General features: G+C 49.0%; 7 protein-coding genes, 1 long non-coding RNA gene, 3 other non-coding genes and 4 pseudogenes across 14 annotated transcripts; 10 read left to right on the top strand and 5 right to left on the bottom strand.

Annotated features, from left to right (window-relative positions):
* Positions 1–2,971: 2,971 nt before the first annotated feature.
* LOC120697961 lies at positions 2,972–5,967 on the top strand. The gene is made up of 2 exons (XM_039981355.1): positions 2,972–5,530; positions 5,618–5,967. The coding sequence occupies exon 1, from the start codon at positions 3,549–3,551 to the stop codon at positions 4,566–4,568; it is 1,020 nt and encodes a 339-aa protein (XP_039837289.1). The 5' UTR covers positions 2,972–3,548; the 3' UTR covers positions 4,569–5,530; positions 5,618–5,967.
* Positions 5,968–12,515: 6,548 nt separating this feature from the next.
* Positions 12,516–16,159, top strand: LOC120700662. Its single transcript, XM_039984910.1, has 3 exons — positions 12,516–12,525; positions 15,257–15,559; positions 15,645–16,159. Exons 1-3 carry the CDS (start codon positions 12,516–12,518, stop codon positions 15,821–15,823), a joined length of 492 nt encoding a protein of 163 aa, XP_039840844.1. The 3' UTR covers positions 15,824–16,159.
* Positions 16,160–17,284: 1,125 nt separating this feature from the next.
* On the top strand, positions 17,285–20,493 carry LOC120697960 (farnesyl pyrophosphate synthase). Its single transcript, XM_039981354.1, has 12 exons — positions 17,285–17,554; positions 18,146–18,170; positions 18,257–18,372; positions 18,474–18,560; positions 18,679–18,795; positions 18,882–18,970; positions 19,166–19,217; positions 19,323–19,418; positions 19,508–19,552; positions 19,629–19,718; positions 19,787–19,858; positions 20,145–20,493. The coding sequence occupies exons 1-12, from the start codon at positions 17,411–17,413 to the stop codon at positions 20,271–20,273; spliced, it is 1,062 nt and encodes a 353-aa protein (XP_039837288.1). The 5' UTR covers positions 17,285–17,410; the 3' UTR covers positions 20,274–20,493.
* Positions 20,494–20,872: 379 nt separating this feature from the next.
* On the bottom strand, positions 20,873–23,880 carry LOC120697959 (protein ANTHESIS POMOTING FACTOR 1-like). The gene is made up of 9 exons (XM_039981353.1): positions 23,705–23,880; positions 23,511–23,611; positions 22,775–22,948; positions 22,591–22,690; positions 22,342–22,458; positions 22,119–22,256; positions 21,907–21,988; positions 21,400–21,449; positions 20,873–21,328 (listed from the first exon to the last, which is right to left on the bottom strand). The coding sequence occupies exons 1-9, from the start codon at positions 23,795–23,797 to the stop codon at positions 21,209–21,211; spliced, it is 975 nt and encodes a 324-aa protein (XP_039837287.1). The 5' UTR covers positions 23,798–23,880; the 3' UTR covers positions 20,873–21,208.
* A 676-nt stretch (positions 23,881–24,556) lies between these two features.
* On the bottom strand, positions 24,557–27,970 carry LOC120700661 (PE-PGRS family protein PE_PGRS5-like). Its single transcript, XM_039984909.1, has 4 exons — positions 27,814–27,970; positions 27,468–27,728; positions 25,821–26,545; positions 24,557–24,646 (listed from the first exon to the last, which is right to left on the bottom strand). Exons 1-4 carry the CDS (start codon positions 27,968–27,970, stop codon positions 24,557–24,559), a joined length of 1,233 nt encoding a protein of 410 aa, XP_039840843.1.
* A 1,984-nt stretch (positions 27,971–29,954) lies between these two features.
* Positions 29,955–36,291, bottom strand: LOC120697958 (F-box protein At3g07870-like). 4 transcript variants are annotated; one of them, XR_005684629.1, is made up of 5 exons: positions 35,761–36,291; positions 32,042–35,522; positions 31,513–31,805; positions 30,420–30,676; positions 29,955–30,306 (listed from the first exon to the last, which is right to left on the bottom strand). XR_005684629.1 is itself a non-coding variant. In XM_039981352.1 (2 exons), the coding sequence occupies exon 2, from the start codon at positions 35,410–35,412 to the stop codon at positions 34,693–34,695; it is 720 nt and encodes a 239-aa protein (XP_039837286.1). In that variant the 5' UTR covers positions 35,413–35,534; positions 35,761–36,291; the 3' UTR covers positions 32,585–34,692. The 4 variants fall into 4 exon arrangements, 2 of the variants coding, with proteins under 2 accessions (XP_039837286.1, XP_039837285.1); XR_005684630.1 differs by having other exon boundaries at positions 29,955–30,292; XM_039981352.1 differs by lacking the exons at positions 29,955–30,306; positions 30,420–30,676; positions 31,513–31,805 and having other exon boundaries at positions 32,585–35,534.
* Positions 36,292–41,352: 5,061 nt separating this feature from the next.
* Positions 41,353–41,459, top strand: LOC120701645 (annotated as a pseudogene).
* Positions 41,460–41,542: 83 nt separating this feature from the next.
* On the top strand, positions 41,543–41,646 carry LOC120701642. The gene has a single exon (XR_005686207.1). It is a non-coding gene; the product is annotated as a small nucleolar RNA Z103 (small nucleolar RNA).
* A 104-nt stretch (positions 41,647–41,750) lies between these two features.
* On the top strand, positions 41,751–41,858 carry LOC120701643 (annotated as a pseudogene).
* A 1,571-nt stretch (positions 41,859–43,429) lies between these two features.
* LOC120700660 (cell wall synthesis protein Wag31-like) lies at positions 43,430–44,338 on the top strand. Its single transcript, XM_039984908.1, has 2 exons — positions 43,430–44,005; positions 44,132–44,338. The coding sequence occupies exons 1-2, from the start codon at positions 43,430–43,432 to the stop codon at positions 44,336–44,338; spliced, it is 783 nt and encodes a 260-aa protein (XP_039840842.1).
* A 1,139-nt stretch (positions 44,339–45,477) lies between these two features.
* Positions 45,478–46,813, top strand: LOC120701267. Its single transcript, XR_005686021.1, has 4 exons — positions 45,478–45,617; positions 45,741–45,820; positions 46,045–46,108; positions 46,397–46,813. It is a non-coding gene; the product is annotated as an uncharacterized LOC120701267 (long non-coding RNA).
* LOC120701646 lies at positions 46,701–46,796 on the top strand. Its single transcript, XR_005686209.1, has one exon. It is a non-coding gene; the product is annotated as a small nucleolar RNA Z103 (small nucleolar RNA).
* A 167-nt stretch (positions 46,814–46,980) lies between the features above and the next one.
* On the top strand, positions 46,981–47,129 carry LOC120701680. Its single transcript, XR_005686240.1, has one exon. It is a non-coding gene; the product is annotated as a small nucleolar RNA snoR74 (small nucleolar RNA).
* A 300-nt stretch (positions 47,130–47,429) lies between these two features.
* On the bottom strand, positions 47,430–55,682 carry LOC120697957 (annotated as a pseudogene).
* A 1,766-nt stretch (positions 55,683–57,448) lies between these two features.
* On the bottom strand, positions 57,449–61,909 carry LOC120700659 (annotated as a pseudogene).
* Positions 61,910–68,425: the final 6,516 nt, after the last annotated feature.

Below are 68,425 nucleotides of genomic sequence, written 5' to 3'. Positions count from 1 at the left end.
CCCCCCTCCGATTAGGGTGTGCGGTGTTTTCCCATCTCTCTACCCATCTACATATGTGATATGTAGTTAGAAATTATTAATGGAGTTTATGATAAATGTGGAATGTAACTCCACAATACTGTAATTTTCATGTTTTGGTGCTTTCTGGCAATTTTTGCAATCGCTCTCTTGCAGACGATGCGCGGCATCTGAAGACTGAAGTATTCCAGAGGTGTTTCACTCTCAGATCAGGGGATGTGTTAGGAATTTAGGGTCCATTCTTTTTTAGAAATGTCCACACAAAGATATGTTCCAGTTTCAAGAGACTGCACTGATGATGGTTGCTACTTCTGCTTCAGGTATATACTGTATACACATAATGGAATTCAACTTTTGAGTTTTGGATGCAAATTTCACCTATCCTGATAAGACTGCCCTTTGAGTTCTGGATGCAAATTTCACCTATCCTGCCCGATAAGACTGCTCTTGAATATGTTATTATATCTACTCAGTTCGTTGTGCAATGTTTTTAGGTGATGGCATGCACTCTTTTCTAAAGAGATGTCATTGTGGATCAGCTAATAGAAGGTCGAGTGTTGTGGATAAGCTATTTTTGAAAAGCAACCGGCAACGATTTTTACCGGGTATGTATTAAGAGAAAGAGCTATGCTACAATGGTTGGGAAGTACTGGTGGTACTTTTTCTAATTTACGGGCACAAAAAGGCAATTAGAAAATTTAATTTAAGGAGTTAAGGGTACTTCAGTAATAGCCCCTATTTTGTGCCTGTAAGTAACTAAACCACACGATGTCACCAGCAGCAATTTGTTTGGCTCCCGTCGGCAGCGCCGCTCCGCTCGGCTCTAGAATCCAGATCTTGCTGCTGCCTCACCACTCTTCTAGGATAGATGCCACCATCTCCTTCGGATCAGGCTGCCGCCGAGCGTTTGGTGGAGAGCAGTTGCCACTCCGGTTGGTTCGTGGTGATGCCACCACCTCCTTCGACGTTGAGCACCTGGTGGAGAGCAGCACAGCCCCGTTGAGCACCTGATGGGGAACTACCTGGCATCAACAGACTATGATGGCACTGTTCAGGTATGTATGTAACTTTATGCTGCTGTATGATTCCCATGATATTCATTTATTTCATCATCCATGAACAAGTTGTTATATTTTTCATTCCTTGTAGTTTTCAGCTTTCCTGTATTTATTTGATGATACCATTTATCTGGTTCAGATGAATTTGATCTTATATAATTAGTGATGCTGTTATGTTATGTTTAAGTAATGCACCATAATTCTGACTGTGGATTCGAGATATTGTCAATCTACTAGATTCCTTTATGTTGTAGGCAAAAATCTGTGTTTAGCTTTGGTTGGGACAATCTAGTGTGTGCTATGCCAATTTCTCATGCTTGAGTGGCTTCTATATTATCAGTACTACTATGATTTGAGAGGTAGTGCAAGTAGGTTGATTACTTAAACAAGTTCTGTGAGGATGAATTTGGTGAGCTTTAGGCATACAAGTACTCCATTTTTCCTCTGTTCCCCCTTGGGGAAAATCACCTCTAGACGTGTATTGCAATTTGTAAATTACTTGCCTCAGCCTTATAGTGAAGATTATTCTCATGTTGATGCTTGATCATCTCTGGCTTCAGAGGCGAAGCTAAAGCTTGCCAAATTCTAGAAATCCTATACAAATTTACTGCTCATCACTGATTTTAATGCTACTGATCCCATAAAAAAATGACAATGACCCCGGTGACTGCGATGGCTGGCTTCGCCCCTGTTGGCTTCATGTTTAGCTGAGCCCAAGTTATGGAACTGCTTGATCCTGAAACTCAGGTTATAAGGAAGGAAGGTGAGGCTTCATCTCAGTCAGACTTCCATTGTACTAATTTTGTTTTTTGGTGCAGCACAAACTCTCTTGTAGTTCCAGATATTATCGTTATTTTTTTCTCCCAGTTAAATTGTCTAGAGTGTTGCCTCTAGGTATGCAAACAATTCTAGTTCTAGTATGTTGTCAGATAGGTAACAATTCCTTCCAGTCTGTTAAAGGAATCAGCAATTTAGTGCTTATATGTCCACCACCAACATCCTATTTTTACTCTTTTTCCAATCATGTATGAATGCCGGAACAGATTGTTTTGGTTCCGTCTTAGGTACATCAAGATGCAAGCACTTGGTGACTGGCACAGAACGAATGCACTTTCCCTGTACCTCCAAATGCAGAGCTTTCTCCTTTACCCATCCTAAGCAACGATGGGCAACCCTACAACCGTCCAGGTTTCAGCTCTACTTTTTTTTTAGCAACAGGGGGGGGATCCCCACCTACATTTTTCATTGATCGAGGGCTTGTAATAAGCCTAGTACAAGATGTGCCCGGCATACCTGTTAGAGTATATTTGGTAGTTTAGATATTGTATCCGGACTGCCATACATATCCGGTGGGGTTGCCTTGCACCCCAAGTCTTGTACTCTTATATATACCGGCTGAGGCCTCAAGCTAATACAATCCATCAATATACCAATTCTATCATTCTACATGGTATCACGAGATTAGGGTTTGAGATCCTAGGCTATCTTCCGCTGCCCTAACCCTAGCGCCGCCAGCGCCCCTCCTGCCTCCTGCGCGCCGCCGGCCGTCCCCCACGGCTCCCATCCAGGGCGCCCCCTCGACGGCCTCCTAGCGCGCCCCCGGGGAGGTCCCCCATGACCTCCGCCGGGGGCAGCGCCCTCCATCGCGGCGGATCGAGTTAATCCGCCGCCATCCTCGCGTCTAGCAGTAGCAGATCGTGACGTACCTCGTCACCGCCGCCATGAAAGCTGTCGTCGACGACCCCGATCTGCGCTGCCGTGGTGGCAGTCGCAGTCTCCTCCGGCGTCCATGCCCTACCCCGTGCTGCCGTGGTGGCAGCAGGGGCCCCGACACAGCGCGTCGACCTCGTCGCCGGCGGCATGCATGACGGCGCCGCCCCTTCACCGCGCGGGCTCCAGCCGCCGCAAGGGAGGGAGCTGCCCGGCTTCAACCGCCCCTCCGCGGCCCCTCCCGGCGGGGAGCCGCCCGGCGCAGGACCTCCAGCGCCGCCGCAGGGAGCCGGCCGCCCGCCTCCCTCATCGCCGTCCGCCGTCCCTCTCTCTCACTCTGTTTCTTCCGCTTCAGATGCGGTCGTTGACCGTGACGAGAGAGAAGGAAAAAGAGGAGATTGAGAGGATTGCGCTACGCGCACCCAGAGGTGCTACACGAGCTGCTGCTGATTTGTTTTTTTTTTGGTAATTTCTCTGTTTTTTACTCGAGCACTGCTCGAGATTGAGTCGCCCACCGCCCGTCGATCGCACGCCTCTACTTCGACATCAGCATCGACTTCACCTGCCTCTTCTTCGTCTTCGACTGTGCAGCATAGCGACATGGACGGTGCCCTAGGGGACGCCCATCTGTGCCGCCCACCTCGTCGCCTCGTCCGCACGTCGATCTTCGCCGGCTCGTCGTCGCCTCCACCGATCGGGACGCCTCCATCAACTTTGCCCATCGTCGTCTTGCCTTGCGCATACTCGGTCTGATCAGCCGACATGCGCGATCCACCTGGCTCCCGTGACGTCCGTCATTGTATTGCGCGCCTCTTCCCCGAGTATGGAGGGTGGTCGCTACTTCGCCTCTTCGGGCAGCAGCGGTACCGTCCGTGGTGTTCCTCGTCGTTGCATCTTCGCCGCCGCCGACTACGTCCTCGACTTCGTCCACGCCGGCCACTTCGACCGCATCTTCGACATCGTCTACGACTACGTCAGTGCGTGCCTTGCACGCACATGGTCTTCACCGAGCAGTTTGAGTTCTTCGTCGCCTTCTTCGAGCTCCACCGCCGCGTCCTCCGGATCATCAGGCCTTGCGTCAGATCGTCCGGGGTTACCTCGTCGCTTCGTCCAGCACCACCTCGTCGCCATCGTCGCCGTCCACTTCTACCCCTTCATCTACAACAGCAACCGCGGGCTGCATCGGCATCTTCTTCCTCGCCGTTCTTCTGCGCCTGCGACCGTCGTGGAGTCCTTCTCTGCTGGTCCCTCAGACAACGGCGTCTTGGTGGTGCACTCTCCCTCGCACGTCTGGTCTTGGCAACACCGGTGCGTGCCATCGTCCCCGATGCATTCACGGGTCTGGCAAACCTGGGGATGTGTCGCTCGATGGCGTGTCTGCGTCGACTGCGGCATCGACTCTCTCTTCGACTGCCTCGATGCGTCGCCGTCTTCGTCTCCGGCGTCGTCTCCGTTACGCCTCCACCATGGCGCTTCCTAGTGCGCCCGCGGCTTCCTGTGCGGCTCCTTACCATCGGCAACCTCGACAGCTCACCATCGACCACGGCTACCCTACGCACGACTTCCTCAACCACGGCTATTTGCTCCAGTTCGTCTTCTTCGACATCGGCACAAAGGGCTACCATCCGCATGAGTTTCTCGCCGGTTCTCTCCAGTCGTAGTATCCGCATTGCGCCGACGCTACAACTGCGGGGGGATGTCAGTCCGTCGGTTCCTACCTTCGGCTTCTCCTCTAGTCTCACCGTCTGCAGTGCTCACGCTGTGACTACGGGGGGATGTTAGAGTATATTTGGTAGTTTAGATATTGTATCCGGATTGCCATACATATCCGGTGGGGTTGCCTTGCACCCCAAGTCTTGTATTCTTATATATACCGGCTGAGGCCTCAAACTAATACAATCCATCATTATACCAATTCTATCCTTCTACAATACCGGGGGTAAGAAGTACATGAGTTCTCCCAGGACAGAAGAAAGCGAGGGAGAGGGGGTACAGGAGAGAACAGAGAGGAGACAAAATTAGTAACAACTTTGTAACCAAGTTTTCCACACGAGAAGATCAGGCTTCAGCTGGTTGAACCTGCAGCTCCAAGCATCAATGTCCTGGACAACCCGCCGGATGATGTCGCGGGGCGTGGAGTCAATGTGGTCGAAGATCATCGCATTACGTGCCTTCCAGATATGCCAAAGGAGAAGCGGGATGACGTCGACATGCACCTGCTCAGGGAGATCCGCACTAAGACAGAGTAGCCAAGGCTGTCGTACAATGGCTGGATTTGGAGCAAAACCGAGCGCACTCCAAGTACCTTGTGCCAGGGGACAGTTGAAGAAGAGGTGGACGTCAGACTCAGTAACAGTAGGGCAGCGTTCGCAGTAAGGCTCCTCGAGAGGCCGGATGGAGCGGCGGTAAAGATATCTCTTGTGTTCAGCCTCCCATGGCACAGCAGCCAAGCGAAAAACTTGACTTTAGTAGGCAGTTTGGTAGACCAGATAAGCATGACATCTGGGTTAGGCATATTACTATGGTGGAGAAGATTATAAGCCCCCCTAGAGCTAAAAGGTTCGTCACGAAGAGAAGCAAGTGAACGCAAGTCCGGCGCCTCATTGAGGCAGACATTGGCGATGCAATCAGCAAGAATTTCAGCTCTACTTTCTGCATGAGAATCATTTAACGATGATTGCTTCATGAGATATTTTGTTTCGAGAAGAGGCTCTCACATGGTCTGAAACTCTGAATGAGCTCAGGTCAGCTACAATTTTGAATTTATAAACTTCTATATTGTCTGAAACTCTGAATGCTGACTGAATTGTTCAAACACTATGTGTTCCAAGCGCATGCTGAGCAGACGAAAGCCGGGCGAAGCAGAACCTGGCCAATAGGCTGTCCACCCTGAGGCACAAGGTGGAGGGCAAGGCAAGCCGCAAGCAGGCGAGGGTGTATTCACGCGGTCCCACTTATTTAATCTATCTCCATACTGAAGGATTCTGCACTTGAAAACTCATCATCGCTGCTAGAAATCATTTGTTCATGTGTTCCTCGGTTGTGAGGACTTGTCTTCGTCAGAGTCCATATCCCTCGTATTGCCGCAGCCCATGTGTTTGTTTGACCTGAATTTGTGCAAACCATAGGCAAAATTACAATGTTAGCAACTTGAGAAATCAACAATGCATACGTGCAAATGTCGAAATGGTGTTCACTTTATTTCCAGTAAACGAAGTCATCTCCACTTGCTGAGTCATTTCTTAGCCGATCATTTTAATTTCACATCTTTATCGGTAAGTTATGTTAGCAATTTTAATACCGACTGTTCAACATCCCCTGGTCGCCCCCTCCATCCTAGCAGTAGTGTTTCACTCAAATTAGATCAAACTATACACACAGAAACAACGTGATTGATTTTAAGCTGAGCTCCTCCTATCGGGGGTGAGGTTGGTACTAATGCCTCTCGCGAGAGCAGAGCTTGCATCGGGGGTTCTTATACATCTTGCGGAAGTGTACGGATTTATTCCATTGGGCCTAAAATCGCGTACTGGCTAGGGCACCGAAATCCTATACGTTTCCGCAAGATGTTTTTCTTCCTCACATTCCAGTGTTTAAGATTTATGCGAAGGTTTAGGTTCGTTGGATTGTCTCCACCCAAACCTCAACCCAAGCCCTCCCCTGCCTCCTCCTATTCATGCCGCCGCTCCTGCGATCTTGCCGTGCGGCCCATGTGACTCGCCACGCCGCCATCGGCCTTGCGCGTGGCCCCTGCACCCTGGCCACCCTCACCACACTTCCGGAGTGAGAGCTAGGGGAGGGGGAGTGGTCGTGGGCGAGAGGTGGTATATTGGAGGAACGGCCGCCAACAGCGGGTCGAAGTCGGCGGCGGTGGTGGTTCGGCTACCAACAGAGATGAGCTGGCGCGGGAGCGTCACCGGTTGGCCAAGGTTGGAACTCCGGTGGGCGGTGGCCGCCAGCGGGGCCGAGAAAGTCGGGGTGAGAGGGGTGAGGTTGAAGGCGGAGGTGGGTGGTGGTAGGGCGGCACAGCGGCGAGAGCCGCGGCTCGGTGGTCAGGGCGGAGGAGCAGGCCGGGTGAAGGTGGTAAGGAAGAAGATAATGTGAGGAAGAAGAAGTAGAGTTTCACCTTGATTGGCTTTATACTTGATGATTAATCATCTTCCACAAGATACATAGGAGCCCATCAAAATAGCGGGGGCGCATCAAGTAAAATTACTCAGTTATTTGTTCTTTATTACAAAAAGCTAAACTTAATTAGGTACTTATTTCGCTGTTTTTGGTACCGATTCCATCTATTTGATACTTCCTAGTATCGTACCGTAGATACCTCCTCCTTTTCTACCGTTAGATTAGATTCCTCTCGATGTTTTTTTTTTACTACCGCCGAGCAATTCCAGTTTCGCGCCACCACCAATCGCCCCTGTTCACGTCGCCGTTGGGTAGGGGGTGGGTTATCCATACCCATGCCCACAAGTTACCCATCCCCAATTTATTTATACACAAATGAGTGGATAATTGCCCAATGCATACGGATAATTCAATGGGTAGACAATATGCCTATTGGTTGTAATGTGATCTCACATCAAAAGCCGGACCCTTAAAATAAAACATCGCGTTCACACTATAAAATTTTATCAAAATTGACTGAAATTTATTGGAGATGACTCAGTATGATCTGCAGCTACTCTGTGCAAAGCAGTGTGGCTAGACCTACATGTGGGCCCCACATCAAGAGCCGGACCCTAAAAATTAAACCTCGCGTTCACACTATAACATTTTATCAAAATCGACTAAAATTTGTTGAAAATGACTCAGAATGACCGACAGCTACTCTTTGCAAAGCAATGTGGCTAGACCTACACGTGAGCCCCACGTCAAGAGCCGGACCCTGAAAATAAAACATCGCGTTCACATTATAAAATTTTATCAAAATTGACTGAAATTTGTTGGAGCTGACTCAATATAACCGGCAGCTACTCTGTGCAAAACAGTGTAGCTACACTTGCACGTGGGTCCCATGTCAAGAATGGAGCTACGGAATATAAGAGAATAAGATAATAGAAAAGAACTAACTAACGGGTACGTGGGTAAAATGGGTATTACCCATATATACCCTACCCATATCCAAGTTGAGATGGGTAACCCATACCCTACCCAAATACAACGGATATGGATTTGGATAAGAGTAGTGGGTACCCAATATTTATCACATCATAGACCCCCACCCCAACTCTATCTTCCTTATCAGTGAACCGGAACATAGTGCATAGGTACTCTTCTATGCTGTGAGGACGAGACGAGGTGACATACTACGATCACGCACTGAAGTTCTGCCCTTCGGCTCGGCATATGAAACCTCTCAACTGCTCCCTCGGGATAGGTAGGCCCATCCCCCCCTTTCCCGAGAGGCGGCCGGGCAGTGTTTTCCCAGCGGCCACCCAGTGGCGGCAGAAAACGAAAAAGGGTGGGCTCCGCGCAGTTCACGTTTTATTGTAAAGAGAGAGCTTTTCATTCTCTTATAGAATATAAGCCCGTGTCCACGTGGGTAAAGCCCAGCGAAGCTGCAGGGAGCACTGAGCAATGAGGGGGTGAGGGCTACTCCGCCCACGGGTTCAGGCAAAAGTCCTTCCATGGCAAGAGAAGGGTGACCGGAACAAGAAAAGGGAGCTAGTCGTTGGAGGGAAGACAAGGCTCGTTCCGTGCGACTCCACAGAAGAGCACGCACGCTAGAAAAGGCAGCCAGCTTAAAAACACTAGCTAGCTACTTTTGTAGCCTTTTTTTTGTTTGGTTGCCTACCCTTGCTCTCCGGGGAGCGCTACGGCAACACCCCCTGTTTCTTTCTGTTCGACGCGGAGCTCGCAGCCTCCCCACCCTTGCTTAGCGTTCCACTTGTGATCCTAGAGGATTTGGAGAAATGCGCCCGACCATGAAGAATGGATTTGAGCTTTTCTTTCATGTGAACGGCCCTATCTTGTAAAGAATGGTTTTTCGTGCTATAGACCACGTTGAGAAAGACCAACCAACAACACAAATAAAAACCGTTCCATTTGGGTACCTCGAAAGGGAGGTGCTCTTTATGATGCTACGGGCGGCTGTCCAAAGTGCATGCAATGATGGGCTCAGATAGGATAGGATTGTGCGCGCCGGGCCCTTCGAGTGTCCATATTTTGGCCGTCCTTAGCGTAGGCCCCTATGTTATGCGGCCGTAATATTTTTATACCTTCCACCACTGTTACACCAGAAATCCAAGGTTCCACATGAGCTCCTGTTCTGCGGCGTGGTGGCAAGACCGCTAGGGGATTGGCTCCGGGTGTAGGTAGGGTCAAATCCGCAGGGGTCATGCAAATACATAGGCCCCTTCCCTTCTGCCGAGTTGTTTAGAAGGCGCTTTCCGTTCTACGGTCCCTCGGAGCGAAGGGTTAGGCAGGTAGTACGGGCCCTCTGACTTCTAGCTATGTGATGTGTGCGACTCCCGCGAAGCGAATGAAGGGAAGCTCTTCGAGCTTTCTCCGCTAGCGGCTTATGTAGTGGTCGGCATTCCTACATGCTCCGACTGATCCCCACTAGAGATTATATGAGGGGTCTTGGAAACTGTCGTGACGCTTTGGTGACGAAGGTCACCGGGGTGACTATGGAAGGATTCCGTGGTAGTCTCTGACTTCCTCCAACTCAATCAATATCAAGAACATGTCGTGAACCGGAACATAAATATAAATATACATTATATTTATGTTTCGAGAAATATTGGGTACCCACTACCCTTATCCAAATCCATACCTGTTGTATTTGGGTAGGGTATGAGTTACCCATCTCAACTTGGATATGGGTAGGGTATATATGGGTAATACCCATTTTACCCACGTACCCGTTAGTTAGTTCTTTTCTATTCTCTTATTCTCTTATATTTCGTAGCTCTACTTTTGACATGGGGCCCCACGTGCACGTGTAGCTACACTGTTTTACACAGAGTAGCTGCCTGGTTATACTGAGTCGGCTCCAACAAATTTCAGTCAATTTTGATAAAATTTTATAATGTGAACGCGAGGTTTTATTTTCAGGATCCGGCTCTTGACGTGGGGCTCACGTGTAGGTCTAGCCACATTGCTTTGCACAGAGTAGCTGTTGGTCATTCTGAGTCATTTTCAACAATTTTAGTCGATTTTGATAAAATGCTATAGTGTGAACACAAGGTTTTATTTTTAGGGTCCGGCTTTTGATGTGGGGCCCACATATAGGTCTAGCCACACCGCTTTGCACAGAGTAGCTGCAGATTATACTGAGTCATCTCCAATAAATTTTAGTCAATTTCAATAAAATTTTATAGTGTGAACGCAAGATTTTATTTTTAGGATCCGGCTCTTGATGTGAGATCCCATTACAACCAATAGGCCTATTGTCTACCCATTGAATTATCCATATCCATTGGGCAATTATCCACTCATTTGGGTATAGATAAATGGGGGATGGGTAACTTGTGGGTATGGGTACGGGTAACCCACCCCTACCCAACGGCAACGTGACCCCCTCGCCCGGCCGCATCAAGAGGCACCTCAAGGCTCAACCACCCTTGTCCGCTTGGGTCGCCTCCATCATTTTGGTGTTGTTCCCCTGATCGGGCGTCTCAAGATGTACACCAGGACGCAAGTTCATGCTATCTTCAGCTGATGCAGACCACATCGGTTGCCACATCGGTTGATGAGCAATCATGCTTTGATTCCATTAATCTAGCACAATTGTACAACACATGTATTGACTTTATGTCCACAGGTAGTGGTGACATTCTAGGAGAAGAAGATAGCAGATGGTAAAAATTACTCATTTTTCAAACAAGAATGAAGATGGTACAAAATAATGGTCCAAGTTCCCTTCATTGATGCCATGTTTCTGGAAGAACTAGTAAATCCCACTGGAGTCTCAAGAGTTGTCATTAACCAATTCTACTTGTATCTTTCTTGACCTCTTTCTTTCAGTGTTTTGCTACAACTCATATGTCAGAAATGTTTTGCTGAGCTTCACGCCTAATTTAGCTGTCGGCTGAAGAAGTCATCAACGATACTGAAGGTCATCACCACTGACTTGGAAGTCATTTTGTTGGAGCAATCCACACTATAAATGTTGGATTGTAATTTGTAGGGATCAGATTACACATGTACAGAGATTTTTTATTGACATTGAGCTGTTTGTAATGGTTTGATAGGATCACTGTCAATTGTTAATCTGAAACACATATGAATGCAAAATCTTCAATGTGATGGCTGTGTTAAACAATTTGATTCTCTCTGACTTTATGCAAAAATACTCATGCCATAATTGTAATTTGTAATCAACCGCCATTTCTACTCTAACCATGTAACTGCAGTGCTAGCATAGGTGCATTTGTTCCAATCATGGTAAATCTGAACCTTAAAATGTGAGTGTCTAAGCATCACTAATTCACTATAGATAGAATAGAGGTGAAGACAGACGGATCACAGATCAAAGGAACATCTAAGCCGAGAAATAGCATCCATGGTGTTCACACATCTAACTGGGAAATAAAGGATGGTCGCGGTGTTTACTTTTTTTAGAGTGCCATGGAAATCAAGTTGCCAGTTATCAATTGAGAGAAAGCCCTCCGGCTTTTGGCTCATCTTTCTCTCACAACTTGTACATGCGTCTTGAGCCAATGCTTCATGGACCTACACCCACTACTAATAAAAATATTTTGTTTATTTTATTGCACAGGGTGATCATATATTTGTACCCTAGCTGTAATCAACCATTATTCATAACCACAATCACAAATATGGCATCAACCTTCTCTAAGCCTACAATGAGTAGTGCTAATTTAGATGCATTGATTTCAATCAAAGTAAATTTGAACCTTAAAGGGATATTTAGGTGTCACTGTTGATGAGACAAAGGTGAAGGTGCATGGATCAAATTGAACATCTAAAGATGAATAAGACCAAATGCAATGTTTTTTTAAGGTGGGTAGCTAGTTAAATTGCCGATTAGCAATAAAGTGAACAAAATTCTAGGTTTCGGCTTCCTTTAATAGTGGAACCTATTGAGAACTAAAATGCAATTATGATTAACTTTCTGGGTGTTAGTTGAGTCAAGTGACTCGAGACACTTATTAGACCAATGTCATTTTTGGTATGATTATGTCGGCGTAACGGGATCGGAGGTATCCTAAGCACGGACAAAGTAGTGGGCGTGGGCCTCGGCTGTGTCCATGAGGCCCATGAGGAGGATTAAGCGGACCCACAGCATGGGCCGTGGGCCCCGAGTCTCCCTGGGGAAGGATCGGTACCCCCGAAGACACACGTCATCACCAGGCGGGGTTGCTCCTTCATCGAGAAGGAATCGCCTGGTGAAAAGGATTTTTATCGCACCACGGAACGGCCGTGATGCAGGTCTTAACTGCGCCGCACTGCTGCCATGACGCGGGGCCCGAGAGGGGCATGGCTTCCCCCCTAAAAATACCATGATTACGGAGGAACCTTATCAGCAGGCACGACAGAAGCCGGCTCAGGGTGACGCACCCCTGAGCCGCGTCCCATCAAACTGACGGTGGACAGTGGGGTGGAGCCCGCCTCTACCACCACCGTCATGGCACGACCCCACCTAGGGATGCTCCGAGCTGCGAGTCGGGGTGGGGAGGAAGCAGGACCCCAGGAAGTCGTAGGTCCCCGAGTGGGCACTAGGTCTACCCCGAGATACCTCGACAGACACCCCGGGTAGGGATGGCAACGGGTATGAAATATCCGCGTACCCGCGGATACCAAACCCGACGGGCGCGGATACGGGTATGAGTTTGTGCCCGCGGGCACGGGCGCGGGTACAACTCTAAACCAAATGGGTATCTTCAAACGGGTTTGAAAAATTAATACCCGAATCCGCAAACCCGCAAACCCGCAAACAATGACTCTTGTGATGTATTATGTATGAGACTAGTTCATTTATTTGCTAAGATTTATTTGTTTCCTCAAATAAATGGTGTTGACGTGTTGCTTAATAGGTTATAATTTATTAATGCTAAGATATAGAGGTGCATATTAATATTTATATGCTATTAAAATGTGCTTGTGTGCTTGATTTTCTAAAACTTGCGGGTATCCGCGGATAGCGGATACGGGTATCGTTTCCTACCTGTTGCGGGTTGCGGGCGCGGGCGCGGATTTTAGCACGCGGGTACGGGTTTATGAAGTTGATATCCGCACGGATTTTACCCGTTGCCATCTTTAACCCCGAGAGGCGTCAGTAGGGGCCCACCCGACGGCCCCTCCTAACAAGATTACAAGCGCCCATTGCAGGGCGAGCCGTTCACACACCGCCAAAGGGGTGTGCACACCAAGCCAAGTATAGGGTGTAAATAGGATAGTAGTACATTATGTAAAAGACAGATTTTCTTGGCTCAACCAAAACCCTAGTCACCCAGCGAGCACAGGAGGAGGAATCAGTCCACAAGCCTTATTCAGACAACACTCACACTGGACATAGGGTGTTACGCCCCCCGACGGCTCAAACCTGTATAAACCATTGTGTCCATTGGTCCCGACACAAATGGAATCCTATTGCGTGTTACACTTCTGGCCAAATCTCTCTAAACAGGGTTCTCTCGAATCTCTGCTAGCTGTACTCACCCACCGTCGAACTGGATGCAAGTTAAATCGCCGGTTGTCATTACATCAAAAAGCGTTCAAACTTTTGGTTTCTTTTTCACTTACATATTGAGTATGAATTATGAGAAGTATAATACAATTATGATCAACTTTCTCCCTCATAACTTTTACATGTGTGTTGAGCCGCTGCTTTGCGTGGACACACATCACTTCTACTTACAAAAATAATTTGTTTATTTGTTGCATGAGTGCTAGAATACTTATACCTTAATTGTAATCAACCACTATTCATACCCCAATCAGAATTGTGAAACCAACCTTCGCTAAGACTACAATTTATAGTTCTAGCGTAGATGTCTTGATTCTAATTATGATAAATATGAACCTAAGATATTGTCTAATTATTACTACAGCTCGGATAGAGGTGAAGCCACCCATAGCGTTTTTTGGGTAGAGTGCTAATAAGGAAGCCAAATCACCAGTTATCAATACAACAAAGAAATCCTTTCTACCTTCTTCCATATTTAGTGGAACATGTTGAAAACTAAAATATAATTCTGATAATCAACCTTTTTCCTCATAGTTTTTACATGCGTGTTGAGCCACTCTCCATGTGTGGACGTGGACCCATATGTGATCTGCCTATTTTCTTGCATTGGAAGCTCACATATTGATAGCATAATTGTTACAAACCACTATGGTGGTAACCAGCTTCTCTAAGCCTTGAACCAATTCCATTCATGGTAAATCTAAACCTTAGAGGATTGTATCTAAGCATATTATAGATTGGACAGAGGTGAAGATGCACATATTGCATTGAACATCAAAACGAGAGTAAGCGTTAGCATTTTGGTAGGTTGACGAGGAAGTCACGTCATCGATTACTATTTTCGCGCACGTTTTTCGAAAAGAGAATCTCGTACGCATGAAGTACTAAATGAAGTCTATTTGTAAAATTTTTTCAGGGATGAGTGTAACTTTTCGAGATGAATCCAATAGCGGTAATTAATTGATGGTTTGCTACAGTGATGCTACAGTAACCATCCTCTAATCGCGCGGTCAAAGGCCTCATTAGATTCGTCTCGCGATTTACGCGGGGTTGTGGAGGTGGTTTTGTAATTAGACTTCATTTAGTACTCTAAATTAGTGGTCAAAATGCTACAGTAATTTCATGGAAAGAAACTAAACACGGCCAAAAGACCCTTTAACCGGAGGGTGCCGAGCAAGTCACGTCATCGGTTATCAATAGAGCAGAAAACTGCTCTAGCTTTCGGCTTCCTTTTTTAATATCTTTAATGGGGTCATCAAGAACTAAAATACAATTCCAACTAACTTTGCAGCCCACAGTCTCGGCATGCGCGTGAGTCGGTGCTTCGGGATGCGCGTATCCACACCGCGTTCCTCATAGAAATAATCTATTTATTTATTTTGTTAGGCTGACCACAGCGGAGGGAGCAAGAGCAAATTTGCTTCATCCTCGTTTCCCACGCCTTCTCTGTCTACAGTGCCAAATAGTACATCTACAGTGTCAAATAGTGTATTTGTTTCTTCATTTGCTCCCTCCACTGTGGACGGTCTTACACGTATCCTCGAGTAATAACTGGGTTTTAAACATTTGTTTAGTTTATAAGGCCAATCTTAGTGGGATTTTATGAGAATTTTATAGCATTAATTAGATGAATACCTAGCAAGTAAAAATGCTGACATGGCAATCAAATTAATAAGAGAGAGGAGAAAGCGTTTCTTCCCCACGAAACGATTCCGGCGGCGTTTCCAAACCGATGAAACGCACGTGAAACGCGCACTGAGGGCTTCCAGCGTTTCATGGGGCGTGCATCTGGGCGGGTGAGATGTCCTGCCAGGGGGGGTTCTTCCCCAGCTCGGCAGTGGCCCGGCAAAACGCGGCGGCGGCTTGGTGAAGGGCCGCGGCGCCGGCACGACGACGGGCGGCGGCGACAACACTTGTCCACCGGCGCCTCCCCCAGATGGCCTGGACGCATCTCACCTCCCGCTGCCATCTCCGTCGGGCTACCGCGCCCACCGTCGGCTGAGGCCCACGCGCCCCGCCGCCTGCTCCACCACCGCAGGTCCGGCGGATCCTCCACCCCCGACTCTACTCCGTCGCCGCTGCGTCCTTGGGGTCTCACACGCGGCTGCTTGGCGACGTAAGTCCGCGAGCCCCCCACTCACCTCCTCGGCACTCGCTGCGGTTTTGATTTTGGAATTGGGGCTCTAGAACATGTGCAGCAGTGGCAGCGCTTGGGGGCCGCGAGGAGGTGGCTTGCCAGCGGCGCCGCGGGAGGTGGCTCGCCAGCGATGCCTCTGCTGCGCCTATGCCGGCGCCAGTGGGGGAGGTGGCTGAGCTGGTGGAGGTGCCGCTGGCGCAGACTGGTGGGGAAGGCATCGCCGAGTGCGAGCTGCTGCGCTGATTCGTCGCCGAGGTGCTATTCGTTTTGCAGGGTGACCAAGTAGATGAATTCCAGCCACTCTGTGAAGGACAGAGCGACAAAGCAACTATCGACATGTTTCAGTTTTGCTTGCTGACTTGCTATTGTCTCACCGGAGGAAAGGACCTATTATGTTCAGGGTGAAAGTTTTTGTTAGTTGCTGCCTCTAAACAATATTATACTGAGATGTTTCAGTTAGAATTGTAGTGCCTAAATTCCAGAGCTCGTAGAACAATACTGAGATGTTTCTATATGAATTCAAGTCTGAATGTTTCAATTCCATTCAAGTGTGAGTATTGATATCCGTGTGTGAAAGCTTGATGTATATGTGTGTCAAAGCGTGTATCTGTTGGGTGTGTTTGTCGTCTCTCTAAAATTTCAATTGTGAATGCAACTTAAAAGACCTTTGAATATTTATTTTTATTTTTACTATGATCATGTTCTAGTAAGCAAAAGAAAACAAAAAATATAGACCAAATGGTGCAGCAACTGACGAAAAGTTTAGATTTGACTACATAGTTTGTATGGCACAAGTGATCACAACACCATGCAACAATTAAATATTAAGACTAGCCTATGAAACTGTGTTATGAATTTGTGCATTGAGAGAGGATATTTCATCCCGTAAACCAAGACTATGAAGATGATGTGTCATTCTTGAAAACACTCCCATGAAACTCCCTGCTGAAACTGGCCTAACCTGACACATAACCTCTTCAATGTGCACAAATAGTGCCCCTTAAAATATGTCCAACAACTTTCGCAGCGACCATACATGTGATGATGCGGATGTGTAATATCAAATGCTAGCTAGTAAAAGTCCCATCACGACGGCGTCACCCCGATCTTTGATTTTTTTTTTTGAAAAGATGGTCTTTGATATTTTGATATCTAATCACGTGGCCATCCAGCTCGATATTCGATAGAGGCAACCGCGTCGTGACTCGTGAGACGATCTGGAACTGGAACCAAATCTGATTGAGCTTCAAAAAACTCGGGCTCGGGGGACTCTAGGCGCCCATGCCATGCCGCCACCAACCCGAGAGCCTGAAGCCGGCTGATCTGAAGCCGGCTGATTTTGGCTGATTTAATAGTATTCTGTGAGAGAAAACAAGCCAAAACAAGTCGAATCAAGCCGGGACAAGACAAGAGAACAGGGCCTAACCCGGGTGGCAGCAGCAGATCTGGATCCAACACGCGTGCCGCCCCCCGCGCCCCTGTTTGTTTTTTGTTTCCCAGTTTCCCTCCGTCGTCGTCCCCCGTTCGTTTTGTTCCCCGGCCCCGATCCAAACCAACTCCTAGTCTCCTACTCGCGCACCACCACTCTGCCTGCCTGTCTGCCAGTGTCGCGGTCGCGGCTCGCGCCGTGCGTGCCCTCCCGGTCCCCCTCCAGCTTTGCCGTCGCCGTTGCCCGTCCTAAATAAAGCCGCGTCCCACGTTGCCTTAGGTTTGCCCCCACCACCCCGCCTGCGCAGCAGCGGCGTCACACTCGGCGGCTCCCCTCCTAAATCGCTCTAGCTCCTCGGCCTCGGCCCCCGCCACCTGCTTCGCGGGGGAGAGGAGGAGGCAATGGCGGCGGGCGGGAACGGCGCGGCCGGCGGCGGCGCCGACACCAAGGCGGCGTTCGCGCAGATCTACAACACGCTCAAGGAGGAGCTGCTCGCCGACCCCGCCTTCGAGTTCACCGCCGAGTCGCACCAGTGGATCGACCGCGTAAACATACCCCCGCCCTCCTTCCTTTTCTGTCGCTGCCTTCCTTGTGGCTCGGGGGGGCTTCCTTGCCGCGTCGCCGCGGCAGACCGAGTCCTCCTCAGGCTCCGCTAGAGATTCCAGCCCGGATCGGCGGCCGCTGTTTGCCCGAGCGACGCCGGGCTCGTGTGGGAGTAGAATTAATTTAGTTTTCCACGTGGACGTGGGCGAATAAATGAGGAACAGAAGCGCTGGATCACGGGTAAATAAATGAAGCAGGATTAGTACTCTGGGAGCTGCTTATTGCTGCTGTTTAGTTTTTACGTGGGCTGGAACGGATCAGCTAGTACGGACTGAAACTTCCCCTTCAGTTGAGCAGGGGTTGACTGCATCTGCTGCTACCAAACGGACGTGAATTGCAGCTAAAACCACAGCAGAGCTCATAAGCTGTGCAGTTGAATGTAAACAGTAGTAGTACCAGTAATTAATGAATTTAAACACTTAAAAGTGGATATTGGGTCTTCATAAGCACACGGATTACTGTTAGTTCTGTTAGCTAGTACTTTTGAAGTGCATCGCTTATTTAACATTCTCTTCATCTTCTCCCTTGAACAGATGATTGACTACAATGTACTTGGAGGTGAGGGGATTATTCCGACTTGCTTACATTTACATCATACGAGAAACTAGTTACAGTTCTGATTCATAGTTGTTGTTCAATGGCAGGAAAGTGCAACCGTGGGCTCTCTGTGGTTGACAGCTACAAGCTGTTGAAGGGTGCTGATGTTCTGGGCGAGGAGGAGATGTTTCTTGCTTGCACTCTTGGCTGGTGCATCGAATGGGTAATGTTTGATTTTTCCCTACCCGCCTCCTCGGTGGTGTTACGAACAATAGCTAGCTGTAAAGCAACCAGAGCTGACCCAGATCTCTTCTGTATTTACAGCTTCAAGCTTTCTTTCTGGTGCTTGATGACATCATGGATGAGTCCCACACTCGCCGAGGCCAGCCATGTTGGTTCAGGGTGCCTCAGGTTAGTGAAACAGAATTCTAAATATTCTGCTTGCCCATTGTGCAGTAATTTCCATGCTGATCTCTTCCCAATTCTTGTCTGTTAAGTAATATCTAAGATGCATTCTGTTATGCAATAGGTTGGCTTCATTGCAGTGAATGATGGGATTATCCTTCGCAACCATATTTCAAGGATCCTTCGGCGCCACTTTAAGGGCAAACCTTACTATGCTGATCTCCTCGATTTGTTCAATGAGGTAACTATATGTTCTGATGTACATCTATATATAGCCCAAGCTTTAAGATTATAACAAGTCCTAATTATGTTTTCTTGTTTTCCCAGGTTGAGTTCAAGACAGCTTCAGGTCAGTTGCTTGACCTTATCACAACTCACGAGGGAGAAAAAGATTTAACAAAGTACAACATAACAGTGTAAGTTAATACCCAATGACTTTGGGAAATCCTTTGTTTGCATATACAATTATCGCTCGAACAAAGTATTTTTCTCATATTATTGTGTTTAGCTTTACAGAAATGTTTTTTTTTGCATTAGCATATCTTTGGTAATTCTGATTCTGGCTGTAACCTTTATTTAATGTTGATTCCATACAATTGGAACTATTGCAGTCACCGGCGTATTGTTCAATACAAGACAGCCTACTATTCATTTTATCTGCCGGTAATTAACCTTCCATTTCTATTTTTGCATATACTATTTTCTTATGATCTCCATCTAGATGATCAATACAGACGCATTGTTACTAATATGATGCTTTAACAAAAGGTTGCATGTGCACTGCTGCTCTCTGGTGAGAATTTGGACAACTATGGTGCTGTAGAGAACATTCTTGTTGAAATGGGAACGTACTTTCAAGTCCAGGTAACCTTTTTTGTCTGCTCATAGCAATATGAACCATTTCCTGCCACAAGCATTACTCTATTTAACATAATATGATTGTTCCCTTACAGGATGACTATCTAGATTGCTATGGTGAACCCGAATTCATTGGCAAGGTTAGTGCATTTATGCGTTGGATTAACTTCAATGAACTTTTTTTTTGTTCTTGTTATCTGATCAAGTTTTATATAGATTGGAACTGACATTGAAGATTACAAATGCTCCTGGCTAGTTGTGCAAGCTCTCGAGCGTGCTGATGAGAGTCAAAAGCACATTCTATTTGTAAGTAATCTGCAAACCACTTCTCGATTCTTTTGAGGACTGTTGTCTAAACATTTCATGTCCTGCAGGAAAATTATGGCAAGAAAGATCCAGCCTGTGTGGCAAAAGTGAAGAATCTCTACAAAGAACTCAACCTAGAGGTTTATCTTTACTTTTTACCCTTGATGATGCTTTGTGTTCATCTGTGGATTGTTATTGCTTGTTCAAGTAGGGTTACCATAAAACTGATGCGTTATTTTCACATTATGCTCATTTTGATGGTTGATCTTAGATGTATGTGGTACTGAAATGGTACTTTCAATGGATGAAGTTGCAGCTACATGGCTGCACTTTTTTGTTACTTCCCATAGTCCAAAAATATGTGACATGTCCGAACACTAGAGGCCATGACCAAGTCTTGACATTTTGTTTAAAATTTTGTTCCAGGCTGTATTCCAGGACTACGAGAACGAGAGCTACAAGAAGCTGATTGCTGATATTGAAGCCCAGCCGAGCATAGCTGTTCAGAACGTACTGAAGTCCTTCTTGCACAAGATCTACAAGAGGCAGAAGTAGGGTGCTCTTGGATAGGGAGCCAGCCGTTGCTCTATTGCATGCTTGACAGATAACTGGAGTTCTTGGTCCGAAATGTGGCGCTTCTAGTTCAAAAATTCGATGTTGTATGATGTGCCTTGCTGCTCTGGATAATAACGAGGCAAGATGCTATTTCGGTTTGATGGACCGCATGCTGTAGACAATACATTGGTTGTTTCGTTATTTGGATCCTTTCAAGTAATTTGACTCTCTCTCTCTCTCTCTCTCTCTCTCTCTCTCTCTCTCTCTCTCTCTCTCTCTTGGGTTGGCACTACCCTCCAAAGTAAATTCTAAGCGTAAATCCAGGATAGCCTCTATCACTATCGAGGAAATTAGTAATAGAATCAGGTGGAGTGGTGAAACTAAATTGACTTTGGACGCGATCGAGTGCTGATGCTAGTTACTCGAGGAATGCAAAGGAGTGTAGGAAAATCCCCGCATCTTATATGACTTTTATAGTTTTATTCGAAAAAAGTGTAGTGGAAAGAAAATTTCCATTACAGGAAAACTTTACAAAACCTAAACCCCAGGAGCTTGAGCAACAAACATTTCTTCTTACTCTGCGCAATAAATTAAAATGATTCTCCAACATGTTCATGTAATATTTGTGATCCCAATAAGGAACAAGTGAATGTTTTACAGCCTGTGCCTCTTCTAGTCTTCTTCAGTTCGGATGATGCAAGTCCAGAGAGACTGTCAGTTTGGGGGTAAATGATGCAGACAACTTTATGTGCGTTAACAATATTACAACAAGTATCTGCTTGGAACTATGTCATTGTTTCAGCATACTGTAATAAAACAAGTGACATTTCATACATGATGCCTGCCTTTTACACCAGAGATCAAGATATATTTGCTAAGTTAGCATATCTGAAATTCCCCCTTTTTTATTCCCCCTTTTTTCCAGGCACCTAAACCTAATTCGATTGGCTGGGAATCCAGAAAGTTAGGGCAGTGGATGCAGTTGCAAACATTGCTCGACGAGGGGCCCACTTCAAAGCTGTGATAGGACCAATATGACTGTTCCAACAAGCAATCTGCAAAAGAAATCTGACATTAAGACAAGCAACTAAACAACTTATATTAAAAGCCTAATTAAAGAAAGCACCTCTTGTACTGTATTGATGTTCCAAGCGTGCAGGGTTCCATCACCAGATCCTGCAAAACCAAACATATTTTGTTTTCACCAATAGCTTCACAATGCAACAGGTAATTGTTGCCAAGGTTGATTCATATGAGCATATAAGACACTACTTTGGGTAATGATGTGCCAGAACAATGCTTGCCCAACATACTACCATACCATATGGTACGATGATAACTGCTGCAATTTTTTATTGGTCATTAACACTTGAGAGGCAATATAGGTGCCAAAATCATTAATCATGTTAATAAATATTGATTTTCACATGGTTGGTCAGTGACAAAAGTTGAAGGCAAATAATATACTGGTGAATTCTTGTTACTTGCTAGATCTCATCACATCACAAATAATATATAAAAAGGCAGAGTTGGAGGCAATTTAAAATTTGAGCATTGTTATAGGCCTTAAATGCAGGAAACTAAAGGGCGTTTTTTCTTATGAACTAGCATATGTACCGGGATGTAGTTTTACCTGAAATTACATACTGGCCATCTGGAGTGAAAGCAGCTTCATTTGTTACATTGGGAGATGGTTCTAAACTAAAGCCACACTTCTGCAAATTACATTGGGATATTGACAATATATCAACAATAGAATGTAAGGATATCAATGATAAGAGCAGCAAATGGCGCACCACAAGGAACAGTATCTGAAGCAAAAGGAGTCATGATAATTTAACTGACCTTATCCCCTCCATATGCATCCAGAACATAGATATGGTTGTTAGTGGTTGTCAAAAGCATAGACTTGCCGTCATTGCTAAATTTGATGTCAGAAACTTCAGCTGTATCTCCGCCAACCAAGAAAGTATCAAATGGACCCTGAAATTGGATTATATTCCCGAGATAAATATTTTACATCCCTTCCACAAATATAGGATTCTTCTATATTATGTTCATTAGGTACCTTATCATATGATCGGGAATCAAATAACTTAATAGCTCCACCTTCCATTGCTACAGCAAAAACAAGTCCTTGCTGATCATATGCAACAGAAGGCCTGCCTCGAAGTCTTAGTATGCCCTGAAAGATAGATGGGTAAACATGAAACATGAAAGATCTTGGAGGATAAATAGTATCTTTCATCTGATAAATGTAAACTAAGCATATATGGTTGCTATTGTGAGCCAAGTTTGCTGAAGATTGGTAGCCAACCTGACAAGCATTTACACGAAGATCCCAAATTCTGACACTGTGATCAAGTGATCCTGACATAAAGCTATCATTGACGGGTGACATACATAATGAGACAACCCTGAGATGAAAAGGGAATACCACTCAGCATCTCCTAAAAATTTCTTGCTACGAACAAGAAATGCAGACAGAAAAACAAACAAACCTGTCTTTGTGCCCTTTGAAGTATCTTAAGCAACGGTTGTCATACAATGACAAATAATGGAGTGACTCTGCAGACTCTAGATTGTATCTTGGTAAGCATAAGATAGAACTTGGATGATGAGTAAAACAGACACGGTCAGCACCATGTTGCCTATGATATGTAGTCTTTAGCAACCTGAAACAATCGTCAGGAATTTCTAGCACTGATTACTACAACTGTTGTAGATAGAAAACTTAAATGGTGACTTACTGAAAACATGGAACAAAGCAAACTTCTATCAACCATGGAAAACAATAAAAGGACTAGCGAAAACATGGTATCAAAGCTAAATTGCTGTATAAGCTGATGATTCAGAAAACACTAAGACTGAGCAAATGTTGTCTGACAGCACAAGTACATCACATCTCTAGCAATATGGTCAGCACGACAGAAAAGCACCACGAAGGCACTATCCATGTATATTTATCAATTGGGTTAAAATCGGCCATCAGCGAACATGCTGCATCTACTTCAATAGCTTGTGAGGGTTCAGTAATATTGATTCTAGCATCAGCATATTGAAAATCTGAGCCTCTTAACGATAGGGCACCCCGTAAAATCACATCTCGACACAAACTGTGCATCGAATCAATCGGTACAGCCAACCTTTTCCCGACCAGATTTGGCAATCTCACACATCAGACTCACATTACAACTAAAAAAAGTTGGGATAAATCAAGCAAGGCAGCGTGCTCACGTCGCGGTGGTGATGTTGTAGAGTCGTATGGAGTCGTCCTCGCTGGAGGTGACGAGGAGATCCTCCTTGCGGTGGAAGTCGAGGCAGTTTATCTTCCCGGCCTGGAGCCGAATTCGAGCAGACACCACGGTGAATAAGTACGGAGCGGAAAGTGACGAGGTGGGTAGGTTGGGGATTTTAGCAATAGAACTCACGTAATCAGTGAACACCGCGCCGATGGCCATGCCGTGGACGATCTCGTCGTCCAGCTGCGATAACGCCGCCGCCGCCGCCGCCGCCGCCGCCATATTGTCGGCAGTGGCGGCTGCGACAGTCGAATCTGCCGCCGCCCGGATTTTCGATGTTTATGTTTCTCTCCAATCCTCAATTCGATGTGCCTCTTTTTCTATTTTTCTTTTCTTTTCTAAAAAGACAGAAACTTACAATTGGGCCGTCAGTTGTAGACAGTGATAGTTGGGCCCGTGGGCCGTAAGGGCTATCAACTAGCGAGCTCTAGTAAGAGACTCCGGTTCCTCTTAAAAAAAAGTGAGAGCGAGATCAGTTGGTTAGATACCTTGTGGTGGAATTTATCCATCTGGGTTCAAATTCTCGACTTGGCACAGGTGCTCGCACGCCATAGTACCCGCGTCAGTGTCCTGATCCTCGACTCTAGCAGTGTGCCTTGTCCCCGTGAGCTGGATCTGGGTGTCGGGTGGCAGTGCCGCAGCGCGTAGGCACAGCCGCACTCGGCATCGACCGGGAGCGTGGGCTGCTATCGCGGCGCTGGGGCAGACAGCCGAGGAGGGGAATGGAGGAAGGAGGCGGATGACGGCGGCACGCAGGGAGGGAGAAGGGGGTGGTGGCGCAAAAGGAGAAGGGAGGAGAGGGGCGTGTCAGCATGTGCGACGCACGGGAGGAGGGAGCTAGGGAGCGGAGGGTGTAGCTGGCGGTCAGGGAAGGAAATGAGGGTGAGGTGGAGTTGAAACCCTAAGTTGAGTTTATATATCTTGGATTTAGCCCACATATCAGCGGGTCTAATGGGTTTGCGGGTGCGGATAGTATCTTTTTTATGCCCACAAGCAGATGTCCAATGGGTTCCAATTCATGCCCGCGCCCGTGGTTACAAATTGAAACCTGTATTCGTACCCGTTGCCTCTCTAAAAAATACAAACAAAAGAACATCGATGAACATTCATCAAATGTCGAAGATGAGGACATTAGTGTAGTGTTTGGAAGAACACTTGTGTTTGACACAGTTGGCATGGAGGCTGGCGTGGCACGTGGGGGAAGGGGTAGCATAAGGTTGTTGGTGTCTGAGCGGTGGGCGATCCCGCATGGCGGTTGCTGTTCCAGTGCATGAAGACCTCCGGTGTCGTCAGCTTTTTTACGATGGTCAGAAGTATCTGTTTGTGTATGGGCTTTGCGACTTGTAGCAAACTATGATGGCTTGGGAAACTTGCTTGGCGTGCTATATATGTCACGTTGTGTATTTAGTCGAGTTACATTTGGTTCAACACAGTTTCAAATTATAGCATTCTAGTCAACAATTTTCCCATGCCATCAACATAATATGGCTTGATGAGATATACGACGGACATCACGATGTCAGGCGCTCACAATATAAGAAGGCGATGATCATCAATGAATTCACTAAAGCTCTCAGGAAACAAGCTAACAATAATTTTTTCATAAAAAAAGGAAACAATAATCGTGAACCACATATCTAACATATAACTGCATAAGAGTAGAATATTTCAAACACAAGGATATGCAACATCATCCATACGATGATTCGAATTCAAAATCAGATCAACTCTAGTTTCATTTTAAAAAAAAAACAGACCAACTAATAGTAGGGCAACAATACCCATCGAGGTAACAGACGGACTGCGGTAGATACAAAGTAACCTAAGTGAAAATAGTAGGTAACTGTAGATAGAAACTGCAAAGTTGTGTATATGTCAGCAACTTTCACGAAATGATATTCGATCCAGCTCCCAGACTGATAAGCCGCCACCCAGACGTAGGGAGCAACCGGGAATGGAGCTGGCCGGTAGAGAACCACGTCTCCCCTGACGTGAGGGACAGGAAGGAAAAACTCCACCAGCAAATCACAGCGGCATGAACAGCAGCAGCATATAATCAAACCACAGCAGTGGTGGTACATATGAGCGTAGCCAGCACATAACGCACATACCGGCGACGGTGGCTCCCGTGCTTGGGGTGCATAAAATGCGCCTGCACCGCCTCCTCCGCCGCTAGGGGGTCCGCGCGTCCGCCCCCGCCAGCTGTTGGCACGCCGGCGCCGCCGCCGGCTGCTGGTGGCAGAACAGCGCCGCCGCCGCCATTGTGGCCCTGGCCGCCCTGCACACCACCACCACCGTGGCCGTGCTCACCACCACCACGCCCAGGCACCCCACTGCGACTAGGCCCGCCGTGGTGCGTGTGCGTCCCAGTACCTGGTGCGGCGCCTCCAAGGCCGCATCCTGCTGCAGCGGTCGCGCGGGACGCGCTGAACGCGGCGGGCCTAACGCCGGTAGCGCTGGTGCCCATAGCAGACCGCCCGCTTGCCGCCGGCGCGTTCGCCTCCGCCGTCGCGCGAGAAGGCGCGGTAGCAAGCGGCGTGATCCTTGACGGTGAGTTGGGCTTCTCCGGATCCACTCTGAAGACGTCTGCAGCGTCGACGAGCGAGGTCGGGTGCGAGGCCTTGAAGACGCCGACGCCGCGGCCTCCTGCAGTGTTGTTCCCGGCACCGGTCGCTCGGGTCACGCCGAACGCGGCGGGCCCAATGCCGGCAGCGCTGGTGCCCGTAGCAGACCGCCCGCTTGCCGCCGGCACGTTCGCCTCCGCCGTCGCGCGAGAAGGCGCGGTAGCAGGCGGCGTGATCCTCGACGGTGAGTTGGGCTTCTCCGGATCCGCGCCGAAGACGTCTGCAGCGTCGACGAGCGAGGTCGGGTGCGGGGCCGCGAAGACGCCGACGCCGCGGCCTCCTGCAGTGCTGTTCCCGCCGCCACCGGTCGCTCGGGTCGCGCCGAACCAGTGTTTAAAATAGCGGGCTTAGACATTTAGCGTTTAATATTTGTAGAGGCTAAGAAAGGCTATAGTCTAGCTAATCCATTTAGCGGTTCTATAAATACTGAGAAATCGACACCTCTAATTTTGACACCGATTTCTGAGAAGTTGTACCTAAGTATTTTGATATCACTTCTTCCGTGGACCCTATACCAACACTACACCAATAAGACATTCACCTAAACACTAATATGAGAGACCAACTCTATATGAGAATTCAACTCTTTATTCACCATAAGTTAGTACAACACATGAATATTGCACTCTTTATGTGGCTACCTTACCATGACACAGCAATCTTGCTATCTCCCACTTGAGACCTCTTATGCCATGATAGCGGAGGGGACAACCCCTATTTATATGACTCTATGGCTTATATGATTTTTCCATGTGTCCATCTTCTGTACACTTCTTTATAAATATCTAACTCTAGAATTTTCTTCATACTTATCTAACCATACAAATACCTAATTTATTGGGTATTTTATATTTCACCAAAAAGCATGGTGACCATGGTTCATACATACTCTCTAATCTTCTAGGAGCTTTTCACAATTATGCATTTCTACTTCAACATTATGCATAATCTCTGAGTAATTTACATATAAATATGAAATCAATAAAATTTCATGTACCGAAGACGTCTTGAGCTTCATTCTCTCGTTACATCGTTGACAAAATACCAAAGTTTGTAAATAACAAAGTTCAATACTAAACTAATAATAAATAAAAAATAATTATATGATTTAACTGGCTAAATAACCCTTAATTTAGCGGCTATAGCGGGATATAGCCCACTATTAGTGGATTTAGTCTTTTAGAGCTAAGAGACGCTCCAAAAAACTATAGCAGGCTATAGCGATAGGTATAACCGGCTATTTAGAACTTGCGCCGAATGCGGCAGACCCAACGCCGGCAGCGCTGGTGCCCGTAGCAGACCGCCCGCTTGTTCGCCTCCGCCGTCGCGCGAGAAGGCGCGGTAGCAGGCGGCGTGATCCTCGACGGTGAGTTGGGCTTCTCCGGATCCGCGCCGAAAACGTCTGCAGCGTAGCGAGGTCGGGTGCGCGGCCTCGAAGACGCCGACGCCGCGGGTGGAGCGATCGGAGGGGTACTTGCGGCACTCGCTGGCGAAGACCGCCGCATCCTCGTCCGCGAGCACGGGCGAACCTGTTTGCGGCCGCCATGCTCGGGCTCTCTTGTCCCGACCGCTCGCCGTGGCGCCGCGGAGAGAAACGGCGAGCGCGTGGAGAGCCGTAAATCTTCGCGGCCGTGCTCTCGGCGCCGCACCGCTGAGGTAGATCCCGCCTCGTCGACCCCGACGGTGGGCTGGCACTCTTCCTCTCCATCTCGGCGGAGACCCATGCCCACACCGTCGGGCTCCTTGGGTCGCTCCGAGCGCGGGGCGCCATGACTGGTGAGCGAGCGAGAGGAAGGGAGGAAGAGAGTAGTGGAGGGGACGGGGATGAGGAAATGGGGAGCGAGCAAACGTGGGAGAGGATTGAGGAAGAGAGCAGGGGAGGCCTTGAAGGGGACGGGGGTGGAGAATTGCGGCGCGAGCGAGCGAGCGGAGGGAGGAAGAGAAGCAAGGGGTCGGGGGAGGAGAGGCCCTTTGCTCACGGCATCTTAACGGGCTCTGCTAATTCGCGCGCGTGCGCCAGCATAGGAAGTAACAAACAATTTTGGACAACCTAGGATGATTCCATTTCGGGCTTCCCTTTCCATTCTGGGCTGTCCGCACTAAAGCCGCTAGTGCCGGGGACTTTCTAATCAGCGCGCGCCAGGAAGTCCCCTCACGCACGATCCCGGACAGCAGGTGAGTTTCTTTTTGGAAACTTTTCTCATCCCGCAATATTCTAATTTTGGAAATTTATAGCTTATGCACATTAATTTTATGTATAATTTTTTAAACAACTTCTCATGGAATATTTTTCAGCACAGTTTTGTGATACACAATTTTTACGCATAATTCTTCCATCAAATTTGTAAAAGATATTTTTAGCATAATTTTTCACGACATACGATTTATATGTATAATTTGTTTTTAGAAAATTTATCGAAAGATCTTTTTAGCATAACTTCTATGATAATATTATTTGAAAAATAACTCATGCAACTTTTATGCATAAGTTAAACTTCTGTATTTCTAAGACCCTCATGCACGAACTCAAGCTAGCCTCTGTCTCGACAAAGCGCGGACACCTTGTCGGGGCCAACTAATCAGCGCGTGTGCGCCAGGAGAGTTCGCAGCTCACGATTTTAGACAGCAGGATTATTTCTATTTTTGGAAATATTTTTCTCTACAATTTTCTCTAGAAAGTTATAATTTCTAAATGTAACTTTTATGTATAACTTTTTACACACATCATTCAAGAGATAAATTTGCATCATAACTTTACAAATACATACAATTTTCATGTACAATTATTTCTTAACAACTCTTTGAAAAATAATTTTTTAGCATAACTTTTACGATCTATACAATTTCAATGCATATATTTTTTTTCAAATACTTATGGAGCATAATTTTTTAGCATAACTTGTAGAATGTTATCTTTATCGGGGAGATTTCTCGTACAATTCTTTTACACAATTTCATCATAAAACTTTTTACACACGAAATTCATCATACAACTTTTGAGTACAATTCTTAGTATACTTCTTTACTACAATTTTTATTAAAAAAAAGTTGTCAAGAGAAATTCAACACATAATAGAACATAAAAAAGAGAACAATTGAAAAGGGAAAAAATATGATAGCATTTGCACCCGTAGTAGGGAGAAAATGAAAATGAAAAAAAGAGAGAAAATAACAGAATACTAGTAAGTGGTCACGTGGGTGGGTGGGTGGAGCCGTGGAGACAGCTGCGCTGCTGTCGCGTCGCGCGCTAGGAGGCGCGGTAGCGCGCGATCCCCGATTCAGCTTCGCGCATCTTAACGCGCACGCCGTAAACACGAGCACTAACCGACCTTGGCTGATCAGGATGTTCGACATTTGATTGGCTTGCTGCCTAGAGGCTGGACCCCACTCACTGCACTTTTCGTACTTGCTCTGCAATCCGGTGGTTCGGGCCAGGGGAAGGAGACCATTACGAAGATCGAATCTGAAAAACCAAAGCCAGCACGTGTAAAATTTTTGAAATAAATTTTTTTCACATTTAAAATATTAAATATAGACTAATTATAGAATTAATTACAGAACTCATTTGTTAACTACGAGACGAATTTATTAAAATTAATTAATCCATCATTAGTACATGTTTACTATAACAATTCAATGTCTAATCATAGTCTAATTAGACTCATTAGATTCGTCTCATAATTTACAAACAAACTACGCGATTAGTTTTTTATTTCATCTATGTTTAATACTCTATGCATGTAAAATTTTTATTATAGTTTTGAAATTTTGAATTTTACAACTAAACAGGGCCAAATGCCACGAGGCGAATGATCCAATCTTTTAACATTTCATTCACATCCAACAACCGCAGCCACCGTCAACAGTCTTCTAGCAAAATACTCCATACTCCCTGCGTTCCAAATTACATGGCGTTTGACAAAATTTGTGCAGATGCGCTCCACCTGCTGCGCCAGCCGGCGGGGCCCGCGTGCCGGCTCTTGCGTAGTTGCGTGCCTACACCATCGCCTGCTTGCGGCTTGCGCCTTGCCCTCCACCTTGTGCCTCAGGGTGGACAGCCTATTGGCCAGATTCTGCTTTGCTCGGCTTTCGTCTGCTCAGCATGCGCTTCAAACAGAATGTTTGCACAATTCAGTCAGCGTCATCGATGTTAAAATGAACAATGCAACTTCAGAGTTTCAGACAATATAGAAGTTTATAAATTCAAAATTGTAACTGACCTGATCTCATTCAGAGCTTCAGAATTCAGACCATGTGAGAACCTCTTCTCGAAACAAAATATCGCATGAAGCAATCATCGTTAAATGATTTCCATGTAGAAGGTAGAGCTCTGAGCTGAAACCTGGACGGCTGTAGGGTTGCCCATCGTTGCTCAGGATGGGCACAGGAGAAAGCTCGGCCGGGTCATGCATTTGGAGGTACAGGGAAAGTGAATTCGTGCTGTGCCGGTCACCAAGTGACTTGCATCTTGATGTGCCTAAGACGGAGCCAAAACAATCTGTTACGGCATTCGTACATGATTGGAAAGAGAGTAAAAATAGGATGTTCTTGGTGGGACATATAAGCACTAAATTGCTGATTCCTTTAACAGACTGGAAGGAATTGTTACCTATCTGATAACATACTAGAACTAGAATTGTTTGTATATCTAGAGGCAAAACTGAGAGAGAGAAAAAACGATAACATCTGGAACTACAAGAGAGTTTGTGCTGCACCAAAAAACAAAATTACTATAATGGAAGTCTGACTGAGATGACGCCTCCTTATAACCTGGGTTTCAGGATCAAGCAGTTCCATAACTTGGGCTCAGCTAAACATGAATCCGTAGATGATCGAGCATCAACATGAGAATAATCTTCACTATAAGGCTGAGGCAAGTGATTTACAAATTGCAATACACAGCTAGAGGTGATTTTCCCCAAGGGAGAACAGAGAAAAAAATGGAGTACTTGTATAGTACTGATAATATAGAAGGCACTCCAAGCATGATAAATTGGCATAGCACACACTAGATTGTCCCCACCAAAGCTAAAACACAGATTTGTGCCTACAACATAAAGGAATCTAGTAGATTGACAATATCTCAAATCCACAGACAGCATTATGGTGCAATACTTAAACATAACATAACATAACATAACAGCATCACTAACTATATAAGATCAAATTCATCTGAACCAGATAAATGGTATCATCAAATAAATACAGGAAAGCCAAAAACTCCAAGGAATGAAAAATATATCACTTGTTCATGGATGATCAAATAAATGAATATCATGGGAATCATATAGCAGCATAAAGTTACATACATACCTGAACAGTGCCATCATAGTCATATATACCATCGTCAGTGCAGTCTCTTGAAACTGGAACATATTCTTTGTGTGGACAAACGCGACATACACATTTCTAAAAAAGAATGGTCCCTAAATTCCTAACATTTCCCATGATCTGAGTGAAACTCCTCTGGAATACTTCAGTCTTCAGATGCAGCACATCGTCTGCAGCGCATCAGTCTTCAGTCTTCATCACCCTGTTGCACCGCATCATATCAGCTGTTGCCCCACCCATATTCTGGGTTGAATAGGCCAATCCCGTGAGATGGTCTGCACAGAGATGAGCAAACATTTTTTTTTAAATGGAATTTTTCAAGTAAATGACGATGTATATTGCTCGAGCAGTAATTAGGTCATAGAGACTGGAAAACAGTATGGAATTGGATGGAGAGAAAGGGGATCTGAAGTTAATTGTTCGCAGATAGAGCAAAGAAAAGGTACCCTCGGCCCTCGCACTCCCATGAAGAACAATCCAGTGAGCGGTGAGGCAAGGTAGAGTTGCTTACCGACAGAAAACGAGATTCTGTGGATCTCACTCCAGCAAGTCCAGCGTGCGGAGGGGGCGGCGCCTCTTAAAGAGAATAAGGTCGCCGATGAGGAGGCTCAACAATCATGACTGAGGAATTGGCCAGAAGCTCAGGATTGGAATAGTAAAAAGGGCACATAGTTTGGGTAATTAACTGAAGATTAAACTTAAGTAAAGAGTTATATTCATAGTTCACATGTATTACATGCAGAGTTCAGATTTTCACATTCAGATGTTATATACTGTAGGTAGGGGTGGTAATGGGCCATGGCCCTAATGGCCTCTTCACAGTCCAATAAAGCCCTTAAAATTTTTAGTTCAAAAATACATATGTTTAGAGCCCGGCCCTTTTAGGGCCCGATCCTTAGATTTTCTAGTTCAAAATGTTGGGCCCTTTACCACCCCTAACTGTAGGAAATGTTTTCAATCTTGAAATGCAGCTACATCATAATATAAATTGACAGTGTTGCTTCCATGAGATGAGCAAAAACTATAAGCCCACTAGTAAATCCAAACAGAAGAATAAAGCAACCAAAAGGAACCAACCATGCTTTATTATAACTTACAGTGAGTAGTGCCAGAAAGGAAAGGCTGGGGGTATAGCAGCTATGACAACAGGAGGTCCTGAAGATACTGCACGCAGGCAGAAAGGCAAAAAAAGAAACCCCCTATACTTGAGTTTCATTAAGGTACAATAAGCTATGCTTGAAATGACAAAACCATAAAGAAATCGTGGCAAATGTCGACTTCTGATAAGTCATCACTCCAATTGTCTTAATTTCGGACGACAAGGATAATATGTTAGGTTCTCCTCGTACAACATAGGAACCAGAGGCATAAGCTTACAGCTCATTCTCAGATCCTCCTTAGTTTGGGAGTTGGAGTTTGACAAATTCTCCCCTAATGAAGCACTAGAGGTCTGAGCAAAGGACTCATAGCGATCCAGAGATGGTTCCCATAGAGAGGAGCTCTTGTCAATAGGTGTGCATTTAGTAATACCAAGTTCTGGAAGAACTCGAAGGCATGATGCTTGTTTTTTAGGTGTGAAAGGTGGACTTTGGTCAAGTGACAAAGAGTTTTCAATTTCTTGTTTCAATGGATTGTATAAACCTAGCTTCCTGCCAGTACTTAGTAGCACCCTCCCATCTGTTGGGTCAATTGCCAAAGGCACCACAATATTTGTTCTAAGGGAGAAGTCAGGCCAAGATTTTAAATAGATTTTATATGCTCTATTCCATTGACCAAGCTCCCACTTCCATATATCCAACTCATCAGCAACTGGGTCTGCAAGAACAGCACACAAGAAGCCCTCAAGCTCTGCCACAAATGCGTAACAAGGACTGCTGTCGTTCCATGTCGCAATGCATAAAGGGCAAGGGATGACATCAAAAACACTAGTGGCAATGTTGAAAGAGACAATGGCTCGCTTATCACTCTGACCTAATCTTGGTTCACTCATCCAGTACAGCATCCCTTCCAGATAGGCAGGAGGCATGTCATTCACTGGAAGAGGTGGTGGAAGGTGCTGTCGGACCTGCCTATAGTTACAATCCCACAGTGAGCATATTAAGTAATACTGACGAGAATTGTAGTCCTTCAAGTGAAAGCAAATTTCCACAATAACATGCTCCTGAATCAATGGGTTGAACCCCAAGCCAACATTCTTACTGCCAACTGCAAAAGGGTTGTTTTCAGGTTGAAAGCAACCAGCCGGAAATTTCCACTGTTGGTTCAAAACCGATCCACGGTTAAAGTGGATCCTTCGGAAACCTATACATGGGTTGTACAGATAATCCTTTTCCTCAATGCTTACCAGATTCAACCCATGGCAAGGCTTGGAGCAAACAACCTTCATGTCAAACAATGTATTTTGACAAGTTGGCTTTTGAAGCCATTTGTTTAAAGGAATAAAACTGAAACCTGGTTGTCCACTGCCCTTGCCAACAAGCATGATCTTCAGCCTTCGGTCCATGTTCTTATGCAAAAGAAATGCATGAGAAAAGCTCTCGCTCCTAATCAATCTGGACCATTGCTTACAGACAAGTTTGAACTCATGCACTGATTCCGCTGGAAGCCGCAGTAGAATCTCCCTTGTCACCTTAGCCAAGGGAGATGAGAGGGCTACCTCTTCCTTCGTTTTATGCACTGGCATAAGGCTCTCTTTCCATAAACTGAATCGTATGTCAGAGGGCTCAATTTGATGAGATGTCTGAATCTCCATAGTTGAGTGAATGGTTCCCAGGGTCTCGGATGTAGGATCATAGGCAAAAACCTTGTGCTTGGATGTCGCTATGATTATTCTCTTGCTTGATTTGCTATTGCCAAAGGAACCGATAACTTTCACAACCTGTGGCTCAAGAAATTCGCTTGGCACATACCCTGATAAATCAATTCGATGATTTAGTGACCAATCACCAGAGCTATAGTCCTCAAGCTTCCAAATCTCCAGCATGCCACAGGTAGGCAAGCCACTGCAGAGATCCCGGACCATACACAAATGACCATCAAGCTCTACTAAGTGGACTTGTGATGCCACAAAAGGCGGGGATCGGACCCAGCTGAAGGTCTCGCTTGTGAGAGAAAGGGATAGGATACCAGCCCTTGGCAGTTTGATAAAAAATGAAGGGTTTATCAACCAATGCAGAAACCATGTGCAAACAGCGGTGGTATTTTGTAGTGCACTGCATTCAAAATAGCCGAACTAGCAAATTTGCAGAACCTGAAGGGTACTCCGCCAGCAATCGGCCTCCAATGATCCCCACCGCCACTGCTGAGCGTGTAAATCTCACAAAAGAAAGGTTGGATCTCATGAAATCTCCCATGGAAAAGCCTCACCACCTTGTACTCCTTGGTCTGTGTATCAAACCCGAGCCCAGCAGTGGCAAATGGCACATCTTGGCACGGTGGCAGCCGTGTGACTGCCCGTGTGGCTGCATTGCAGACGTAGTATGCCGGCGCAACAGCATCATATAGAAGGGTGAGGCCGTGGCATGGCGCAGGTACCACATCCACAAAGTTGCCACGAGCATAGTCGAGGGTGAACAATAGGTCATCTCCACGGCCCAATAGCGAGCAAGAGTAAACAGCAGTGGAATCGAAGTTGGTTGTAGGCGAGATAAATAGCAGCTTCGGGGGTGTTGGTGACACCTCGGTTGCCGCCATGTGAAGGCTGCAGAATTCCTTGGATGAGAGCAGTGCAGCCCAGGACCGGCAGACGGCCCGGAAGCGGATGATAGATTTGATGGGCAGCCGCAGGAACACCTCTGTCATGATCTCATCTGGCAGCGCCGCCACGACACTGGATGGCATGACCTTTCTTCTTTTGTTGCAGAGGCACACATCTGCCGTCATCCCGCCAGGCCACAATACTATACCACCTGATGATTCCACAGTCCTCGTCGCACAGCATGATGCCACCCCACCCGGTGCCTGCGTCGAGTAGGCTAATTCGGCGAGATGATCTGCATAGAGATCTGAAAACATGAGCAAATTGAATATTTGTCAAGTGAACAGCGATGTATGTTGCTCAGGCTGTAATAGAGACTGGAAAAGGGTGTGGAATTGTAATTGTAATATCCAATTAGTCGCGGATTATGGATGGAGAGAATAGGGGTCCGGATTGATTTGCTCACGGACAGAGCAAAGAAAGGAATAAAATGAACTCCTAGAACAATAGCGAGGCAAGGTAGAGTTGCTTACCAACAGAAAACGAGATTCAGTGGTCTCACTCCAGCGTGCGGAGGGGGAGGCGCCTCCTAAAGAGAATACTGTCGTCGATGAGGAGGCTCAACAATCGCGACTGGGCGGCGGCGGATGTGAGAAACTTCCGTTCACCGTTCCTTCTCGTCTCGACAATGCTCCTCTCGGCTATATATATAAATGTATACATAGATCGAATAGAATCCGATGCTGAAGCCCAAATTCGTGACAGAGACGGACTCCGGAACTTCCCCAAATTCGTAGGAGATTCGCGAATCTGTACCCAAATTATGCCTGTTTCTTCTTGCGTGAGTTGACTTCCTCCCGGCGCCCGACGGGGACGCCAGTCTCGATCCGTTTGCGACGAGGTTGGATCCTGGAGGAGCACAGAGCACGGGGGTTCATCGACGGCGCGGTGCCCAGGAGGCAGCAGCTTCGCGCCGGCCCTCTCGCTCGATTGCCCTCTCGGAGTCACGGTCTCTCTTCCAGGTGCGGTTTAGTTCAGTTCGGATAAGGTAGCGGATAGGTGACGGGAAGGTAAAAGGTGCAAGCGAAAAGATATACGAGGGCTAGTTTAGTTCGAGAAATTTTTTGAATTTTGATACTATAGTATTTTTATTGTTATTTGATAATTAATGTCTAATTATGATATAATGAGATTTGAAAGATTTGTCTCGTCGTTTATAATTAAACTGTATAATTAGTTATTTTGTTCAACTACATTTAATACTCTGTGCATATGTCCGAAGATTTGATGTGATGAATATTGTAGAATTTTTTTTTTAAAATTAAACATGGCCTGAGTGCCCATACATTGCTACATGACCTAAAAATCAAGTTAAAAAACGCAAATCTGCTGACAAATAATAAAAAACATTGTCAAATATCTGTCCAAACTTATTTCTCTAGAATAGAATATTGAATACAAATGTGTCCCAATTATAGCTATTGATTACAGATGTGAGTACTGTATTAAAAACTAACTGAAGAACTATGCTCACAGTTTGTATGGAACAGATCAATCCTACTTGCAAAGAATACGTGCGCAAAATCCAGCTTTGAAAATATTTTAAACCATAGAACATAAGAAAAATGGTCATTATAAATCTATATATTCTATATAGATGGCACCCACTAACTATTTCTCTCTTCATACAAGGTGTCCACATCATTCTCCACTAAGTGTCCCACTAACTTTCAACTACCTTATTAATTACAAAAAATATCCATGTCATCTCTACAATATGCAATACTTTTAATCTTTAATTAACTAAAGTAAAGTCATATACATACGCTATTTTTTCATCACATATTCTTCTATAACGTGATCAAATATTCTATTGGTGTTTCTTCTATTAGCTTATCGATTTTTATGAGATTCAATAAACAAAAAAATGTCCATATCATCTCTACTATGTGCAATACTTTTAATCTTTAATCTATTAACGTAAAGTCATAGACATACTCTATTTTTGCAATACTTTTAATCTTTAATGTAAAGTCATATACATACTCTATTTTTTGAGCACCTATTCTTCTATAATGTGATCAAATATTTTATTGATGTTTATTCTATTAGTTTATCGATTTCTGCTGGATCCTGATAAAAAATAATATGCAAGTAAAATTCATATAATCTATATAGCCTATATAGATGACACCTACTAAAGTCATTAATTCTATTTCTCTTAACATGTAAGTTATCCGCATCATATAGGAACCCATTATATCAAATGCCACATCACCGTCCACCGATTTTTTTGTGAATGTTGCCATGCAAGCATCTTAATTTTTCTACTTTCAAATTTCACGTTAAAATTTTATTTAAGAAATTCCGCAGCAACGCGCGGGGTATCACCTAGTATTTATATATATAATGCACCGCTGTGACTGAAAACGGAATAATGGTCAGTATGAATATATAATGTACGCTGTGACTGAAAACGGAATCAGAAAGAAAGAGTCCGGAAATGGCACAATGCAAAATATTTACATATATAGACATGGAGTTAGGGTAAGATAAGTTCGATGCTGCCTAATGAACATACGAAATTACCTATCTATTTGAATCTTCGCACCGCTGGATGAGAATGAAACTGACAAGCTAATGTTATAGAAATATGAGTATGAGATGCTGCCAGAAGTTAACTGCTGGATGATTAGGAGGAACTAGTCAGGTTGGCGCGCTTGGCGTGCCTATAGAAAAACGTTGATATAAAATATTAATGAAAATATATTATTCATTATTATAGTCAAAGCAACATCGTATCGTATTTATATATTCAATCTATCTATATATACTATAAAAAAACAAAATAATTAAAATATTTTCTACCAAGATATTTTTTTCCTTGCCTCTCACCTTTGATCTATTTATCTATTTTTATTCTATACAACCAAAACAACTGAAATACTTTTTATCAAAATATTTTTTTTACCTTTCACGTTGGACCCACTATGCGGATCAAATAGGTGGGTCACCGTCTGCCAGACCGAAAAAATGGACGGTTGTAAAATATTGCTGCCGATCTGACCTTAGGCTGTCTCCAACAACGAAGACCCAAACCAGCTACCCATTCCAAGGTTTGGGTCACGCACAGTGAAGAAATCAGGTACCCAAATATTTCCTTCTCCAACAAGCAGCGCAAAAACAGAGGACCCATCCTCCCGTCCCCTTCCTCCCGGTCGCTCTCTTTCTTCCACCTCGCGCACCGCAACGTCGCCCAGCCGAGCGCCGCCAAATCTCGCAGCCGGAACCGCTGCCCCGGCCGTCGCGGGCTCGCCTCGCCGCGCCGGCCGTGCTCCGCCTCGCCGGGCAAGTCGTCGCGTGGGCGAGTTCCGACCGCCATGGACCCGCCGCGCGCGCGAGGCTGCTTCGCCGCGCCGGCCGAGGAGGTCCCCGCCGAGCTCCGACCGCCGAGGTCCCCTCCGAGCGCCAAGCCGCCGAGCTCCGTCACGGGCTCACCTCGCGGACCCTGCAAGCACCGCCGCGGGCCCGCCTTGCACCGCCGCGGAGCCTGGAAGCGTGGGCCGCACCCTGTCGCGGGTCCACCACTGGATGAATACGTCGCGGTGGAGAGGGACGCAATTTTGCGTCGCCCATCGGCTGCGACGCAAAATGCGTCTGGTGTTTGCGTCGTCGGTTGGAGGGGGATTTTGATACCCAAATGCACTGTACCGAAGCTATTTTGGGTTTGGATTCACATTTGAGTATGCTGTTGGAGTCAGCCTTACTAATATTTTTTTTAACCCGATCGACGCCGCTTACCCACTCCTGGTTCTCACGGAATTTTTTTGTTCCCAGCCAACCGCCTCCTCGTCCTCCTCTTCCAGTCTTCCTCCTCTTGACTCCCCCCGTCCTGCGGAATCGCCGCCCCGGGGCCCGACCGACTCGAGCAGCCAGCGCCTCCTCTTCCTCCTCCCCCTGATCCCCCCTGTCCTGTGGAACCGCCCCGCTGTTCGATCGGCTACCTCCCCGCACCGAAGGCCCCGGACATGAGCTTCTTCCTCCAGGACGTCCACCCCGAGGTCACCGACGCGCTGCTCGGCTTCGTCTATGACCCGCTCGACCCCGCCAATGCCGCGCTCGACGACCTCCTCAACCTCCCTCCCCACGACGATGACGACGACGCATTCCTCAGGCCTATCCACGGCGACGGCGAAGGCAAGGTCGAGCGGCATTGCGCCAAGAAGCAGCGCGCCTGCGGCGACGGCGCGTGGCGCGGCCTTGCGCGCATCGGCACTAGCCAGCAGAGCAATGACGGATGCAATCAGCAGGTGCCGGAGCCCCCGAACGAGTTCGTCCTACCACTGCCACTGCCACTGCCGCCGCCGCCGCATCCGCTGCTCCCGGAGGCCCCCGCGTTGGTTCGCGTCGCGGACGCGAACAAGGCCATGGGCAACGTGTCCCAGTCCGTGCAGAGCGCCACGGCGAGGCAGCGCCGGAAGCGGATCAGCGAGAAGACGGCCAAGCTGTCGCGGCTGATCCCCGGCGGCCGTAAGATGAACACCGCCGAAATGCTGGAGGAAGCCGCCCGCCACGTGAAGCTCCTGCAGGCCCAGGTTGGCGTGCTCGCCCTCATGCGCACCGTCGGCTCAACCGATGAGGTGCAACTGCATACATACGCAATCGATAAAACACATTTCATTTCTCTATTAACGTATGAATTCGTTCACCGAGGGGTCACCAACTAACAATTCCTGTTCTTGCGCATCCTTGTTGCGTGCAGAAGCAGAATGAGAAGGTGCCATCCATGGCGCAGGAGCAAATGCACGCGCTGCTGGTGTGCGGCAGCGTGCAGGAGCGGCTGGCCGCGGAGGGCAAGTGCCTGCCTGCCTGGTGCCGAGGAAGCTGGCGGACGCCGTGGCCAGCGACAGCTCCGTCAACTCCAACGCGCTGGTGAGCAGGGACCTCGGCCGGTTCGTGGCGTCGCTGCAGGCGGGTCAGTAGGAAGGAGACGGAGTCAGCCGGACCGGTCTTGTCAAGGCCGCCGCCTGCACCGGCGCGCGCAATGGCCGTCCCTTTTTGAGAACGCCATGGCGGGCGCCGCTGCTGTTGTGTGTGTGTTCCTGACTCCTGACCTGATCTGACGACGTCTGTCCATAGCTGATCCGTGCAAGACAGATTAGGTGATGGCGTCATGTTTAATTTTAGGCTGTTTAATTACCTTTGTGTTCATGAATGCTGGTGTTTATGACGGCGCATTTTAATTCCCCATTGCTTAGTTTATTTTGGGCTGTGAATTTTAAACATGCCCCCAGCATTAGGGATTGAGAGAGAGCACCATGGTAGATGATGTTAAGACTATCAGTAGGTTAATTTGGCGACTTCTCGTTGCAGCTTGTTCTTATTCCTTTCAATAAAATAAAGTTTTGCACGATAAAAAACACACACACGAAGCCTTGTCAGTGTGTATAATTGTGTTTCATATTCTGATCAACTGAACGTATATATGGTCCAACAACTTGTTGCATTTAGCTGATTGTTACAGCTGACCGCTTTTACCAAGCGAGTAAACTTCAAGTTCTGTACGGTACGGCACTGTGCACAATCGCTTGGCCTAGGCGATGCCATGCCCCATGCAACCGCCTCGCACGACACGATCCTCGGCCACGCGCCATGCACGCCATGCACGGGCGCGACCTGGTCTCGCGCAGCCGTCGCTTGATTTTTCTTCTTGGAAACCTCCTCACTGGGTCAATAGTTTAAAAGGGCTGAAATTTTAACACGCCAGATCGGCTAAGCAACCGCCGCCGGCCCAAGGTGCCGGTGCCGCCGCCACCACTTCTCCAGTCCATTGGGCCTGTTCGCTGGGCCGCTACCGATCAACGTGGCTGCCCATCCGTCCGTCCATCCATCTCCTCGGCCCTCGCGATCTAGGGTTTCTTCGGCCTGCACGCCGGAGCCCTATGAAAAAACGACACCGCAGCGCATCCCAGCAATCTCGCCGCCACGCTGTCCAGGCATGCGGTGCAGCTGCTGCGTTCCTAGGCTTTGCGCATCTCGGCTCCTCTCTTCTGTTAGTTTTGTTTTCGTTTCGTTCTTTTTATTCTCTTCGTCTTTTGATTTGTCGCGGCAAACCCGAATGTTGTTTTGAGGTGATGATCCTTTCCCCAAATTGTCGACTATGATTATGTTGTGCGATTTTGCGAGGTTTTTCTCTTTGGAAAAAGACTGTAAGCCAGATGTTTTGATCAAAACAATGCATTTGCCTCTTGATGAAGTTTGGAAGCTTGTTCTTCGACCCTTTTTTTCTTCTTGTTTGACATTTAAGAAATTCGGATGGAAGTGAGGATCCTTTCCCCAGCTAATCAACTATGATTATACTGTGTGCACATATAATCCCTCCTCTGCCGAGGAGGATTCAAGCCAGAAATCTGATCCATCTAGCATTCTTAAAGCTCTTTCTCTGAACATGGATTTCTCTTTCATAAACCTATTTTTCTTTTTTTCCTCACTGGGATTTTTTTGTGGTGTTTAGAGATATTTAATGGAAGTGAGGATCCTTTCCCCAAATGATCAACTATGATTATAATAGTGTGCGCAATTGTGATGCCCACTCTTGTGAGGAGGATTTCAAGCCAGAAATCTGATCCAATTGACATCTCTTTCAATGTTTTTCTTCAACTTTGTTGGTTTACTTGCCTCTTGATGCAGTTTGGAAGCTGACCTTAAAAATCAGACCAGGGTGATGATAATCCAACCGCACTTAACAAACAATCTGAGTTGTATCCAAAGTACCCTAAGGAGAAAAGGCAGGGCGCTGTGCTCTCTACTAGCGGTGCCCCCCCTAAACTTTAGGAACATCATTTCATCGTCATTGGGTGAACCTCCGGAGTTCGGACTCGTTCATGCATTGGACGAACATGTCCGATCCGTTGGTTCAGTCACATTTTTTAAAAGATTTTTAAGAGAGTAAATTGCACTCACCATACAACAACTTGTATGACTGTATCACTTTAGTCTAACAAGTTGCAAAACATGCAAATAGATACATGAACTTGTAAAATGTGTGCATGTACGGTCACATATACACTACCCGCGTATTATGCCACGTTGGCAACATCAAACAGTGATTATAATGAGATAAACTTATATTGCAAATATATCTTAAAAATAATGTCATGTTTATTGTGTGACTGCTTTGGACTACATATGAAACAATAACTATGCCATTAGCATATTCTTACAACTATTTTTGATAAAAAATTTTATTTTATTTTCGATATTTTCTTACTTGTAATTTCTCATTATTTTGATCGAAGTATATGCATCGATTCTGGATTATATATAGTATCCTTGTATAGATGGCCATCAATTAAATAGATACCAGATGTATGTTGTTTTACATTAGGTACAAAATGTTTGCATCCGATCCAAATAAAAAATTATATAGGATTTAATTGCTTTAAAGAATTGCATCACATGAACCTACCAAGACATATCAGATCCTATACAAGGTTCGGCTTCTATACACGGTTCGTTTTCAATTCTGACATGTGTGGTTTGTTGTCTCTAGTGTGCATGGTTCGGTTTGGAAGTCTCACGGTTCGCTTCGAGCCCAACACTGGAGGTGCTCTCAGTTGAGTCTGGGCAGACCGCTGGCAAGTGCAGGTGCAGGACTGCAGGCTCGGCAGCCACCCAACTTTTTTCCCCGATGGAACATTGTGAATGAATCTGCCGATTTGTTGACACTTTCAACACCTAAATCAGTACAGTAATGACACAGCTCCAAACCACTGGTTCCCTAGAAGAAAAAAAACACCATTTGCGGTTTGAAACAAAAAGAAAAGACACCACATGCATGACACTGGTCAATCATAACCCCTTCCCGGGATAAAAGTAAGAGGACGAAGCAGCAAGCGTCCAGGTCCAAACAGGCCCTTTCAGTCTGCACTCCTTCCTGGCGGACAGGCAGGCGGGCTCCAGCCATTTTGGCCCGTCCACGCCGCCATAGGGCGACAGCGACGAGGCCCCCCGCGACCCAGTCACCACACCCCCCACTCCCCTTGACTCCCCGTCCTGCGGAACCGCCCCGCTGTTCGGCTACCTCCCCGCCCCGGGCCCGACCGACCGACTCGAGCAGCCAGCCGCCTCCTCGTCCTCCTCTTCCTCCTCCCCTTGACTCCCCCTGTCCTGCGGAACCGCCCCGCTGTTCGGCTACCGGACATGAGCTTCCTCCAGGACGTCCACCCCGAGGTCACCGACGCGCTGCTCGGCTTCGTCTACGACCCGCTCGACCCCGCCAATGCCGCGCTCGACGACCTCCTCAGCCTCCCGCCCCACGACGACGACGACGCATTCCTCAGGCCAATCCACGGCGACGGCGACGGCAAGGTCGAGCGGCATTGCGCCAAGAGGCAGCGCGCCTGCGGCGACGGCGCGTGGCGCGGCCTTGCGCGCATCGGCGCCGGCCAGCAGAGCAACGGCGGAGGCAATCAACAGGTGCCAGAGCCCCCGAACGAGTTGGTCCTACCACTGCCACTGCCGTCGCCGCCGCAGCTCCCGGAGCCCCCCGCGTTGGTGCGCGTCGCGGACGCGAACAAGGCCGCGGGCAACGTGTCCCAGTCCGTGCAGAGCGCCGCGGCGAGGCAGCGCCGGAAGCGGATCAGCGAGAAGACGGCCGAGCTGTCACGGCTGATCCCCGGCGGCCGTAAGATGAACACCGCCGAAATGCTGGAGGAGGCCGCCCGCCACGTGAAGCTCCTGCAGGCCCAGGTCGGCGTGCTCGCCCTCATGCGCACCGTCGGCTCAACCGATGAGGTATAATCAATAACTCACCACATTTTATTTCTCTATCAATATCGGAATTCGTTCACCCGGGGTCACCAACTAACAATTCCTGCTCTTGTGCATCCTTGTTGCGTGCAGAATGAAAAGGTGCCGTCCATGGTGCAGGAGCAAATGTACGCGCTGCTGGTGCGCGGCAGCGTGCAGGAGCGGCTGGCCGCGGAGGGCAAGTGCCTGGTGCCGAGGAAGCTGGTGGACGCCGTGGCCAGCGACAGCTCCGTCAAGTCGAACGCGCTGGTGAGCAGGGACCTCGGCCGGTTCGTGGCGTCGCTGCAGGCGGGCCGGTAGGAAGAAGACGGAGTCGGCCAGACCGGTCTTGTCAAGGCCGCCGCCTGCACCGGCGCGCACACGGCTGTCCCTTTTTGAGAACGCCGTGGCGGGCGCCGCTGCTGTTGTGTGTGTGTTCCTGACCCCTGACCTAACCTGACGTGACGACGTCTGTCCATAGCTGATCCGTACTAGACAGATTAGGTGATGGCATCATGTTTAATTTTGGTCTGTTTAATTACCTTTATGTTCATGAACGCTGGTGTTTATGACGGCGCATTTTAATTCCCCATTGATTAGTTTAATTTGGGCTGTGAATTTTAAACATGCCCCCAGCATTAGGGATTGAGAGAGAGCATCATAGTAGATGATGTTAAGACTATCAGTAGGTTAATTTGGCGACTTCTCGTTGCAGCTTGTTCTTATTCCTTTCAATAAAATAAAGTTTTGCATGGTAAAAAACACACACACGATGCCTTGTCACCATGTATGATTGTGTTTCATATTCTGATCAACTGAACTGAACGTATATATGGTCCAACACTCCACTGCCATGTGAAGGCAAAGAGCATGGAAATGAAACCTGCTTAAATAATACTGCATACTTTGACACAGCCAGAGAAAACAGTGGACTATTGGAGAGTGAAAAGTGCACAGCAGAAACTGAGGAGACAATGACTGAAAGAACAACAACAGGAGAAACAGCCTGTGAAGATTTGGGGCAGTGGAGGCCACAAGCTCAATACCCAGTGAGGAAGACTTGGAGCAGATTGACTGGGAAACATTCTATTCAACTGGTGAACTAATTAGGGGAAAGAAATGCTCGGTGCAAATGTCTGGAAACACCAATATTGCTGTCAACATGGATACTGCTGCAATAGCAGAACAAAACTGTAATGGAGGATGGAAGAAAGGGTTAGTGGAGATAGATGCATTGTGCAAAAACTAGACAGCCCATATTGTCTATTTCTATTATCCTACCGGCAAAGCTCAAACATATTTTTTTGTGTACTATATGCGTAGGAGGAGAGTGAAAGACGGGGCTCAGCTAGTCCAAACAAAGCTCAAACACTGCAGTTTCCTTTTGTATTGTATTGTATTGTTCTCATGACCATTTCTTGATAGAAGAAACTGAAAGAGATGGTGTAGAATGGAAATGATGCTGAATCCGTAATATAGCTTGACTTCAAACATTCATTCATGTATGACACTATAATTCTAAAACTGCAGTGTTTTTGAAGCTGAAAGGCCAGGCTGCAGATTCACAATTCAGCAAAGAATTGGAACATATTTCTACAAGGTAACCAACCTTACATTGGAAGGTCGCTCACAATTTGGAGCCGTAGTAGATGTTTAGTTCTAATTGGCGGGGCCACTGCCATTTGTTTGGACTAGCTTTGAGACAAGACTGTTTAAATTGCAGGGTGTCATGTATGGCTCTGTTGGATTTTTCTGTGGTATAATTGGTCAAGGAATCGCCAATATCATAATGACTGCCAGGAGGTAATGCCCAATTGTTGAGTTTTGACCATAAAAATCTAGAATATTGTTTTGCAATTGAATGGCTAATTTTGTAGTTGCTTCTCAATTCTGTTGCTTGTTGAATCCTGTTGAACCACTCTTATAGATATTATGTTTATATGTTTTGTTCTCCCCCTCACTAATGTTAATTATTCATATATTATCTGATTTTATCCCTACTGTGCTGACTCTTGTTCCCTGTTCAGGAGCGTAAAAAATCAGATGAAGACATTCCTGTTCCACCTCTTGTTAATAGTGCTGCACTTTGGGGTACGCTTTTGTTTCCTTTTATTATCACCTTTACCTGATCTGAGATGGAATTTTTTGCAATTGCAAATAGCTAAGTATTGGTTTCGTGTATATTGAAACATGCGGCATTAAAGTACAGCAGGGCATATTTCGATATTGAATTGCTGGCAATTCGCTAATCTTACAAAAAATTTGATCATTGCTCATATGACTATATTAGATCAGATAATCTCAGACAATGAAAGTTCATTTAATTATGTCGCACTTCTTCTGGAATCCATGCTTATGCTATTTTTTTTTTCAAATAAGGGATTATGGATATATAGGGCCAAGAGTTACTCCGGCCCAACTCGGCGAGGTTGGTGGGGGGACAGCGCAGGGCACCACGGCGCTACTTCGACGCAGCTCGGCGAGGTAGCGCAGCGATGGTTGGCGGTGGCGCGATTCAGATCCACCCAGGCCACGCAGGGGGGAGGAGGGAGCTGCCACCATCCTAGCACTCGACAGGACATCCGGCAGTGGCGGTGGGGCTCGGACCCGCCCGTGTCGCCCCTGAACTTGTGTTTCACCCATTTGTAATGCACACCGTATATTATCTAATATACCCCAGAACACTGAGATCCTTTCCCCAGATGATCGACTATGATTATACTGTATGCAATTGTGATGCCTCCTCTTGTGAGGATTCCAAGCCAGAAATCTGATCCATTTGACATTCTCTTTCAATGTTTTTCTTCAATTTTGTTGGTTTACTTGCCATTCCAGAAGGTTTTGTGAAACATCTCATGTAACGGATGTGGACATTGAAACTGACCTTAAAAATCAGACTGGGGCGATGATAATCCAACCGCACTTAACAAACAATCTGAGTTGTATCCTAAGCACCCTAAAGAGAAAAGGCAGGGTGTTGTGCTCTCTACTAGCAGTGCCCCCGTAAACTTTAGGGACACCATTTCATCGTTATTGGGTGAACCTCCGGAGTTCGGACTCTTTCATGTGTTGGACGAACATGTCCGTTGGTTCAGTAAATGATGGCACATTTTTTAAAAGATTTTTTAGATGAAGATATTATTTTTGAGAAACAGAGGACATAACAGAAGAACGGTGTCATGGACTCACCCGCTGATTGAACACCAAGGGGTAGGCCATCCAAAGCTGTACTCCAAGGTTGTGTGAAGTGCTGCTGGGCCTTCCAAGGCAGTATGAAGTGCTGTTGGGCCGTGTATCCGCTTGCAAAGTACGACTGTACGAGGCCTGCTTGCAATTCCGCAATTGAATTGAACTAGAACATTTGGCGCCCTGTCATAATCGTCAAGATGCATTACAACATAGATTAAACAGGTATGGGCACACATTGACATCCATATCATCAACATATAACAAATGGAAACATGTTCATATATTTGTCCATACAAAGGACAAAAAATGATGATATGGCCTTCTGCTAGCTACATCCACCAAATGGTCTTTAAATTCATCATACAGCAGGCAATTCAATCTCACGAAGTGAATATTTCATTCATACATCAGTCTAGCGCACTTCGCGGTGCCAAGTGAATGTTCTTTGGGTCACCCTGCCGCTTCCCGCTTCCAAGTAGTCCAAAAGCAAGTGGGAGGCCTGTTTCTGGTTCCATGCCTCCGAGGATTAGCCTCCAAAGCAGGTTGCTGGCTAACAGGTTTTCCTGTTGGCATGGAAGGATCACGAGCCATGTTGCTGTTCGAACTGGAGGGAGCTTCATCAGCCTTCATGCCACTCTGATTTTCTGATGGCGTGACACAAATACTGCCGCTTGCCCTATCATCATGTGATGCTATTCAGCTTATTTGAGCTAATCGGACCACTAACACGACCTTCTTCTTTGGCATACTTTGTCTCATTGGCGGTGATCTTTGAGTGAATTTCAGCCACTGTATCAGCCTTATGCTCAACCAACTTGTCCTCAATTAAGTTCTCCATGACCATTCTCTCATTTTGTCCATCATTGGTAACAGAGTTTGACGCATTCATTTTCTGCTCAGATGGCTTCTCCTTTGTAGAACAGCTTGCAATTGTTTTAGTCTGGAAAGTGTCACCGAGACACCGACATCAACTGCAGCTGATTTTGAGTCGACAGTGGCTTGCTTTTCTCTTTCCCCAAACCACCACCTTTAGAGAAAGAAAAGCTGTGGCGGCTGCTTTGTTCATTACTACAGCTAGTTAATCTTCTGCGCTTTGACATTGGGGACAAATGTTTGGGCCTTTCTGGTTTTGTTTTGATGCCATAGCTTCTTGTCAAATCAATTTTATCATCATTTCCCTTAGAAGAATGACCATTAGCAGTCACCATGTTTCTCAATGAACCGACTGAAACCATTTCAATTTCCTTAGCCTCAGCTGTAACTCGTCCACAATCTTCCTGGTCATCTGATAATCTATCATTGGCATGTTCCTCCTCGGAGTAACTGCCACTCATCATATTAGATGCATGGCGTTAAAGGACAAAACTAATATTTGCATCTGCAGGGAAGTTTCTCAGCTCCCGCACATTGAAGTGCTCTTCCCCTTCGACTAAGCTAGTATCAATTATTGTGAATTAGGAAGCTCCTGATATCCATCTAAAGGGCTGTCTTGGTTCAGTTTCATTTCTGCTATACCGCCATTTTTCTCAGCAGTTAAACCATGGTCTACCACATCAGCCTCAAACTCTAAGAAGAACAGGATCAGCTGCCACCATTTTTAGGGCATCGCTCACAGAATCAAAATAATGGGTGCCTTTAGTGAGTTTACTTCTCGAGAACTTTATACTAGGCACAAGAAATACAAGGCAATTTTTAGCTGTGCTGACATCATTTGGCTGCTCTGAGTGCCACCCTTTTGCAAGCAAACGGGGCCAGACAGCTTCCCAGAAAATATCATTTGATCTTGTCTTACTTTGGTACAGCGTGGCCGGCGTGGAGTGCGCAGAGGGGAACGTAGAAGCAGCTGGGATTGGGGAAGAGAGCGCAGGACGTAACGCGAGGAGTGGACGGGCGCCGGGCTGTCTTCGTCACCGGCGAGGACAGGTTCCTCGGCCGTGACCGAAGCCAGCTCGCACCCAATGCGGGAGAGCTTTATTCTTCGATGATCCTGATTACAAGCTAGGCGGTGACCTTTATAGATTAGGTCCCGATCAAGCTAGCTACTAACAACCTGCTAACAACCTCCTACTAATGCGGAAACAAACTCCTAGCTTCTCCCGTGAAAACAGCACCTGAAGCCTGCGCTAGCCACCTTGCTGTTGCGCCTGTTGCCGCTTGTTGCGCCGGTGGTAGTGCTTGCCAACAAATGCGTCGACAACACTTCCTCCCTCCCCACAGAACAGCTCGTCCTCGAGCTGCCACTGAGGGTAGAGCTTGACGAAATCCTTTAACGGTTCCCACGAAGCATCTGCAGCAGGACGACCCACCCAGTGCACCAGCAGCTGCCACACGCCACGGTTCAACCTGGCGCGGATGACCTTCTCCGGAGTAGGCAGCACGCGGCCATGCACCAACGGTGGCAGCGGCGGAACTGACGTCGGCGGCGTGCCCTCGAATTTCTTGAGGAGACCGACGTGGAAGATATCGTGTATCTTGGCATTGGCCGGCAGCTGCAACCGATAGGCCACGGTCCCGACGCGCTCCACCACTTGGAACGGCCCGTAGAAGCGTTGGGCCAGTTTTGTTGGGCGACTGGTCGTGATGCCGGACGCCGCCCTGTGATGCAGGCGCAGCCACGCCCACTCACCCACCGCGAACTCAACGTCGCGCCGGTGCTTGTCATGCTGCGCCTTCATGACATCCTGTGCGAGGAGGAGACGTTCCCGTATCTTCTGCAAGAACTCGTCGCGATCCCGGAGCTGGCGATCGATGGCGGCCACCTGAGCCAACCCCGGCGAGTAGCGAAGTAGAGCCGGTGGGGGCGGCCGTAAACGACCTGGAATGGCGTGGCGCGCAGGGCTGTTTGGTACGAAGAGTTGAAGCAGAACTCCGCCCAGGGAAGCCACTGGAGCCATGAACGCGGCCGATCTCCTGCCAAACACCGCAAATACATGCCGATCGTGCGATTAGTCACCTCGGACTGCCCATCCGTCTGTGGGTGGAACGCGGAGCTCATGAGCAGCTTGACGCCGGCGAGACGGAATAGTTCCGCCCAGAAGTTGCTGGTGAAGACCGGGTCGCGGTCGCTGACGATGGACGTCGGGAAGCCGTGGAGGCGCACGATGTCGGTGAAGAACGCCCGCGCCACAGACGCCGCAGTGTAGGGGTGGCCGAGCGCAATGAAATGGGTGAACTTGGAGAAGCGGTCCACCACCGTGAGGACCACCGACTTCACGCCCACCTTGGGAAAACCTTCCACGAAGTCCATGGCAATGTCGCTCCAGACCTCGTGCGGCACCGGGAGAGGTTGAAGGAGCCCGGCAGGGTGCAGGTGCTCAGACTTGTTGCGCTGACACACCGCACAGCCGCGAACGAAGTCGCGCATGCGCCGCAGCAGATGCGCGTTGTAGAAGGAAGCTCGCAGGCGGTGTGCTGTCTTTTCGACTCCCTCGTGCCCCATCTCGTGCGCCTCGGCCAGGAGACGCTGCCACAAGGAGGAGTCATCCGGCACAAAGATCTTCCCCCGGAACAGCAACAGGTCATCTGCCGTGGACCACCCGTGCGGCGCCGAGCCGGCCGCGACCTGCGCCAAGAGGCCCTGGGCGAACGGGCTGGCAGCCACCTCCGCCTTCAGCTCATCGTATGCCGAGAACGCCGGCATGGACACAGCGTGAACCGCCAAGGCCTCTTCATCGCGGCGGGACAGCGCATCAGCCGCTGCATTTTGCTTGCCCGGCCTGTACTCCACTGTGATGTCATGGCCGAATAGCTTGGAGACCCAGGTGTGTTGTGGTATGGTGGTGAGGCGCTGGTCGAGGATGTACTTGAGACTCCAGTGGTCGGTGCGGACCGTGAACGGGCGACCCCACAAGTACGGCCGCCAGTGTCGGACGGCCTTCACCAAGCCGATGAGCTCGCGCTCATACGCCGGCAGCTTGGTGTGCTGTGGTGCCACCGCCCGGCTGAAGAACGCCAGCGCGCCGTCGCCCTGGTGCACCACCGCACCAAATCCCGCCCCGGACGCGTCGCAGTCGACGGTGAAGCGCTTGGAGAAGTCGGGCAGCTGGAGTAGCGGCGCCGACGAGAGCGCCCGCTTGAGGTCGAGGAAGGCGCGTTCGGCATCGTCGGACCACCGGAACGCCTCCCGCTTGAGGAGTGCCGTGAGCGGCTCCGCCACGGCGCCGTAGTTCGCGATGAACTTGCGGTAGTAGCCGGTCAGCCCGAGGAAGCCCCGGAGTGCCCGCACGGTGTGGGGACACGGCTAGGCCTCAACTGCTTCAATCTTGCTGGGGTCCATGGCCACATCCTGAGCCGTGACAATATGGCCCAGGTATGCCACCGACTCTGCACCGAAGGAGCACTTGGATTGCTTCGCGAACAGCTGGTGCGCTCGGAGCTGTTGGAGCACCGCCTTGACATGTTGCAAATGTTCTGCCCATGATGCACTATAAATCAATATGTCATCAAAAAACACGAGTACAAAGCGGCGGAGAAAGGGCTTGAGGACGTCATTCATCATTGCTTGGAAGGTGGACGGTGCGTTCGTCAGGCCGAACGCCATGACCAAGAACTCGAAGTGGCCATGGTGGGTGCGGAAGGCCGTCTTCTCGACGTCGGCGGGGTGCATGCGCACCTGGAAGTAGCCACTGTGCAAGTCGATCTTGCTGAAGAAGCGCGCCCCTTTGAGCTCATCGAAGAGCTCGTCACTGACCGGGATGGGGAACTTGTCTTTTACCGTGTGCTCGTTTAGAGCGTGGTAATCGACACAGAAACGCCACGTCTCATCCGGCTTCTTGACGAGGAGCACCGGGGAGGAGAATGGCGACGTGGACTCCCGGATGATCCCTTGGGCGGGCATGTCCTCGCACTGGCGTTCCAGCTCATCCTTGAGGAGCTGGGGGTAGCGGTACGGCCGGATGGCGATCGGCGCCGTGCCCGGAAGAAGATGTATCCGGTGGTCGTGGCGGCGTTGCGGCGGAAGGCCCCGCGGCACGGCGAACACGTCGGCGTACTGGCCAAGCAGGCTGTCGAGGACGTCGCGCGGGTTCTCCAGGGCGTTGACGCAGGGGCCGGGGCTACCCACGCCACGCCACACGATGATGCGGCCATCCCGCCAGATGGTCATGGTGAGCTTGTTGAGGTCCCACGTGATCGGGCCGAGGGTGCGGAGCCACTGGACGCCCAAGATAACGTCGAAGCTATCCAGCGCGAGTGTGTAGCAGTCGACGTCGAAGGGGACTCCGTCGATGACCACCGGTGTCGCGCGACAGACACCCTGGCTTGGCACACGGTCGCCGTTGGCGACCTTGACCGTCAACCCCGGTCGCCGGGTGACGGCGAGCCCCAGGCGTTGGGCCACCTCATCATGGATGAAGGTGTGCGTAGAGCCGGTGTCGACGAGAGCGACCAGATCGACGTCGCGGACGCGAACTCGGAGCTTCATGGTGAACTGGGCGTCGGGTGGCGTCGCGATGCCCGTGAGCGCCACGAGCGAGACACCCAGGTCGGCATCAGCGTCAGTAGGTGTTTCCTCGTCAGAGATCTCCAAGAGGAACACGCCTTTTGCGGCACATTTGTGGTCCTTGGTGAACTTCTCGGGGCAGAAGTAGCATTGCCCGCTCGCCTGCTTCTCGGCGATCTCCTCCGGCGAGAGGCGTCGGAACCGCGGACGCGGTGGTTCGTCGGGCTTGGTTGCGCCCCCAGGCGCGGGAAGCGCCAGAACGTGGTGGCCCGGGCCAGATGGCGTCCGCGTCCGGGCCGGCATGCGAGCGACTCCGACCGCGGCCGCCTCGAGGCCCCGACGCTCGTATGCGCGCGCCTGGCTCATGGCCATCTGGAGATTGCTGGGGCGCTGCAACTCGACGTCAGAGGAGAGCGGTTGCCCTAGGCCTGCAGTGAACAGATCAATCTGGTGTTGCATGGTCAGATCAGTACAGCGGCACAGGAGGGCAAGGAAGCTGCGCTGGTACTCCTCAACCGAGCCAGAGCGACGGAGATTGGTCAGTTCGCCGAGGGAGTTGGAGCGGATGGGCGGCCCGAACCGGAGGTTGATGTACTCCACGAACCGTGCCCAGGACGGCACGCCGACGTCGCGCTCGAGCTGGAAGTACCACTCTGCCGCCGCGCCGTCGAGGTGCAGGGACGCAGTCCAGACCTTCTCCTCCTCCATGGTGCGGTACCCCTGGAAGAAGTGCTCGCACTTGTTGATCCACGGCAACGGATCCGTCTCGCCGTCGAAGTGGGGAAAGGTGAGCTTGGGTTGGCGCGGGCGCCGCCAGTCGTCATCACAGCGACCGTGACGACCCCGACGGAAGCCGCCGCCGGAGTCCGAGTCATTGCCGCAGCTGCCACCGTCGCCACCGCCGCTGCCGCGGTGCCGATCGTGGAAACGTTTGGGCGAGCGAAGGCCGTCATCCTTCTCGTCGTCTGGATCGCCTTGCTTGAACTTCTCGGTGCGGGCGATGCGACGGTCGTGGGCGTCAAGGCGGGTGTTCACCATTGCCATCTGGGCGAGGAGGCGATCCAGTTTGTCATCCACGGAAGCCAAGCGATCGCCATCAGGATCGACGGGGCCGACCATGGTAGGCGATGCCCCACGACTGGTCTCTGATACCAATTTGGTACAGCGTGGCCGGCGTGGAGTGCGCAGAGGGGAACGTAGAAGCAGCTGGGATTGGGGAAGAGATCGCAGGACGTAACGCGAGGAGTGGACGGGCGCCGGGCTGTCTTCGTCACCGGCGAGGACAGGTTCCTCCGCCGTGACCGAAGCCAGCTCGCACCCAATGCGGGAGAGCTTTATTCTTCGATGATCCTGATTACAAGCTGGGCGGTGACCTTTATAGATTAGGTCCCGATCAAGCTAGCTACTAACAACCTGCTAACAACCTCCTACTAATGCGGAAACAAACTCCTAGCTTCTCCCGTGAAAACAGCACCTGAAGCCTGCGCTAGCCACCTTGCTGTTGCGCCTGTTGCCGCTTGTTGCGCCGGTGGTAGTGCTTGCCAACAAATGCGTCGACAACATACTTCTTCTGACATCACCAGTTAAGAATTTAATTATACCTTCCGAACCAAGCGACGAACAGTCTTCCTGTAGGCAAGTCGCTATGAACAGTGAGAGCTTGATTGGGTTTAGATTGGTCCGTAACAAATCCAGCCAAATCATGCCTCCCTTTACCAACCCCGACTGCCTCCACAAAAACTTCTGCTCCAACAATGGATTTCAGAGTGAAGAAAATTCCTTCAAAGATGTTTGACTGTCACTGAAAGATCTGAAAACCTGCAACATGTGAGAGCAATACAAATCAGATGACAATTCATAACAGTATAATGTTGACAAATATCTGAAGCATCAAAGTTGATTATTGGAAAGTTTCAGATCATCATGTATACCGTTTCAGTTTTTTCACCATCTCCCCTTCTATTTTTGTGAAAGATATAAACCAATACAAAACAATCAACAACAAAATTCTGAAACAAAAACATAGATATGAAATGAGCATAATTTGGAAACTAAATCCTGAGTGTACATGACAAACATGGAACTCCTTATAAACAGTCAATTTAATTAAGTATATCTAAATCGAGCCAAATGAAAAATTTTCTCTCTGAGATTAGTAGCACAAAATACCTAAGATGACTTAAACACATAAACCTAAGACTTTGGACCATGAAACTACACAACTCAGTGAGGGACAAAGGAAGCTGATTCGGTAAAGGATCTATTTGCAAACTTACTAATATCACGAAAGGGAATATGGCAGCTTTATCTATCAAATAAGATGCATGGCTGAAACAGTGTGCCTAGAATTACCTAGTAAGTGTTTTGCAATTGACCTAAACTCATTGAACTTATGTCAATCTCTCTACCAAACTCTGGACTTAATAAATATGCAAAGCATAATTGGTAAAGATGTTTAAGCAGAATTGAAAGGGGATAAAAGAAAACAACGTATACCTTTATGCCATGCCCATTTGATCGAACACAATGAGGGCGTCGTCCATGGGAGGTTGATGGCGCCAGCAATAGGGAGCAGGAAGGAGCAGGAGGGGGCACGGAAGCTGCAGATGCACGGTCGGTGACCACCTAGCCGAGCTACTGTCCAGCACCACGCCGTCCTCCTCCAGCCTCCAGTCCCAGCGCCACCGGCCTCCGCCACGGCCACCCAGTCCCCGTGCGCCTCCGCCTCGCTGTCCACCACCCGCTAATGTTCCGGTCCAAGCGCCGCCGGCCTCCGCCACAGCCACCCGGTCCCCGTGCGCCTCTGCCTCGCCGTCCTCCTCCAACCTCCAGTCCCAGGGCCGTCGGCCTCCGCCACGGCCACCCGGTCCCCATGCGCCTTTGCCTCCGCCTGGGCCTTGGCATCATGCTTCCCCGCGCGGGCCTCGCGCCCGGCGGCGGCCTCCGGGGGCGGAAGGGATGCAGCGTCAGCGTCCAGGAGCAGGGCGCCGAGGACGGCGGCGGCGAAGCGTGGCAATGGAGAGCAGGAGGGGCGGCGGCGGGAGGAGAGAGGGAGAGAGAGGGCTGCCGGGAGGAGAGAGAGGAGAGATAAGGTTTAGGGGGGTTTCTGAAAAAAATGCATTACAAGGGGTTTCTGCAAAAACAACAACACACTCCATTTCTTCTTTTTGTGTAGAAATAAATTTTAATCTGAGGATCTATTTGAAAAATATCAGAACGCAGTAGTTGACTAGGTTCAGTTGAGCTGGACCTTGTTGTGATTCTTCGTAAGCTGGAGAACTTTTCTGTAAAATATCCAGATCACATCACGCGTCCATTCTTTCGCGGGGAGTGCGGAGGGAGCAGCAAAGCGGGGTTGGTTGTAAATAGCCAGAACGCTTCCGCGGGGAGTGCGGAGGGACCAGCAAACCGGGGTGGTTGTAATCAACCTGATAAGTCAGTAAACTAAAAAATGAGTTTATTTTGGCACTCTCATCCGTCACAAAAGTTTTGTTCTCTCAATTGCAATACCAAATGATGTAACTCCTTGAGCTTTCATTCCTGGTTACTTTAACTCATGTTGGTTTTAAAAGCTCCAAGTGTCCATATCACCCTTTTCCTTGAGGAAAAAACTAAAATGCTATATATGTTCTTTTCAAAAAAAATGCTATATATGTTTATTTTTATATGCTTATTTGGATCACAAAACTCAACTTTTCTTATAAATTTGATCACATATTATACGAATATTTATTGTGTGAAAGTTACATGGATAGATAACTGCATCTTTTAATATGACATTGATTTTTAGTAATAGTTCATGATCAAAGTATTTCCATAAATAGTTTTAAAAACCTAATACAACTATAAGAACATATGCAGGAGCGAGACCACTTGCTTGGAGTAGCTTCACTCTCTCACAAACTTGCCTCCAAGGTTACTGAATGTAGCATATGGATTTTTTTTCTTATATGAAATAAGGAGGGAATGATGTTCATATATAAAATTCCACTAATCTGTCATTTGGGATTTTGCTAAGGATAACCATCACAAGTTGCTTGAAGATTGCTTCCTCTACATGTTTGTTGGGTTATTTGCTTTACATTCATTTCAAGCGTGGTCATATTTTGCATATTGTTGTTTACGCACAGCAAAAGTTCCCCATCCATTCTTCACACATCACATGCCACTTCTGAACTTTACACATGTTATATTAGTCATCACTGTGGATTAACGATAACACAGAAGCATCTAGTTAATCTAAAGCAAGGTGTCTTTAGAACATAAAACCAAGATGACAAGAATACTTCAGGTGTCTGAATGATGCTCTTAGGAGAAGCGATCGGAGTAAAAAAAATAAAACTCACCAATGATTGTATTGCAATATTGAATCGCCGGAGTTAGCATCCAAACAATTGCAACTATTATTACCTCAAGAGTACAATGTATAAGCGCTGGATAGAAGCGGTAGGGTGTGAAAAGCGAAAGGAGTTGATGATTCCCACTATGCCAATCGTCCTGTCAACGGTATGTCTGTTGAGTAGATGTGAGAAATGGAAAGGTACAGGTGAAGCACATGATGGAAGGTTAAAGGCTTCACAACTTTGGGGGAACACACCAAGCAGTTGTGATGCTGGCGAGACTAAAAAAGACTAGAAGTGAGAGAAATAGATAAACAAATCAATTTTTCTAGAACACCAAGCAGTTATGATGTTGGCAAGACTGAAAGAGACTAGAAGAGAGAGAAATAGATAAATGAATCAATTTTTCTAGAAGGAAAAAGATGACCAACTACAAAAAGCACCTTTCAAGTTGGAACACGCTCACAGCTCAAGCCTGAAGGCACATGCTCTTCTTATCTGAAAGACCATCATCAGCTAGAAAGAAATCACAAGTTTTTGGACCTGGATCAGGTGCAGTCGCTATAGCGACTGCAACTTAAGCGGTCGCACCATCCTGAGCATCAGGAACAAATCCAAGGGCAATAGCGCGTTCCGGCCGAGGTCCGTCTCCCTCACCAGCCGCACCCGCCCGTCCCACGGTCCCAGAGCCACTCCACCCTGTGCACCTCGACCACGCGCGCGTCCCCGACGCCTTTGCCGTCCCCTTCGTCCACGGCGAGGCCGCCCATGTCGTCGTCGCGCACCGAGACGAGGAACAGTTGGCCATCGCACTCCACCAGGTGCGTCTCCAAGACGCGCCTCCCGCTACCGCCGGGGAGCTCCGGTTCGTCGTCCGAGCCGTCCGCGCCGTCGCGCTCGAGCGGGATGACCGCGGGCATGTCCCCGTCGGCCTTGAGGACGCAGATCCGAGAGCCGAAGGCCACGTAGAACCGCCCGTTGTAGTGCTCGACGCCGGCGTAGCCGGGGGCTGCGAAGTCGAGCTGCGCCCACGCCCCGGCGGCGGAGCTATAGTACGCGAGGGATGTCGTCGGGAACCCGACCGCGACCGCCGCCCACTCGGCCGCTGCGCCCGGGTCGGCGGATGAAGCGTCCCCTCATAAGAGAAGACTTAAATGTGATACAAACATCAGTCCCAGGAGGCTGATGCCACATTTATTACATCAGATGGTTCATTACCGTACAAACCTCCGAGGAGGACACTCGATACAGATGATAATAATAAGTAACCAAACTACGACATAACACCAGAGCGCGAACCATATGGGATCTAGCTCGGGCTCAGAGTACTGCGACAGCGAAAACATCTCGAACAGGGCCGGTTCCACAGGCAAGGTTGGGTGTAGAACGATAACCCTACTCAGCGTCGTCTGGTACGAAGTCCGGGTCTTCTTCTGTAAAAATAGTAAGAGTGGGGTGAGTACAAACGTACTCAGCAAGTCCAACCACACCCACGGAGGGGGCTATATCAGAAGAACATGCACAGGTAAATCAAGGATAAGGTTACGGTTTAATTTGCAGAAAACTAAATTTTATGCAGGGGTTTATTTAGCAGAAAACATTTCAGAAACTAGTTTTTGTATTGAGTAACACGGAGTTCAAGTTTTAAACTGCTACCGGACTCCCCGTCCATCGTAGCACATGGCACAACTGCCGGACACGATTCCAAAACAACACACGCCAGCCCATCCCAAAAGAAACACTAGTTATGTGACCACACCGTAACTCGCCCAATACCGTGGGCATGGCTATTCGAATAGCTTTCAACTCTGCAGAGGTGTGCAACTTTACCCACAAGCGGGTACCACAACACGAGCACCGAAGTGTCGGTGTAGATCCCGACATAGCCATTACCCACCTTAGCTAGACTTGACTTGCCATCACGGGTTCACCAAGGGGTCATTGACTATCACAGAGGTTTTAACCAGGGCATAAGTCACACAGATCGAATCCCTTCTCCTTGATCACCCGTTGCTCTCAGCTCTCCTGATGGCTATCAAACCAACTAGTGGGATTTATGCTAAGCCGTTGCCCATTCAACGGTCGAGTGGTTTGCACGATAGTGGAGTTAGGTGAGATGACACACCAACTCGGTCCTTAGTTGTGACAAGATGGATATCTCCCTTCCTTGCCCTGCCACACAGGCACGAGCACACCAACGTCAAATCACATAGAAATGTCATCCATCCCGTCTAAACTCATCTTTCGAAATACCACTTTTTATCCCTTCCCACACACACACGTTTTCTTTATAAAACAAGTTGTATGGTGTAAAAGATCCTAAGCGTAATAGCAGCAATTAACGTCCAAGCAAAATCAGACATTAATCTAGGTAGTCAAGGAATGGTCATAACAAATCAAGGGGTGGCTATCCAATCGTGTTTTCAGCAAGCAAAATATATGCAATTTTGTAAAACAGGCCAATAGGTTGTGTTTATAAAAACTAGGACAGAAACATGCATCAAAGGATGGGATTGAACTTGTCGTCTTCGTAGCCTTCGGGGAGGTCCTGTCCTTCGGGCTCGGGGTTGCGGTACCGGTCCTCGTTCCCTGGCTCGCAGTACTGCTCGTTAGCGGGCTCCCCTTTGTTCACACCGTGGTCTATGGTGCAAGCAAACAAGCACACAATCAAGACACAGAAAAATAAAGATTTATCGTTGAGCTCGAATTGGAAACACATAAGATATGGAGTACGAAGTAATATCTTCGAGTGGTTTCCTAATGGCATGGCCGAAACTAGGTTAAGTGAGGCGTCGTAAAGTTTCGGGCCGATCAGAGTTCGTTTGGTACATGAAATAATAGGGCAACAGGGTGAATAGGGTTAAATCAGTGGTCCAGGGACTTGTTTGTAAGTTTTTCTGGAAAAGAAAAGGGATTGGTTATAAATTCTAGGAATATGTGGGCCTAATAGAAGGGTGTAGGGGCCTATTTGCCATTAAGTTTAATTAACGGAGGGCTGGTTTGCAAAATAGGGAAAACAGAAGGGTGTTTTTGGAACAAAGGGGGAATCCTTTAATAGAATGGGAGGAGAAGGGGGGCCTAAAAGCAAAAGGGGCCGCTCATCCCCTTCCTCCCGACGCGGAATAGGGGAGGCAGCCGGGGCCGGCGGCGGCGGCCAATCCGGCCACTCCGGGTCTCGGGGGCGGTTGGGACCGAAGGGGAAAGGGGAAGGGGGTTGCGGGAGATCGACCCCCTGCCTCACCTCGAGTTGTGGTGGCGTGCAGAGGCGGCTCGGCGGGAGTGGGCGGCGGTGGGATGAAGTGGTTCGCGGCGGCGGCGCTACTGCGGCTCGAGAGGAGGCAGCGGTGGCTGGGCTGGCTCGGGGGGTGGAGGAGTGACGCCAGGGGCGCTTTATAGCCGTGGAGAGGCGGCGGCGAGACCGGGAGTAGGTGACGGCCGGCGAGCCGCGCGGGGCGCCATTAATGGCGTGCTCGCGTCGTGATGCGGCATGCGGGGAGGGCGTGGGCGCCGAGGCCGTCGCTGGGCACGTGGGGGCGAAGCTGTTTGGCACAGCGACGGTGCGAGCGGCGAGGCAGGGCACGGCGAGCGGTGCTGCGGGCGCACGTGGGCGCGTGTGGGCCGAGCAGGGCACCAGCGGCGGGTGGTGCGGCGTGCGTATGCGCGTCGCGGGGCTGGGAGCAGGGCGCACGCGTACGGGCGGTGCTTGTCGCGACGTGCCGGGCCGAGTGTGGCGGGCCGCGCGCGCTACCGTGGCTTGCGCGGCGCGGGCGGAGGCGGCTCACACGGCGACGGCTGGCGTCGTGCGCGCGAGCGTGCGCGTGAGCGGCGCCGAGCGGGGCGGGGCAAGCGCGGGGGCACGTGGGGGTGCAGGTGAGCGGGACCCGACGGCGCGGAGCGGCTCGGGTGCGGCGGTGTTGCGGCGGCGCGGCTCAGCGTGGCGAGAGCCGCGTGCGTGTGCACGCGCGGGCGCACGGGCACGTCCGGCGCGTGTGGGCGCGTGGTCCGCAGGCTGGGGCGGGGTGCGCGGGCTTGGAGCCAAGGCCGGGCGGCGCGGTCGAGCAGCGCTCGGGGAGGAAGTGCGGGAGCGGGGCAGGGGCAGGGGAGATTGGGCCAGGCTCGCACGGGGAGGAGAGATGACAGGGAGGAAGGAGAGGGGAAAAGAAAGAAAAGAAGGAAAAGGAGGAAAAAATGGAAAAAGAAAAAGAAAAAGGAGGGGAGAGAGAAGGGAAAGAAGAGAGAGGGAGAGAGGTTCGCGCCGACACCGGCGCTCGGTCGGCCTCGCGTAGCGCCTGGGCGCGCGTGAGCGCGACGCGCGGGTCGAGGAAGAAATAGGCGGTGGATTTGGTTGTCGGGGTTGGGTCTACCAGGGATCGAGAGATCGATTCGGGAAAAAGGAATCGATTTGAGCTCAGCGACGAAAGATTTTGAAAATAAATAATTTAGTGTGTGATTTAATTTGATCGGATTTTTTGGGATGTCACAGCGGACAGCACGACGGTGGTTACGACGAGCCACCTCCTGAAGAAGCCGATGGGCGGGAGGCGGACGCGCCGGCCGGTGACGGGATTGACGAGGACGACCGCCTTGGGGCTGACGCTGGGTCGGAGAGAGCGAGGTACCCGCGGGAGGAAGAGAGGTACTCGAGCCCCGCGGGCACGGCGGCGACGAAGGGCCGGAGGAGGCCGGCGCCGGGGGAGAGCCAGAAGGACGAGACGGCGCCGCCGCCGCGGCCGGAGCGGTCAGTGCGCGAGCCCACGAGCCAGGGGCGCGGTGCCAGGCGGCGGCGGCGGCGGCCCAGGCCGCGCAGACGGCGCGGAAGTGGACGCGATCGGCGTCGGAGGGGAGGAGCGCAAAGACGGCGAGCAGCAGGTCCGCCGGCAGCGAGGACCACTCCGTGCCGCCCCTGCTGCCGCCGCCCGCCATGGCACGCTCTTGCGGCAAAGAAGAAAATGGCGCCAAGTGCTGGCGCCATTTCCCTCCAGGGAGCGTCTTTTCCCTCCAACTTGCCTGTCTGCTATGGACGTCCGTCTGCTGTGGCCTTTGGATTCGTTCCTGACGCTCTGGATGGTGCGACCGCTTAAGTTGCAATCGCTATAGCGACTGCACCTGATCCAGGTCCCAAGTTTTTACTACCACAGCCAATAACTCCCTACCTCCCCATTAGCCACGAACATTTCACTATAGCATGGAAGTGCAGCTCTTTTTTTTAGGGGGTTCTCACACTCTACTATGTAACCAAATAAGAGTTACAAACGCCATCTGACGGATCAAAGAACCATACATGCCGACCAAAAGAGCTAGCTAAGGTGCTCCTCGCCAGAACATGTGTGTCGTCGTTTGCTTCTCATCGCTCGTGGACGGACTCCATCAACGGGAATGCCTTTACATCTTCTCTAAGTTCTTGTATAATTTGGCCATAAGCTCCCATAGTGGACCCTCCCGTCATACACCGTACTGCGTTGGCGCAGTCACTCGCCATACGAACCCGGTTGAGTGAGAGGCCTTTTGCTAGTGCCAAGCCTTCTCTGAGGGCCAGAACTTCCATGGTCTCTGGTTCAATAATTCCTCGCATTGCCACAGACGATGCTCCCATGAACTTTCCAGTTGCATCTCTGGCAACTGCGGCAGCTGAGACCCCTCTTGAGTTTTTGGATAAAGCTGCACCAACATTAATGGATAGGGATAACGCGCGACCTATCGTGCGATACGCCAGTGCGCGACCCCTCCCCTCCATTTCAGATTTAGCGCACGTCTTCTACTTATACTAATGAATGTCGCTTTCAAGCAACAGTATGTGAGGGAACCATCCAGATTCTATTTTTTAACATGCAGCTTATTCAAAAAAAGATTTTATCTCATTCATAAGATATCCGTTTTGAATACCGATTGCACCATTGTGTTCTACATGATGAGACGAACAAAACTAGATCCCACTTGCATATATTTTAAAGACGTTTTGCACTGTTAGCAAGTTGCTATTTGTTACACACATAAGTTGCCACAAAAAACAAAAGGTATCACATATAAGTTGGTGTAAGAAATATTTATAAATTATTATAGAAAAAATTTGTCACAAAGTATTATCTGTTATACACATGAGTTGCCACACATATAAGATTTAAGTTACTATAAGCAAAATCTAGCATATACTCATACAGATAAAGTTGACACAAAACAAAAGTTGTTTTACACATAAAGTTATCAGCACATCAAGTCAATGCATATAAATTGCCAGAGAAAGAAAACAATTTGTTACATAAATTGTCACATAAAAGAAGTACGGGCCACAAGAGTGAGTTCGGGTCAAATCAAGACCACTTGTAGATATGAGATTGATCTCAAAGTGGAAGGCCATAAAGAATGAAGGGTCGCTGGAGGGAGGTTGAGGGCCATATGAGGTTGTATGGAGGCGCTGGGCCGTGGCGATGCACATAAGTTGCCACTGTATACATTCTAGCAACTTATATATGTATATTGTAGCAATTTTTTCAATAATCTTCGAATTTAAATTTACATATAAGTTGCTATTAGTACAAAACATCATCAAAATATATATATATATATATATATATATGTATATGGGGTCTAGTTTTCTTCGTCTTGTCGTTTAAAACACAACAGTGCAATTGGTTGTCGAAACAGAGATCGTATGGAGGAGATAAAATATTTTTTAGTCTAGAACCTTTTATGTTTAATAGGCTCTGGAGCCTATTGTATTATAGTGGAGAATATGCAGATGCTGATCTTATTGAGAGGATAGATGTGTGCCGTAATCAGACCGTAATACTTTTAACAGGTCGGCGGGTCGGCGGTTAGATTTTTCTAACATTAATCTTCATTATCCCACTAGGAGGGGGAATCCACCGCGGCACCCTGGTGCGCTTGCTTTGCTTGCTGTGATCTCCGATCGGAAGTGCAGCTGGTCGTGCCAACTGCCATGGGCCATGCCCGGTAAGGTTTGCCGTTTCACTATATTGGGCCTAGTTGATTGTTGGTTTTTTTATTTGGGTCCGTGAATCTCTAAAAAAAAATTTGGGTCCGTGAAAGGCCTGTCCATGTGAATTGCGAAAGTTCCTGCTATTGGCCCATAAAGTATACGTAAGGGGGCCTGTTACAAGTTACGGACTTACAGCCTGTTGTGCTGCTTCCAACGGAAGGACCGTCAAATGTTGGGCCTTTACAAGAACTGGGTTAATGATCGCAGACTATTTGTCCATTTTTTTATTTTTTTTTGAAGCGGAATAATTTCATTCCATTAAACGGCAAGATGGCCGGCCACCAGCTCCTTGGTACAACCTCCCAATAAAGGCAGGCGTTGTCGGAGCTATTGTAACTGATCGCGGCTAAAGCATCCGCAACAGTATTACAAGACCGAAAACAGTGATTAAAAGAAATGGAGCTAAAGCTGGTCGAATAGTGGTCACCGAGCAACACATCTGACGAAACACATTCAGGTATTTGTCTATTCGACATCGGGCTTATTCCAATGTGAAACCCTATATGAACCTGCGGCCAAACTACTTCAGTAATCAACAGAGCAGTATTCAGTCAGGACTTGCATGGAACTATGCAGATCAGCAGAGGCACACAGCACACCCAAATCCAAATTCCCATCACGAATCCGGATTTCCCCTCCCCGACCAGGCAGGCCTGCCCGCATTTGCCGCGCCTAGCCCTAACCACCACGCTCGCTCGCACGCACGCACGTCGCCGTTGCCGTGAAGCTACTCATCGTGCGCGCCGGGCGAGCGAGCGAGCTCCGAGTCCGACCGATCTCGCCTGCAACACAACCCATCACAGGCAGCCCTCGCAAGCAACAGCGCCTTTTGCGCCGGGCGCGCCCGCGCGTGGCCGCCGGTCTCCTCCCTCGCGTCGCCCCGGTGCCGATCTCGCCGGGCCCTACGTGTGCCCCCGCCTTTCCGCTGGCTTTTCCCTTCTCTTTATGGGAGGCGAGGAACACGCAGAGAGAGAGAGAGAGATGGAGCACTACTGTGAGCCCGAAGGAAAGAGAGGCCCGGTGCACGTCGCGCGTCGCCTTTACTCCCCTGACAGGAACCCCACGGCGGCGAGCGCGGCCGGGGCGCGCCAGTACTCCTGCTAATGGGGCGGGGTTTGATGGGTTTTTTGGTGGGTTTTAATATGGGTACTATTGGATGGGTGGAAACTGATGACACTATGAAATGGGTTGGGGCGGGTTGGGTTGACGACATAGACGGGTTGGGGCGCTATGGTAGTAGATCGGCACATAATTTGCATATCATCTTCCATCGTGACTTCGGGTTGGAGCGGGTTGGGGCATTGGGCCGACAGGGTGTTTCGGAGCGGGTGGTAGTTAGGGCTCTTGAAATATGGGAAGGGGCGGATTTGGGGTGGGTTCAACCCCATTAGCACGCGTAGCGCCAGGTGTGCGACGACGCGCGCGTCGCCGTGGGAGCGCCGTGCGCCCGGCATCAGCGGCGGGGGGCACAGGTGTGCGCCCGTAGAAATCGTGAAAAGGAGGTGACAGGGCAACGGCGCGTCGCGTCGGCTTCTTGGAACGCTCAAGCTACAACGATGCCTGCCCATTGACGTCGAGGCCCGGCCCGGGCCGGGGGAAAGGGGACGGACGATGTAGCTAGGAAAATTGGAGGGCGCGGCGCATCTTTTTCGCGCTGCAGGCAGGAGGGGCAGGGCAAGGGGGCACGGGCACCCGTCGTCGGGCCCATACGGTACAGCGAGTGAACACGAGAAAGCAAGCATGGTGGCCACACGCACACAGACGCACACAGCGCTGTGACAAAGAAGCGAGAGACAGTGCGATGCGAGTGTTATCTCTGAATGCTGCACCTGCACACCACATTTTTTTTTCTTTTTTCAAAAATCACATGCACGCCACATTGCCTCGATTTCTTCTTCCACCGAACTCTGAATTTCGCGCAAGGTGGACGCGCTTGGCAGCGTCGCCGCCAGTAGTCTAGTCCCTCGTCACTCAACTCTTCTTAGACGAGAGGGGCCGGTGATTGGGGGTTGAGATCGATCCCTGAACCTCTCCTCCTGATTAGTCGACGGATGCAGGCCGTACCCTGACGAGGTGCAGCGCTAGTAACACTCTGTCTGTCAGAGGAGAGAATCAAAGATCGGATGCCCTGGCGCTCCTTCCCGTACGAAGGGGCCTGGTCCGTCGGCTAGCGTGCCACTCAAGTCAATGCGACGCACGGCGGCCCTGACCGCGATCTGCAACCCGATGCGTCCATGCATGGCCCAACCATGGGCGCTCCTTTCTTTCTCCTCGCTTCGCAGTCCATCAAGAATCGATGGAAATGTGGAGGGAGGAGCGGATCCTTGGTTCGCTTCCTCGCATCGTCCACCACGCACGGCCGACGCTAGGGAAACGTCCAAGCGGGTCGGTCAGCTCGCTGTTCCCCGATTCCCTGAGCACAGGCGCCCCCTCCCCCGCGGGCGTGGCCCAGGGCGCCTTGACCTGCGTCTGCGTGCGGCCTATACCCATCGATATCCCCATGAGCCATGAGCATTCCGTGCCTGTTGCGGATTGCCGGCGGGGGCTAGCTAGCCCGTCACCCGATCGAACGCGACAAGCTGTCGACGGAGCAGGTGGCGGTCCGATCGGCGAGGCGGCTTACAGCTGACGAGCACAAAGCAGGCGCAAATTAAAGCGATCGAGGCACGAATTAAGTCCACGGTTTTTTTCCATGCCCTTGTTTTTCATTCCCTACAAAGTTTCGATCGACCCTTTTCCGCGAGGGGGACAAGCAGATCGGCGTCCGCTCAATTACGTTTGACAAATTCGATCACCAGGCCCGGCCGCCGAGTGACGTGCACGGGTCCTCTGCGGCGTCGCGCACGGTGGCGAGCCTGGCGACCGACGACCTCGGCGGCGCATCGGTTGATTAATTGGGAGGAGCACGAGATCAATGCGATCCATTCCCTATATATGCCATATATGTGTGACCGTCACGATGCGCTCGGTAGGAGAAGACACGACACAGGTGATCAGAAGAAGGCGGCGAAGACTGCCGAGGAGCTCACCGCCGGCCAGCCCGAGCTAGGTAGCCATAGGCCACAGCTGCCGACACTTCGCTGGTCAACCTCCCGAATGCACCACGCGGGCCCCGCCACCGCGCCGCGCCCACGTCAGAAGAGAGGAGACGCCAGAAGCCGCGCGCATGGGGTTCGGGGTGGCGTACCGAGCTAGTAGTAGTGTAGATGATGGATCGATCCGATCGCCTCCCCCCATGTAGGAAAGCAACGTGCGATCATTTCCCGCCCCCGCGGGCTGGCTCATCAAGCTCATGATCAGCGGCAGCGCCCTGAAAGCGCCGGTGGACAGCGCACGCCCTTGTCCATGCACGCGGGCAGCGGCATGAGGAACAGCGACGGGAAGGGGGCAGGTGGATGTCTGCGTGCGTGCCGAGCGATCGAGATCCCCCCGGCCTGCTGCCGCCCGCCGAGCCTATCCAGTCCCAATCTGCAGGGAGAACCTCTGCGTGCTGTTCCCTGTCCTCACTTTGTAAAAGGGAAGTGTCTGCAGTGCTACGATTACGGCCAGGTGATTCCTGCCCATTAGCAACAGGTGTCGGCCATGCTAGCTGCAATGCTGCATCGACCGAATCCCCAGCTCCTGTGCCCGATACAACGGGCAACTGCTACTGGCGATTTGGCGCTCGGTTTTCCCGCGCTGCTGAGTCACCCGCTTGGAGCTCGGAACAGGGACAGCAGCTACGACGACCGAAGCGGCCGTCAGCGTCAGGGAAGGATTTCATGGGAAGCAACCGGCATGCATGCAGATGCTGGCCGCAGGGGTCTCGGCCGCCATGCACCTCGCGGCGTTAGAATATTGCTTTGCTCGTGTTGAGAGGGAGAGGCTGATGATGGGGTAACGTAATCCGGCGAGAGATTACTTGAGGTGCATGGTTGGGGCCCTTTTCACTGGCAAGTAATGATGCCCTCCGACCGGTGCCCGTCTGCCCGACGGTGACGGCCGGGGACTCGGGTTCGAGGTGGCGCCGTGCGAGCGGCCGCAAGGGGGAAAATATCGCATCGGGGAAGAACATGAACAGCGCGAGGGCCCGAGTTGGACCGGAGCTTCGTCAGCGATTGGATGCCACCGTGTTCTGAAGAAACTGCACGCCGCTTGTCAGAAGATCTTCTTTTTGACTAAATAAATTTTCCGATGAAATTAGGAAGCTGCGATTCTTCATTCGTCTTAGTGAAAAAAATCTCCATAATGATTGCTTGCGGTTTACATTATTAATCAAGTCATTATTAGCTATATAGGCTTGTACTACTGATTAAGTTATGCCTAAGCTGTACCTGTCAGGGAACTAGCAGTGGCGCAGTACGAAAATCTGCTCCGGCCCTGTTGTACGTCCAGATATTCGCATACAATCATCAAGATTATTCTGGATCGGAAACAGGAGCTTCAACAGCTGGGGAATCCAG

The sequence above is a fragment of the Panicum virgatum genome, chromosome 3K (assembly GCF_016808335.1).
Source record: "Panicum virgatum strain AP13 chromosome 3K, P.virgatum_v5, whole genome shotgun sequence".
Classification (NCBI taxonomy): domain Eukaryota; kingdom Viridiplantae; phylum Streptophyta; class Magnoliopsida; order Poales; family Poaceae; genus Panicum; species Panicum virgatum.
Note: the sequence above shows the minus strand (reverse complement) of the source record. Positions and strands in the feature narration are given on the sequence as shown.

Bases quoted from the DNA above. Each gene is read 5' to 3' on its own strand.
- LOC120697960 (XM_039981354.1), top strand. From the start codon at position 17,411: ATGGCGGCGGGCGGGAACGGCGCGGCCGGCGGCGGCGCCGACACCAAG. The intron at 17,555-18,145 runs GTAAACATACCC...TCCCTTGAACAG, and splicing joins CGCACCAGTGGATCGACCGC to ATGATTGACTACAATGTACT. The intron at 19,218-19,322 runs GTAATTAACCTT...CTTTAACAAAAG, and splicing joins ACTATTCATTTTATCTGCCG to GTTGCATGTGCACTGCTGCT.
- LOC120700660 (XM_039984908.1), top strand. From the start codon at position 43,430: ATGAGCTTCCTCCAGGACGTCCACCCCGAGGTCACCGACGCGCTGCTC. The intron at 44,006-44,131 runs GTCGGCTCAACC...TGTTGCGTGCAG, and splicing joins TGCTCGCCCTCATGCGCACC to AATGAAAAGGTGCCGTCCAT.
- LOC120697959 (XM_039981353.1), bottom strand. From the start codon at position 23,797: ATGGCGGCGGCGGCGGCGGCGGCGGCGGCGTTATCGCAGCTGGACGAC. The intron at 22,691-22,774 runs GTTTGTTTGTTT...TTTTCATCTCAG, and splicing joins TTCAAAGGGCACAAAGACAG to GGTTGTCTCATTATGTATGT. The intron at 22,257-22,341 runs GTACCTAATGAA...ATCCAATTTCAG, and splicing joins ATTCCCGATCATATGATAAG to GGTCCATTTGATACTTTCTT.
- LOC120697958 (XM_039981352.1), bottom strand. From the start codon at position 35,412: ATGACGGCAGATGTGTGCCTCTGCAACAAAAGAAGAAAGGTCATGCCA.
- LOC120697961 (XM_039981355.1), top strand. From the start codon at position 3,549: ATGCGCGATCCACCTGGCTCCCGTGACGTCCGTCATTGTATTGCGCGC.
- LOC120700662 (XM_039984910.1), top strand. The intron at 15,560-15,644 runs GTAAGTCCGCGA...CATGTGCAGCAG, and splicing joins ACACGCGGCTGCTTGGCGAC to TGGCAGCGCTTGGGGGCCGC.
- LOC120700661 (XM_039984909.1), bottom strand. From the start codon at position 27,970: ATGGCGCCCCGCGCTCGGAGCGACCCAAGGAGCCCGACGGTGTGGGCA. The intron at 27,729-27,813 runs GCTCTCCACGCG...GGCCGCAAACAG, and splicing joins CACGGCCGCGAAGATTTACG to GTTCGCCCGTGCTCGCGGAC. The intron at 24,647-25,820 runs GTTCTGCCACCA...TGTATTTTTTAG, and splicing joins ACAATGGCGGCGGCGGCGCT to AGAGGCAACGGGTACGAATA.